The sequence below is a fragment of the Rattus norvegicus genome, chromosome 1 (genome assembly GCF_036323735.1).
Source record: "Rattus norvegicus strain BN/NHsdMcwi chromosome 1, GRCr8, whole genome shotgun sequence".
Classification (NCBI taxonomy): Eukaryota; Metazoa; Chordata; class Mammalia; order Rodentia; family Muridae; genus Rattus; species Rattus norvegicus.
In genome coordinates, this window is record NC_086019.1 from 220397080 (window position 1) to 220469168 (window position 72089).

The window sequence follows — 72089 nt, forward strand, 5'->3', positions numbered from 1 at the left end:
TCTCAGAATTTGACCAAGTCCATTCATCTTTCTGGACCTTGTGCTTCTTGTTTACTAAGATGTCAACATCACAGTCAAAATAGCAAAGAAAAGCATCAAATAATAGGAGGTGCCAACTTAGACATCTCTCATCACCAAATGTAAACCCCATGCTGATAATAGGTTGCATCTTGAGTTGTTGAACAAAAAGACCAAATGACAATTCAGATTATCCCAAGGAAATTTATTTCTTTCCTCTAATTGACATTACAATCCTATTGTTGAAGATAATACCTACACAACCGATTGAACACAGAGAAGTCTAGCTGGTACCATCCTAAAAGCTTAATTCCAGCTGACCAGTGCTCATGACATAGGAAAGAACTCTGCATGCTATCAGAGAAGAAGTTAAACACCAACTCAGCTAAAGACACTTTGATCTACAATAGTGACTTGCCTATAATATGCATTGGCACAAAAACAAAAGTTCGGAGAGTAATCAACCACTACGTGATTGGATATAAGACTGACTCCATGAAAATTTATCCATACGTGACATTTCTCAGGTGATCAAAAACCTAAGATTAGATAGGCTATGGATATCAGGGAAACCAAATACTAGGACAAGTAAAACACCATTTACTTGTCCTCTCAGAATAAGGGAAATAAAAGGTAAATTTTAGAAAGATCTCATGTAGGTTTAGATAAATAATAAAGTAAAACTTTGATGATTAGCAGAAGACAACTTATTGATGGGATAATGGTGTCAGATGGTTCATCCCCAAATATGGAATAACTGTTAATATGAAAGTTTCATTTCCTTCTCATATTCTTAGGGCATAGTCTTATGTTTATCTTCTAATATTCAATAACTCTCTTTGTTCTCAGGAGTTTGTAAAGGTCCAAAGAGGTGCCTCAGCTGTTACAAGCTTGCACTGATCTTGCAGAAGACCCCAGTTCAGTGCCAAGCACACTTGACAAGTGGCTCAAAACTTCATGAAAGTTCATCTTCAAGATTCCCAACAATTTTTTGTATATTATTGGAGGAAATCCCTACAAATATACACACAGATACATATTTAAATTAAATATTTACATTTTATAAAGTCTGTATAACCAAAGGAAAAATAATTTATTCTTGGAGCTTGATTGTCCAGCCAACTCTCCTCCTGATGTTACCAGACCTAAAGTACCAGGACCATTCAGTTTAGATCCTTCCCCACCAACATTGATCTGACCATATATGAAAATGACCATACCTTCTGGTTTTGATCTGCACTTGGAGCTAACCCTATGCATCCTATCAGATCACCATGGAATAAGGCTGGTCTTTAAAACAATAAAAATGACAGAAAGCCCACATATACATGGAAGTTGAACAGTACTCTACTCAATGATAACTTGGTCAAGGAAGAAATAAAGAAAGAAATTAAAGACTTTTTAGAATTGAATTAAAATGAAAGCACAACATACCCAATCTTATGGGACACAATGAAGGCATTGTTAAGAGGAAAACTCATAGATCTGAGTGCCTCCAAAAAGAAACTGGAGAGAGCAAGCAATAGCAGCTTGACAGCACACCTGAAAGCTCTAGAAAAAAAAGCAAATACACTGAAGAAGACTAGACGACAGGAAATAATCAAACTCAGGCCTGAAATCAACCAAGTAGAAACAAAAAGAATTATACAAAGAATTAACAAAACCAATAGCTGATTCTTTTTTTGAGAAAATCAACAGGGTAGACAGACTGTTAAGTAAACTGAGGGCACAGAGCAGTTATCTAAATTAAAATATCAGAAATTAAAAGGGAGACTTTACTGAAATGGAAGAAATTCAAATATCATTAGATCCTACTGCAAGTGCCTATAATCAACAGAACTGGAAGATCTAGATGACATGGACAATTTTCTAGACAGGTATCAGTTACCAAAGTTAAATCAGGATCTGAAAAACCATCTAAAGAGTGCCATCACTCCTAAAGAAATAGAAGCAGTCACTAAACGTCTCCTAACCAAAAAAGGTCCAGGAACAGATGTGCTTAGTGCAGAATTCTATCAGACCTTCATAGGTCTGATACTTAGTACCAATACAGTCCAAACCATTCTACAAAATAGAAACAGAAGGAACACTACCCAATTAGTTCTATGAAGTTACAATTACACTTATACCTAAACAACAAGAAGACCCAACAAGGAAAGAGAACTTCAACCCAATTTCCTTTATGAATATGGATGCCAGAATACTCAATAAGATTCTTGCAAACCCAATCCAAGAACACATCAGAACAATCATCCATCTTGATCAAGTAGTCTTCAAGCCAGGACTGCAGAGATGGTACAGTATATGAAAATCCATCAATGTAATCCACTATATAAACAGAAACAAAGAAAAAAGTACATGATCTTCTCATTAGATGCTGTGAAACCATTTGACAAAATCCAAGCCTCCTTCATGATAAAACTCTTGGAAAGATTAGGAATTCACAGCCCATACCTGAACATAGTTAAAGCAATATACAGAAAACCAGTAGTCAACATCAAACTAAATGAAGAGAATCTTGAAAGATCTGTATGACAAGAACTTCAAGTTTCTTTAGAAAGAAATTGAAAATTTCAGAAAATGGCAAGATCTCCCATGCTCATAGATTGGCAGGCTTAATATAGTAAAAATGGACATTTTGGTGAAAGCAATCTACAGATTCAATGCAATCGCCATCAAAATCCCAAGTCAATTCATCAAAGAGTTTGAAAGAGGAATTTGCAAACTCATTTGGAAAAGCAAAAAAAAAAAAAAAAAAAAAAAAAACAGGAGAGCCAAAGCTATCCGCAACAATAAAAGAACTGCTGGGGGAATCACCGTCTCTTACCTCCAGCTGTGTTACAGAGCAAAAGTGATTAAAAACTGTATGGTATTAGTACAGAGACAGGCAGGTATATCAATGGAATAAAATCAAAGACCAAGAAATGAACCCACACACCTATGGTCACTTGATCTATGACAAAGGAGCTAAAACCAGGCAGGGGAGCAAAAGAGAGCATTTTCAACAAATGGTGCTGGTTCAACTGGTGAAAATCATGTAGAAGAATGCAAATAGATCTACTCATATGGCCTTTTACAAATATCAAGTCCAAGTGGATCTTGGCCTTCCACATAAAACCAGATACACTGAAACTAATAGAAGATAAAGTAGGGAGGACCCTCAAATACATGGGCACAGGGGAATGTTTCCTGAACAGAACACCAATGACTTATGCTCTAAGATCAAGAATCTACAAATGAACCTCATAAAATTGCAAAGCTTCTGTGAGTCTAAAGACACTGTAAATAGGATAAAATGAAAACCAACAGATTGGGAAAAGGTCTTTACCAATCCTACATCTGATAGAGGCCTAATATCTAATATATACAAAGAATTCAAAAATTTAGACTCTGGAAAATCAAATAACCCTTTTAAAAATTGAGTACAGAGCTGAACAAAGGATTCTCAATTGAGGAATATCAAATAGCCATGAAGTAATTAAAGAATTGTTCAACATCCTTAGTCATCAGGGAAATGCAAATACAAACAACCCTGAGATTCTACCTCACACCAGTAAGAATGACTAAGATAAAAACCTCAGGTGACAGCAGATGCTTGTGAGGATGTGGAGAAAGAGTAACAGTCCTCCATTGTTAATGGAATTTTAAGCTGGTACAACCACTCTGGAAATCATTCTGGTGGTTCATCAGAAAATTGAACAGGGTACTACCTGAGGACACAAGTATACCACTCCTGGGCACATACCTGAAAAATGCTCCACCATATAATAAAGACACATCCTCCACTATGTTAATATAAGCCTTATTTCTAATAGGCAGAAGGTGGAAATGTTGAAGGTCCCAGATGTCCTTCAACAGAGGGATGGATACAGAAATTATCATCGTGTCCATTTTGAAATACCTAAGCAACATTTGTAAAAGTACTTCAATATTTCTCAATGGCTGCTGAATGTAAGAGGATCTGTAAAATATAAATACTACCACCTTGCCATGAATATACTGTCTGAATTCATAAACTGGTCCAAAATGATTTTTGTGTCTAGATGAAATAGCCAGTTAGCTTCTAATAGCTAAGGGTATAGAAAACAAACAATAATTCCATAAAATTTCTATGTAGGAGAAAGAGCCAGGGCTGTGTGGGGACACAGTAAAAATAAGCAAGCAAGCAAACAAAGAAACAAACAACAAAAACTCTATTCTTGAAATTGGTTGCTAATAGTAATCAAACAGAACACTGTCCTATTTTTAAATCCCACATATAAAATTACTTATTTGAAGAGAGACAACAGAAGAAACTTATCCATAATGCCATTTGACCCTCCACACTCCATTACACAGAACAAGGTCACACACTTTCCATCCATGGTGCCCTTACTCAACTGTTCACCAAGTGAAGAAACATTTCACTTCTGGGCCTCAAGCAGCAGACATCTGTAACTAGGCTCTTCTTCCAAGAACATCACTCATGTTTTACAAAGGCTCACAGCCTCGTGAGAGCAGGTGTACATGTATGCAGTTCCATGTGGAAGTCACTCTTCTTCAATATTTTCTTCAGTCATTTTTCACTTTATTGATGGAGGCAGGGTCACTCACTAAACTCAGAGCTCACAAATTCATCTGCACAGCTAATTCCTTTACCTGTGGATCCTACCTCTGCTTCACAGCTTCTAGGATTGCCACTGGCCACCATGCTTTTCCACCTTTAGCTCCAGTCCTCACATTTGTACAATAAGTTATTTATCAATTAAGCCTTCTCACAGCTTCATATTTATATTATGAAATGGTAAACACACCTGTGATATATGATTGCATGTGCTGGAAATGCTGACAAAGACATAAAACAAGTAGATACAGATGACTGTCATTCTTCCTCTGTTCTTACAATCAAATCGGCATCATCTGCCTGAGCTGACTAAAAAGTGAAAGAGTCTACCAGAGTAAAAGGCAGCATGTTGAGACTTCCTCTTAGTGTGTTGGTGAATATGTATGTCCTCAGAGTTTTAAATTGTGAGAAAGAGGGCAACTGTCTATACCATCCTGAAACAAATTAAGCTAGGTGTGAAAATAGGCTCTAATCAAGATATGCAAGAATCTGTAGATAGATTAATGAGTAAAATGCTTGCCTTACATTTTGGAGAACTGAGTCTGGATTATCAGAACCCACATAAGAAGTCAAGTGCAACTATATATGCCTGTAATGACAACATTGATAAGGGGGAGGTAGAAGAAACTTGAATCTTGCTGGCCAGGCAGTCTAGCCTGCTGAGTTCCAAGTTTAAGGAGAAATTCTGTCTAAAAATATTAAGGTGCAAAGACGTTAAGAAAGACACACATTCATGTGCATATGTAAATACTAATGTGTGCCTAATATATATAGGCACACATGCATGTGAACATGTGTGCTACATACAACACACAAAGAAAGTTAATTATTTCCCTCAAAAATTTGATTAGGAAAAAAAATAACCATTTCTAGTAAAAAACAAATCATGAAAAAACATTCTGGCAGCAGGTTTTCCCTGAAAACAACAGAAGTAACACCACTGTTGTATCAGCGAACCAGAATCCTTTGAAGAGCTATCACACTTGCTCAAATCCAAGCCAGTCACTTCAATTTTCTAAATGTCAGATTTGTGTTATATAGTACAGTCTGAATACTATCCAAGCCTTCGGAACCTTGTAAGGATGAAATAAAAAAAATATATTTAATGTTGACCTAGACCTGATTTTGTGGTACAGAGCAGGGATTTTCCAAACCATAAATTATTCACAATCCCTTATTTTAGACTATTGAATACCTATTATCTCACCAGATCTTCATACAGCACACTTTAGGAGGAAGAGAGTAAGACAAAAAGATCTCAACTGATCTGCATATGAACTATGAGAACTAGGAAGAAAAAGATAGAAGTTCTGAGAGACTAACCTCAGAGACTATTCCCCAAATGCCAAATAGATATGCATGTACTGCCAGAAGTAGCAGGGAGCTGTGAAATTTTGAGATTATGTATATCTTTTTCACTTTACAACCATATAATAAGTCTTGGGTAGTAGCACATACCATTTGAACATATGCTGAGCTCAAATTTCTCTCCCATTTTTCCCCTGTATCCTATTCACCTGTCTCATCTGGTCACATTGAATGTGCATTAAAATCTTGAAACTCAAAAGAGCTTCTGAAGGTTTTTGTTCCAACTTCCTGCCTTCAGACAGGTGAAGTATATTATCACCTCTCCTGCAAATGAGGAAAAGGAGGTCTTGTGATGAAAATTATCTTGTCCAAATAAATTTGACCAATAGGAATGTATGGAATAACCATACTCCAGGTCTCCTGCAAGCCAAGCCATTTTTCAACTGCTTAGCTGTGACTCCTTTCAGACTCTTAGAAGAGTGTCTCATCCCAGGCCTATCAACATCCCTACTTCTCAGAAAATGAAAGAAACAGATAATTTCATTCTGTAAGAGGTGGTAGTATGTGAATTCTTACAAATGGCAAGCCAAATTATCATGAAATGGGCATCAGTCCCTCTTAGCTCTGCCTTCTGAAACTTTGCTCTCTTACCTCCTTAGAATTTCTGACAAAGCCAACACCTGCTTAGAGTTTCTGGTAAAGCCAGCACCTATATGACGAGTTTCTAGAGAACTAATCTCAGTTCTCTATACCTTGGTGTCCATGTTAAACTCAGAGAGTAGTTTCACCCAAATTCAGTGATGTGAAATTTGTCTTCCACCCAGACTACCAACCCTAAACTGAGAGCCTTTCTCACTAGGCACACTCATGGAACCCCAACAATTCAAAGATAGAAAAATTATTCTCAAAAGAAAGGGTTCATTTTGCAACCTATCTAGAGCCTCTACTTCTCTTTTTAACATCAGGCCATCATACTGAATTGTTCCAAATACTCTTAAACTCTATAAGTGTCTCAGAGATTCAACAAAAATCCTTGAACAGCCTTCCATCTTTCTGTATAATTTCACCATTTGATCTCAGGTCTTCTAATACTAAAAAGAATAATAAAAAGCTGATATAAGAACAGTTACCAGGTATTGATGAGGGCCAAAGACAATTAGTGCCAGGCATACTTGTAAGAAAATTATGTTTAGTTTTGACACTGCTTTAAAAAGGAACAAAATGAAAAGCCTATTTTAGATGAAAGGGAAGCAAGACTCAGGTTGTCTAGTACATTTGAAATCTGGGATACAATTACTGTCTCTGAACAACTATAGACACACTCACCTTCATCAAAACCAAATGTCCCTACCAAATACAGAAGGCTCTGTGAATGTCAAAAGAATCTGGTATCTAACTAGGACTTTGAGAAGAAATAGGTGTCTTTGGCATCTGCAGCCCCAGCATAACACAAGCACTTGCTAATAGCTGTGGGACCTCTATGCTATCTTGGCCTAGACCCTTCACAATAGCAAGGGAATTAGAAGACTGAGGCTAGGAGATTACCCTGAGTAGAGTTTCTAGTCAGGCTCTAAGCTTCTAATTAGGATTCTCTCAGCTCCCAGAAGGAAAACACTTCAGAAGTTCCCCTACACTATCAGTTTTAATTCTTCTCCAACTAAACTTTATCCTATTCTCAAGCCCCACAAGGATTGATACTCATTTTGAGGAAGAAGGAGCTTCTTCTGTGCTTTGCTTTCTGAAGACTTCTTGGCAATCTAAAGTGACTTACTCTGGCCAGTTTTATATATGAGAAGTAGATGGGGTTTGGGTAAAACATTATGTAGATATCTGTCAAGTACATCTGATGTTAGTGTCAATAAGTTCTAAAAGTCCTGTTTCTTTTTTGTCTATGTTACTTGTCCATTGAACAAAGTTGTTGGAATCACTTATTACTGATGGATTGATACTAGTCTGTGTCTTTAAATCCAGTAGTATCAGTTTTTAAATTGGGAAATCTAGAGTTGAGTACATAAATGGTTAAATTAGTAATAATGACTCAGTTACTACCAGTTACCACCTAGAAGAGTAAAGTGTCTCTTTTTAATCCCTATTCTTTAGTTTTCCTTTTTACTTCTATTTTATCAGACATTGGAATAGTGATGTCTACTTGTTTCCTGGTTCCATTTGACTGAAGTAATTTTGACTATCCTGTTTCTCTAAGGCAGTACTATCCTTAAAACTATCTTATGTTATCTTACAGAAAACAGATGGATTTTGTTTCTCTTTTCTTTCAAAATAATATTTTCATTGATTCTTTGGTAATTTCACCGCATATAATCTAATCACACTCACTTCCCAGTCCTTCTATGTCCATCCTCCCAAGTCCTTGAGATGTAGCACCACAACAAATAATTTCAAAAGTTCAAATTTTGTTGTCCATGTGAGTATTAAAGCATGGTTAACACCCAGTGTCTTACTTCCTAAAGAAAATCGAGTCTGTCTCCACCTGCACAATTATCAGAAGCCATCATTTGTGGAGAGCTGCACCCCAGCACCCCATCACTGTTTTTAGGAGTTCTTTTTGATGGTGTTCTTTTTAGAGTATTACTTTTAAAGAGTGGTTAGGTTGCTTGGGTTGAGATTGTCACAGAAGCTGCCCATGTACCTCTTTTGCAGTTGTGCATCTCCAATAATTGATATTACAGCCAAAGTAATCCTTTCTCTTTATATGCAGTTGGGTCTCAGATCATGGGTGTCCTCATGATTTCTGGTGACAGCACTGACCATGAACATACCCCAGGGCTCAGTAGGACCGTGGAGCCAAACAAAGCCCTCAGAGGTACCCTACACAACAAACACCATTATCCTGTCTACAGCAAAGACTATCAACATCCATATGGCCTTCGGATATAGCAAGGGCCTTGCACATCAACATAGACCCCAGCTTCAGTAGAACCCCCAACTCAAATACTGCCCTTGGTGGGATGAACTTGAACATCATCATAGTCACAGAAAGCAGCACAGGCCACGCACATCTATATAGCCCCTGGGAATAGCATGTCCCATGAACATCAATGTAGATTTTGGCTGAAGCATAGGCCATAGACATCTGCACAAAGTTAAGTAGTAACCTGGGCAACCCACATCAATGCAGTCCCCAGCTACATCATGACCACTGACCAACACATGGCCCTCAATGGTATCAAAGACCAATTTTATCCTTCAACGGGATCCAGTTCAGGATGTGAAACATTCTTCATCTTAGCCTCCATCATTGCACAGATTGAGGGTGATCCTGTGCCTGGGCAACATTTTCAGGGGCTGGATCTCCATATGTGTAAATTGCAATCTGTTGTATACCCCAGTTCACCTCAGCCATCTCACCCACCTGTCACTGAAATTCTGTTTTATGTTTGATTAACTTTAAAGCCATTATTCCATCTTTTCTACCTTTCCAACACACATTAGGTCAAACTAGTTGCCAAGGCTGGTGTGCAAGCCTTGTTACTCATGAGGAGTGGGCAGAGTAGCATTCAGGTGGTTCAGTTCTTCTCCCCTAATTGTTTCTTCATCCATTCACTCAACCTCTATCTTTTGATAGGAGAATTTAGGCCGCTGATGTTTAAAATTACTGAAACAGGTGTGTTAGTGGCAATCATCATGTGCCTGATTTTTGGTATGGCTGTTGTTGTCAGTGGTATTTTGAGTTTTTTTTTTTTTCTTTTTTTTTTTTCGGAGCTGGGGACCGAACCCAGGGCCTTGCGCTTGCTAGGCAAGTGCTCTACCACTGAGCTAAATCCCCAACCCCGTATTTTGAATTTTAATAGGTATTTCCTTCAGTTTCTGTCTGCTATAAGCATTCCACATTTAAGCTTGAAATGTTCTCTGTATTTTCTTCAAAGATGGGTTGCTGTATATGAAATTTGTAAGACACTTATGTTATGGAAAGATTTTCTTCCTTGTTCAGTTCTTACATATAGTTTTGCTAGGCTTATTAGACTGAGTGGGCAATAATAATATTTTGTGAATTCCCACATCAATCAGTAGTTAAGAAAATGTGTACTACAGATTTACCTACAGGAAAGACCTGGAGGTATATTTTCAAATGGAAGTTTTAGCTCTGAACCCCATTTTTTAATAGGGTTATTTGTCTCCCTGCAGTCTAACTTCTTGAGTTCTTTGTATATTTTGGATATAAGCCCTCTATCAGTTGTAGGATTGGTAAAGATCTTTTCCCAATCTGTTGGTTGTGTCCTTTGCCTTACAGAAGCTTTGCAGTTTTATGAGATACCATTTGTCGATTCTGGATCATAGAGCATAAGCCATTGGTGTTTTGTTCAGGAAATTTTCTCCAGTGCCCATGTGTTCGAGATGCTTCCCCACTTTTTATTCTATTAGTTTGAGTGTATCTGATTTGATGTGGAGGTCCTTGATCCACTGGGACTTTAAGCTTTGTACAGGGCGATAAGAATGGATAGATCTGCATTCTTCTACTTGCTGACCTCCAGTTGAACCATCACCATTAGCTGAAAATGCTATCTTTTTTCCATTGGGTAGTTTTGGCTCCTTTGTCAAAAATCAAGTGACCATAGGTGTGTGGGTTCATTTCTGGGTCTTCAATTCTACTCCAATGGTCTATCTGTCTGTCTCTGTACCAATACCATGCAGTTTTTATCACTATTGCTCTGTAATACTGCTTGAGTTCAGGGATAGTGATTCCCCCTGAAGTCCTTTTATTGTTGAGGATAGTTTTAGCAAGACTGGGTTTTTTGTTATTCCAGATGAATTTGGAAATTGTTCTGTCTAACTCTATGAAGAATTTGGTTGGAATTTTGATTGGGATTGCATTGAATCTGTAGATTGCTTTTGGTAAAATGGCCATTTTTACTATATTAATCCTGCCAATCCATGAGCATGGGAGATCTTTCCATCTTCTGAGATGTTCTTCAATTTCTTTCTTCAGAGGCTTGAAGTTCTTATCATATAGATTTTTCACTTGCTTGTTTAAAGTAATACCGAGGTATTTTATATCTTTTGGGACTATTATAAGGGATGTTGTTTCCCTAATTTCCTTCTCAGCTTGTTTCTCTTTTGTGTAGAGGAAGGCTACTGGTTTATTTGAGTTAATTTTATACCCTGCCACTTTGCTGAAGGTGTTTATGAGGTTTAGTGGTTCTCTCGTGGAACTTTTGGGATCATTTAAGTATACAATCATATCGTCTGCAAATAGAGATATTTTGACTTCTTTCTTTCCAATCTGTATCCATTTGATCTACTTTTGTTGTCTGATTGCTCTGGCTAGAACTTCAAGAACTAGATCGAATAAGTAGGGAGAGAGTGGGCAACCTTGTCTAGTCCCTGATTTTAGTGGGATTGCTTCAAGTTTCTCTCCATTTAGTTTAATATTAGCTACTGGTTTGCTGTATGTGGCATTTACTATGTTTAGGTATGGGCCTTGAATTCCTATTCTTTCCAGGACTTTTATCATGAAGGGATGTTGAATTTTGTCAAATGCTTTCTCAGCATCTAATGAAATGATCATGTGGTTTTTATCTTTCAGTTTGTTTATATTGTGTATTACATAATGGTTTTCTGTATATTAAACCATCCCTGCATCCCTGGAATGAGCCTACCTGATCATGATGGATGTTTGTTTTGATGTGCTCTTGGATTTGGTTTACTTTCAAAATGATTCTAGCTTGGGTTGAGTTAGAATAAAAATTTCTAAGAAAGCAATAAATTACAGTCTCACTCATTTTTATAAATTCCTCAAGATATTATTCAGTTACATGTTTCATTATTTGCTTATCTGCTATTCTTCCATGCTCTGTCTCAATTATCACTCAACATTGTACACAATGTAGGAAAATTTTAAATTAGTAGATCATTTCTTGACACATACATTTTTTGGGAAATAAAAGCAAATATTGTCCAAAAACTCAGTAGAATTCCCTAAATGGCTAGGATTCTTGATTGTTTTTCTTCCTTGTAAAATTATTTCACCATCTGGCATCTGCAATTACAAAAGAGGAGGAGGTAGGAGAAGAACCAAAGATTAAAACCACCTAGCTAAGCTGATGTCCAATGTTCTCTTTGGGAATTTTTCTCTTGGAAGAGCAGTGACCAGATAAGAGCAAAATAAGACAGAGGGTAAGTCACTGAAGGAGAACATAATGTATTAAAGGAAAACAAGAAATAATTTTTATAAGTGCAATAAGAAGGTAGTACTAACCATAAAGGAACAATTGTGTACAGTATTGTAGAATTCAAGGTCAAATTGTATATTATTATTAATTTTTTGACAACTTCTTACACTGTAATTTGACAACTTTGTCCCCAATTACTCCATGATTCACCCCACCTCCTTACTTCATCCAGTTTTTGTTCTCTTTTATTGATGTAATAACCAATTGAGTAAGCACATTGACTCTTCTTCATGTAGAATTTTTCAGTTAATGTTGGAGGGTTTGAGTAATTTCAATGAGAGTGGATGCTCTCATATATTTGAATGTTTGATTCCAAGTTGGCCCAGTGCTTAAAAAGAAATAGGAGGCTTGACCTTGTTAAGGAGGTGTTTCCCTAGTGATGGAATTTGAGGTTTAAAGGCCAATACCTTGCCTAGCCTCTTTCCTCTCTGCCTCCTGCTTGTGGACCAGATAGAACCTCTTAGCTATGGCTACAGAGCCATGCCTGATGGCCTGTCACCATGCTATCTTTCATACCTGTAATGGACTCACTCTTGGAAAATGTAAGCAAGCCCCAATTAAATGCCTCATGTTATATGACCTTGGTCACAGCAATGAACAAGTAACTAAAATGGGGCTTATGAACCCCTTCTCTCACCACACAGGAATGTTTTTTGGCTTAGCATTGTGCATGTCTTGTTCAGCCAATGACAGATGCTGAGAGTGTCAATTCAGTGTCATATGCAGAAAACTTGGTTTTACTACAGTCCTCCCTAAACTTTGGCTCCTATGATCTTACTGTCCTCTCTTACATAGTGAACAAAAAGGTTTGGCAAAATACATGGTATAAAGTTGCCATTTGTGACTGAGCAATCCACTGATACTCACTCTTCTTGTTTTAAGCAGTTTTGAGTTTCTGAGTTAGATAACCACTGAACACTGCACAAAATACTCAAAAACTCAAATTGTTTTCTTCTACCAAGGAGACTAAGTTGCAGAGATGAAAATAAGATGAGACCTCCAATAAAGTACGCTTAACATAGCAACTCAGGAATTGGAACTTGAAGGAAGATGAGCTAATAAGCTACTAGGTACAGAAGCAAATGAAGTATTTTCAGATCACATACCAGACTTATTCCTCAGAGTCAATAATCACACTTACTTGCAGAATTCTGAGAAAACAATGAAAGTGACTTTCAAGCCATAAAAGGCATATGAAGACTAAGGAAGGTTGTAGTATAAAAAGTTCTCCAAAAAATCCCCAAATCTGAGTTATATTACCACTATTATCCTGGATAAACTTCAGTCAGAAATAATGGCTAGTGACCAATAATAATAAGTGTTCTTCAGCAAGAGCTATTATTGAATTCTGAGAGTGAAGCAATTGTATCCCTAAGGATGTATGGAAAAGATCTGATAATGAATCTTGTCTCTTCAGGTGTGTGTTCTCTCTTCAGGGATAGCTTTTCCCCATGGATTTGGGGGCCATCCCTGGAGCTGAATCATGATTTACAGAAGTCTTTTCCACAGTATTATTCTGACAGAACCATCTTCCAGTACATTTATATACCAGCTACATTGTTTTGTAAGAAAAAATAATATACGATTTAGGTTGGCCATCTGAGTAACTTACCTTCTTTGTATAAAATGCTTAAACAAACACATATTAGTTAAAACCAAATGAGTCCAGATGTAGTATTCCACCAGGCACTTAGAATATAACTACCTCATGCCTGAAAATCCTGAAAAGATCCTAGGTCCAAAGTAACATCTAGGCAAACTAAGAAAGATAACTACACAGAGAATCTTGTCTTTGCCATTGGAGTTTGAATTAAATAATTCCATGTCTATCCAGGAAATTCAAGTCTTGTATGGGATACAAAGGTAAGAATGGTACACTTTTGTTGATACCTCCAACTTTGTTTTTATTTTAGGCAAGGCTCCTATTCATCAGACTAAGTCAACTTTAGAAAAGCTATCAACTTTTCGTGAAGTTGAAGTAAATACTTTTGAAGTGTTTAGCATCTCCTTCATTCAAATCAAGATCTCAATACATACTTAGATACATTTTGAGACATCAAGTCCAGTAAGGTGAACAATATTAACATTGCTGAACTCTTCAGTGTCCCAAAAGAAACTCAAACTTTCGAAAAAAGAGTTTAAAAGAGGTTGTAAGTTAAAGTAAGTTCAAGATGTGGGGGCCATTCACTCCTATAAAAGTTCTTGGATTAGAACTTTCTCATTATCTACATAACTATACATATCTTCAGAGATCACATACTTTTCTGTGGTTCACATTAGAGGAACATTAATCCTAAAATTATCCTAGTCTGAAATGAGCACTTACCATAAAATTTATTCTTTCTCCTTTTTAGGTGCTCTGTGTTCAGAAATATGTTACTTTTACCTACTGTAGGGTCATACCTGAATGGTGGTAAATAGCACACCTTCTAGTAAGTGTAACTCTGTACAAAACTAGTTTTCATTAATCTGTTCTCAAGTGCTTTCCTTCTGTAAAATATCGTAAGAATTATATTATGAAATAAGCAAACTATTATGTTATGTGAATGTCCTGGGATTTTGTTTGTTTTTGTTGTTTTGTGTTGTTCTTGTTTCTGGGTTTTTGTTGTTGTTGTTGCTGCTGCTGCTGCTGCTGCTGCTTCTGCTGTTTTACCATTACTATGTTTTCAATTTTATTTCAGAAAACTGAGGTTTGTACTAGCTAAGAAATTTTACTAAAACATAACAAAGAAAACATGGTAAAACAGAACAAAAAAATTTTACTAAAAAAAAGTTCAAAAATCAACCTTAATATACATCCCCCATAGAAGTAATTTGCTTAATGATCTTTGATATGGCAAAAGACAAAATATAACATTTCTTTAAAATGAAGTCTCTCTCTGTCTCTCTCTGTCTCTCTGTCTCTCTGTCTCTCTCTCTCTCTCTCTCTCTCTCTCTCTCTCTCTCTCTCCCACTTTCTGTGCACCCCCCACTGTGTGTGTGTCTGTCTCTGTGTGTGTGTATGTGTGTGTGTGTGTGTTTGTGTGTGTGTTGTCTGCCATAAGACCATGGCAAGAGACTATTTGAAGGAAAAAAGGGAACAAAAATAAATATGTGGAGGATAGGGGAAAGTAACGGGAGCATAAATAAAGACAAGAAAAAACACCAAGACTATCAAAAACACACATACACACACACACACACACACACACACACACACACAACACACACACATATGTATAATATGCATGTATATGGCATAATGAAACCAATTATGTCTATATGCTAAGTAAATTATGACCAAAAGCAACTGAGGCATAAATGACTTACATGATGTGGCTAAACGTCCTGAAGTAAAACATAACTATAAGTATGAACATATTTGTAATTCTGATGTAACAATCAGAGCAGAAAATGAAGTATAGTATATTTTAAAAGATGCCTTTTGATTTGGAGTGATAAAGACTAAGCTAAAAAGGAGAATTTTAGTTATTAGTTATATCTGAATAGATCATTTGTCTTGCTGAATAGTCAAATAAGAAAAGTATTTGAATAGGCACTATAAGGGATTAGTTAATATGAAGAGCCAGCTCTCCGTTTCTGTACTTCATAAAGGCTTTGTGGGAGAAGGAAGTTAAACTGATACCAGTGTCTGAGGGATAAAACTAAGGTCAGTACACAAAAGCAATAAAACACAAGCCAAAATGAGACTTATTATGTTGAACTTCTGGTGGACAGAGGATCTGTGAACCAGATGCCTTCATAGTAGATGTGAGAGTATTGAAATAGAGGAACAAACATCATGGTACCTTCTAAACCTGAGAAGTATAGGCCACTTATCTTTACAGAAATTTCCAAATGTACACCAGAACTAACCAGAAACAGAAATTTTGAAAAATGAAACTCTGTTGTATGAAATGAAGATTCAAGATTTCTGAACCTAACCTCTACAGATATTAAGGGATTATAAATTTAATTCCTATCACAAGGAAAAAAAACTATACTTCAGTTGTGGTTTCTTTATAATTCACTCTTGTCTTCTGATGAACAAACTGTCTACATTGAATCCATGGCCAAGAATAATGTCACAACAGTAACTGAATTCATCCTAATGGGATTTAATGACCACCCCAATTGGGAGATTCCCCTCTTTCTGGTGTTTCTTAGCTTATATCTTGTCACTATCCTGGGAAACTTGGGCATGATCATTCTCATCCATATAGATGTTCAACTCCACATACCTATGTACTTCTTCCTGAGCCACCTCTCTGTGTTGGATACTTGTTATACCTCAGTCATCACTCCTCAGATTCTTGTCACACTGGCTACAGGCAAAACAGCCATTTCCTATGATAGCTGTGCTGCCCAGTTCTTCTTCTTCACTGTTTGTGCAGGTACAGAATGTTTCCTACTCTCTGTGATGGCCTATGATCGCTATGTTGCTATTAGCAAACCACTGCTCTATACTGTGGCCATGCACCCTAGGAAATGTTGGAGTTTGGTAGTAGAAGCATATCTTTGTGGAGTGTCTGGAGCCATCCTGCATACCACATTTACTTTCTCCCTCTCCTTCTGTGAAAAATAACCAGATCAATTTCTTTTTTTGTGACTTCCCACCCCTGCTGAAGCTGGCCTGTAGTAACACAGCAAATGTTGAAAGTATTGTCTTCTTTGGGAATTTTGTGATTTTGGCAAATGCCTTTGTTATACTCATTTCCTACCTGCTTATCATCAAAGCTGTCATGAAAATGAAGTTTTCAGGAAGAAGAGCCAAGACTTTCTCAACATGTGTCTCCCACCTCACTGCTGTGGCTCTTTTATTTGGGACCCTTATCTTTATGTATATGCGAAGTGGTTCAAAAAATCCCTGGAAGAAGATAAAGTTGTGTCTGTCTTCTACACTATTGTCATTCCCATGCTGAATCCACTAATCTATAGCCTAAGAAACAAGGATGTGAAATCTGCCTTCAAGAAGGTTATTGGTAAATGCCAGGTCTCACACAGTATGCAACACTGAGTGAGAAGCCTTCTCATCTTGGTCAAGTTTGTCAGTGTATTCTATTAGACTCCAGGACAGCATGCGTGCTATACTTATTAATATAGTAGACAAGTCATAAAAGGCAAGAAAATAGATGATTGCGGTGAACTTTGTATCTAAAAATTCTGCAATACTTTATTCTTGTCCCCATTCTTAACTTTTAGTTCTCCCTCTTAGTCAGTCAACCTCTTCTTCCCTCTTGCTCTCTAGAGCCTAGCCCTGATCTTTAACATATTTTTCTGTTGCCTTTGCTCATCTTAACATTACTGTGTTTTCTATATCAAATAATGTATCTGCGGATTTAATTGTACTAATTGGTCTTATTCTTTTTTCCTCTTAATATGTCAACCAAAAATCATAATAACCAGGAACTAGAAACAACCTAGGTGTTCCCGAACAAACGAATAGATAAAGAAAATATACATTTACACAATAAAATACTACTCAGCTATGAAATACAGGGATATTATGAATTTTGCAAACAAATGAATGGAACTCCTGAGTGAGGTTACCAAGACCAAGAGAGATACACATTGTATATAATCACTCAGAAGTAGATATTAGTCATAAACTACAGTGTAACCATGTTAAAACCCAAAGAACTTAAGTAACAAAGAGTGCCCAAGGGAGGATGGGTGAATCTCACTCAAAAGAAGAAAAAAATAAAGACAGTTGAAGTAGGTGGAAGGGAGAAAATGGTGGGATTGGCAATGGGGAGCAGAACTAGGTAGAGATTAGGTATAAAGAGGAAGGAAGAGAACTCTAGAAAGAGAGAAGTTCCCAGAAATTTTTGGGGGTGATCCCAGCTGAGACTACTAGCACTGGGGAACATGGAGCCTGAAGAGGCCACTCCCTGTAGCTAGCTGTGACTTCCAGTGGAGGGAGGGAGACACCAACCCTCCCACAAATCCCTCAACCCAAAATTTGTCTTGTTTTCAAGAAGTGTAGTGGGGAAGATGGACCAGAGATTAAGAGAATAGCCAACCAATGACTGGTCAGTCTTGAGATCTATCTCATGAGAGAGGTCTAACCCCTGATAGTATTAATGAAATTCTGCTAGGGATGCAGACAGGAGCCTAGCATAACTGTCTTATAAGAGTATTCATCCAGCAGCTAATAGAATAGATGTAGAGACCAAAGCCAACCATTAAGTGGAGTTCAAAGAGTCTTGTACAAGGGTAGGAAAAAGAAATGGGGGAGCCAAGTAGTCAAGAGCACCATAAGAACCTGTAGAGTAAACTAAGCTGGACCTATGGATACTTACAGAAACTGAACCACCAACCAAATTGTACGTATGGGCTGGACCTGTAGGCCACTTACACATATGTAGCATATGAGCTAATTTTTCTTCATATGGGCCCATTAACAATTAGAGTGCGTACCTGTCTCTGATTCAGTTGAGGGCCTTTGGATCTCCTTTCTATAACCAAATTGCTTTGACTGGTGTCAGAGGAAGAGGATGAGCTTAGTCCTGTTGTGACTTGATGTAGTAGCGTGGCTTAGTACCAATAGGGCTCCTCTTCTCTGAGGAGAATGTGAAGAGTGGGTATAAGGATGGGACTGGAAGGAAAGAGGCAAATGGCCTTTGATCATGCGGTAAATTGCATAAGCAAATAAATGGGAAAATCTGGGAAAGAATTTCTTTCAAAGATAGTTTGATCAAATTATATCTTCAATTTGCTGCCTAGTCCATAGCTAATTAAGCAGTAAGTACTTGGCATATGTTGCAATAACAAAACATTTTCATAAATATTGAGAACCGAAAATGTGAATGAGATTTGTAACAGAAATAAAGTTAATCAAGATAGAGAATATTGAAATTCTACTAAAGTTATCATGTTGACAATGGTATATAAAATTGGTAATAAAGATGGATTTAATAATTTTATATTATGGTCTTGAGGTTTCCTTAAAAAGAAAAATAGACCTTGTCTTTAGTTAGGTTTCTATTGGTAAGATAAATCACTATAACCAAAGAGCCAATTGGGGAGGAAAGGGTTTAATTTGTCTTGCACTTTCATATCACAATCTATCAGTGGAAGAAGTCAGAACAGAAAATTCAAGCAGGACTGGAATCTGGAAGCAGGAGCTGATGCAGTGGCCATAGAGAAGTGCTGCTTACTGGCATACTCAGCCTGTTTTCTTATAGAAGCCATGACTAACAGCACATGGATGGCCCCAACAACCATGGTGTGGGCCCTCCCTTACTGATAATTAATTGAGAAAATACCTTGCAACTGGATCTCATGGAGTCATTTCCTCAACTGAGACTCCCTCCTCTCTCATGACAATAACTTGTGTCAAGTTGACAAACCAAACCAACCAATACAGACATAGTAACACAGTTATTTTCAATGGTCTCACTACATATTCACATGGAAAAACTCATGCCCAGGGGTACCAAGTTGTAAAGCATTGTTACAGTAGCACAAAACTCAATCTTATATTCAGTTTTGTTCTTCTGGCCTTGAGTATGATTGTGACAGCTAGAAGCTATAAGTCATTGTGCAATAAACAGTGACTTTGAAGAAGCAAAAGGGGAGGTAATGGGGGGGGAGGATGGGAAGGGGAACGCCCATATAGAAGGGGAAGGGTAGGGGTTAGAGGGATGTTGGCCCAGAAACCAGGAAAGGGAATAATATTTGAAATGTAAATAAGAAATACCCAATTTAATGAAGATGGAAAAAAATTAAAGAAAAAAAAAGAAGCAAACAAAACATCAGAAGAATGCCAGTCCCTCTGTATTTTCAATCCACTATATGAACTGTGAGAGATCTATCTCCTAGATCCTACAATATGAAGGGAAAATATATGATGTTATTAAAGCAAACAATTATGTGACTTGAAATTAAACAAGTATATGAAACAAGTGTAACAGCAAAAAAGGATTTGGAAGAAAGACATCCTTGAAATTTCTGGAGATATGAAATAGCCTATTTATATTTTTTCTTGTGATTTCCTAATACTTTTTATATTTTATTATAAGCATATTAATTTTGTGTGCATTTGTTTTCATATCTATGTTTTATAACTAAAATGCTATTACTAGAAACTGATGCACTACAAATTAGTATGGAATTCTGAGTTCTAGGTTCTGTAAATTAACTGTTCTAAGCAAGAGATTCATTCTGCTATTTCTATGCATGCATATAATACTGGTGATAGTTAATTGATCCCCCACCTCACCCCTACCTCCTGCCTTCTTTCTCCTCTCTCCATGTCACTCATAGTCCTCGTTTTACTTTCATGGCCTTCATCATTATTTATTTATTTTTATTCCTGATGTCTATATATGTAAGAAAGCAAACTGGACCTATGCCAGCATACCATTTCCCTTTTCACATAATGGAATTCAAGGCTTTTCCTCAATCATGATTTCTCCCTGCACTGCTGTTTGAAATATTGTATCATAAATCAATCTTTCGTTATATTTTTTCAACTCATAACTAAAATCCATGCATTTGCTGTGCAGAACATCATTTGTGATTTGGGTATTTATTGTAAAACTGCTAAGTCAACCTAATTAGCATAGGTTTAAGTACACATATTTACATTTTTGTGATAATGTGGTAGTTTGAAGAAGAATGGCCTTCATAGGCTTATGTATTTGAATGTTTATTCACCAGAGAATAGCACTATTTGAAAGGATTAGGATGTGTGATTTTAGCAGGAGGAAGTTTGTTTCTGGGAGAAGAGGGGACTTAAAGATTTCAAAAGCCCAAGCCAGGCTCAATGTTGGTCTGTCTTATCTTGCAAATCAAGACTTAAAGCTCTCACCTTCTGCTTCAGTGTCAAGGCATGCTGCTGTCTACCTGCTACAATGATAATAGGAAAAGCCTCTGAAAGTGTTTGTGAGCCTCCAATTAAATGTTTTCTGATATGTACACCCAACAAAAGAACAGAAGCTGTTCAACCCTCTGTCTTATTTGGGAAAAGCTGGAGGAATCTGGGGAGGAGGGCAACCCTGCAAGAGTACTAACAGTCTCAATTTACCTGGACCTCCAAGATCTCTCAAAAACTAGGTCACCAACCCGGCAGCACACACCAGCTAAGGTGCACACATATACAGCAGAGGTCTCACGAGTCTGATTGGAGTCAGAAAAGATGCACCTCAAGAGACTCGAGGCCCCAGGAAGTTTAGAGATCTGTTGGGGGGGGTATCCTTGTGGAGATGGGGGGGAGCATGGAGGAGGTATGGGATGTGGAACAGTTGGAGAGTGGAGAATAAAATCTGCAGTGTAAATATAAATATTTTTTCTTAAAAAAAGAAAAACATTGCCTCGGTAATGGTGATTCTTCACAACAATAGAACAGGGACTCAGACAGATGAGAACATTTAAAATCTTCTCTTAGCCATTTTCAAGTTTTGATACTCAAATAAGTGTCCTTCAGGACTGCACATTAATCTCATAGAATATTCTGGAAACCAGGTGGTAAATCGAAGAATGCACAAGATAAAGAACTAAGCTTATATATCCCAGCACAATCTTTTAAGCAGTATAAAATTACAATCTGATTACATTTTAGTTTTCTTTCTAGTAAATGATTATAAAGCCAAAGTTTGTTCCCCAATACTTTTATAAGAAATAACATTAGATTGGATAGGAAACAAATTATTCCCAAAATCCCATGTACATTCATACTAAGAAAATTGTTATAAATTAACCAAGTGCAAGCAAGCAAGGGAGTTTTCTCAGACAGTTTCTTTGACTGGCAGGCAGCAATTTGCAGATACAAAGAAAGGAATAATTATTGTATTATCTTTAAAAGCAATCTTGTAAAAATCTTAAAAGAAGCATAAATCTTAACTTTCATATCTACCTTAAATCCTCAAAATGCATATCTAGTTATCAGCAATTCTTAAAAATCATATCATGAGGCTGAGAGTAAGCATGGGTATAAGAAATCAATCAGCAGCAGTACATCTTTAGTGAGAGTCACATCAGTCAGCGCTGCCACAGTTCCCTGACCATAAAGGGTGCTAGCTTAATAAGAGTGTGCCTTTCTGAGCTTCAAATTGTTCCCTAAGATTTTCTAAATCAGAGACAGTAGTAAAAACAGCTCAACCTAACTCACTAACAATTTTATTTTTCCAAATGTTTTCTAAGGAGGGTAGTCACTGTTGACAATCTACACTTCTAAGTTCTTTCCTATAGTGATTGAATCATTAATCTGCTCTAGCAGCAATGCCTAAAAGAGATCAAGCATTATTATTGTGAGTGTCAGAGATACTGCCCAGTGATGGACTGTAAGCCCTCTTGGAGTTTTCATATACTTTTTAGATTAAGAGGCATGTGAGGACAGCAAGCAGAGCAGATCTCCATAACATCATGAAGTCCTCAGGACACGTGTCCCTTGGGTCATGCCAGACCAAGGCTCACCCATGTGGCTGTGGTAACAAATGGGTCACATTTCATGATTTTCTTTGGCGGGTAGGATATTTTATGCATATGTGTTTCAAATGTTATCCCCTGTCAGAACCCCTGCTTCCCATTCACCCTCCCTCTTTTTCTATGAGGGTGCCTCCCCTCCCCCCTACCTATTCCTACCTCTCCACCCTGGCATTCACCTACACTGGGAAAACTGAGGCTTTAACAGGACTAACAAGTTCTCCTCCTATTGATGCTAAACACTCCATCCTCTGCTACATATGTGTCTGGAGCCAAGGGTCCCTCCATGTATACTCATTCTTCGGGTGGTGGTTTAGTTCTTGGGAACTCTGGGGATCTGGTTAGTTGATACTGTTCTTCCTATGGGTTTACAAAACCCTTCAGCTCCATCAGTCCTTTCTCTAACTCCTCCACTGGGGTCACAGTGTTCAGTCCAATGGTTGGCTGTGAGCCTCCAACACTATTTGCCAGGTTCTATAAGAGTCTTACAGGAGAACCGCCTACATGGCCTTCAGAAAACAATGAAGTCAGCTCTAACTACAGGGTTTCTGACCAAAATGTAAATTTCCATTTATTTTGGTTTTTCAGCAATGATGGTTCACACAACCCTTACCAAAACAAATTTTAAAAATGAATAAAAAGAAAAAATAATAAATCTTAAATGAGAATAAACAAGTTCCTTATGTGCTACCTACAAGATACGAAGTTAGACTCCCTAGAGCCAAATATCCCTATGAAAAATGGGGTACAGAGCTAAACAAAGAATTCATAGACGAGGAATATTGAATGGCTGAGAAGCACTTAAAGAAATGTTCAACATCCTTAGTCATCAGGGAAATGCAAATCAAAACAACCCAGTCAGAATGGCTAAGATCAAAAACTCAGGTGACAGCAGATGCTGGCGAGGATGTGGAGAAAGAGGAACACTCCTCCATTGTTGGTGGGATTGCAAACTGGTACAACCACTCTAGAAATCAGTATGGAGGTCCCTCAGAAAATTGGACATTGTACTACTTGAGGACCCAGCTATACCTCTCCTGGGCATATACACAAAAGATGCTCCAACAAATAACAAAGACACATGCTCCACTCTGCTCATAGCAGCCTTATTTACGATAACCAGAAGCTAGAAAGATTTCACATGCCCTTCAACAGAGGAATAGATACAGAAAATGTGGTACATTTACACAATGGAATACTATACACCTATCAAATCAATGACTTCATGAAATTCATAGCCAAGTGGAATGAACCAGAAAATATCATCCTCAGTGAGGTAACCCAATCATAGAGAAACACATATGGTATGCATTCATTGATAAGTGAATATTAGCCCAAAAGCTTGAAGTATCCAAGATGCAATCCACAGACCACATGAAACTCAAGAAAGAGGATTACCAAAAGGTGGATGCTTCACTCCTTATTTAAAAGGGGAACAAAAATATCCATAGGAGGAGATAGGGAGGCAAAGTTTGGAGCAGAGACTGAAGGAATGGCCATTCAGAGCCTACCCCACATGTATCCCATATATATACAGCCACCAAAACTAGATAAGATGGATAAAGCTAAGAAGTGCATACTGACAGGAACCGGATATAGATCTCTCCTGAGAGACATGGCCAGAACATGTCAAATACAAAGGTGAATGCCAGCAGCAAACCACTGAACTGAGAACAGGACCCCCATTGGTGGATTAGAGAAAGGACTAAAGGAGCTGAAGGGGCTTGTGACCACATAAGAACAACAATGCCAACCAACCAGAGCTTCCAGGGACTAAACCATGACCCAAAGACTGCACAGCGATGGATCCTGGGCTCTAACTTGATACATAGCAGTAAATAGCCTTGTTGGGGCACCGGTGGAAGGGAAAGCCCTTGGTCCTGCCAAGGTTGCACCCCAGTGTAGGAGATTGTTGGGGGCAGCTGTAGTGGGGGGGTTGATGGAGAGAGGAACACCCATATAGAAGGGGATGGGGACGAACTAGGGGGCTGAAGGACAGGAAGCTGGGAAAGGGAATAACATTTGAAATGTAAATAAGAATTACAAAATTTAATAAAAATGGAAGAAAAAAACTAAAACACACACACAGAGAGACACACACACAAAGTACCTAATAATTTAGTCAAAATGTAAAACACTGTGATTCAAAAACAATGTGATCCTTTAGTAAGTTGGGAAAGAAGGCTAATCACCAGTTCTGGCCAGTGTTATGTTGCTATTTCCTCCAAATTGAAATGTTTGCTCTTAAATGGAAGCTCATAAAACTCAAAAAGCCAACAATATTTAGGATACTTATGAAACTAACAGAACTTACAACCCTCAGAGAGACTCAGAAATGTATGACTCCCAAAGACCTTTCTTGTCAATAATATATAAGCAGTGAATAATTGCTGGTAAAGAAGAGGCTCTTTTGAAAGGGGCAAGTTGAACATGGTGATCTGGGAAACCAGACTCATAAATTGTGATTCACGCTAGAAGTACACTTATCAATTATGTAGCTATCTTCAAGTCATCCATACACCTAAAAGTAGCTCCCAATAAAATTATTGGTTCACCAAACTAGATATTGGTAGACAGTTTATTTGTTGTATCCTTTGTGCTCAGATGAGATAAATAGACAGTTATAGACCAATAAGTTAAATTCAGAAAAGAGACTTGTATAGTCAAAGCCTCTGAAGTTCACCCAACAGCAACAAATAAAACTGGGCAGAGTCTGGCTTTGCTACATTCGCGATTGTACTTAATGGTAGGTTTCTAACAGGTGCACTAAATTGGCCACCCAAAATAAGTAATTCTATTTTCTGGGTTTCAAATCTGAAGAGTACTGATATCCATGGACAGCTCAATAAAATAAAAGCAAATACTAAAAATGCACATGGCAATGTCTCTCAAGAACACAAAAGCAAGCTCCTTCCATCCAAGGTCATTCAAATTCTATTAACTATATTATTTTGGAAGATTCTGTATGTTCCAGATGCTACTGAATATGCCTTTCAATGTTTTCTCTGTTTGATTTTATTACACTTATTTATTTATTTATTTTTCTGTTTGTTTATTTATTATGTGTGTGTCCACAAGCATATGTGCACACACATACGTGTGTATTCAGAGTCAGAGGACAACTTTTAGTCCATGTCAGTCTTAAGAGGACAACTTTCAGAAGTTGGTTCTCTCTTTCTACCATGTAGATTTCAGGGATTGAATTCAGGTCACTAGGCCTTTTGGCACTTGCCCCTGCCTGCTGAGCCATCTAACCAGTGTCAGTGCCTGCACTGACACAGTACCAAGAGCCAGGCATAAGCCTGCGGGGTTTAAGAAATAAAACACATACTTGGGTCATTCATGCACAAGAATGTCAAATCTTCAGCTTTATTTACGGAATATATACCCCAAGTTCACCAGGTTGAAAATTCCAGGAAGCACAGTAGCCTCAGGAACAAAAGATCAAATATGTGATGTAAGATTAGGAGTTGAAGAGAATTGGCTTCTTAGCAGGCTACAGATTCTGCCCAAGCCACATGGGGATTTCATCCAGAGGTTTGGAACTAGTACAAGGAGTTTGACCTCAGAGACATTGGGAGCCACTTCTGTGCAAAAATAGACTGCTGGAAAGTCAGACAGAAACAAATGGTGGAAACAGCCTGTTTCCCACAACCAGAAAAATAAAGGGTAGAGATGAATAAGATTTGATTTAATTGTTTTTAAGGATAGAAGGGTGTATGATGGTAATTGTTTAAATGTATTTAAATATACATGGACTAAAAAAATCCAGGCCTTTGATCTCAAATGTAGGGATAAAATGCATAAAGAGATAGAAGAGAGAGTGAAAAAAATACTTTACAGAAAAATGTAAAAGGTCTATAGCTGGGCAAATACCCAAAATCCTTGAATATGGCCTACATGGGATTTTTGGGATTGCTTAGCATACAACGACAAATTTAGAACCTGTAAATAGGCTTATACAGTAAGTAGAAGGGAATTCAATTGAAGTAAAATACATAGATGAATAAATAATTTAGGTTTTTGCTCTTAAATTACAGATTAACGAGAAGGGGCTAAGTGGGCAAACCTTTTCTCAGACAGATAATAGAAGCTTATGTTAATTGAAGTTTTATAAAGGGAAAGGGGACATATTTACCCACAGAGATATTAATCTCCATAGAAGGAAGAATTTAAGTATAGAGATGAATAACTAATTTAGGCCTTGAACTCAGGTAGGTTATGGTAAGAGATGGTGCGGGAGCACTATCAAAACAGATAGTAATATTTGTTTATGTTGTTTTAATTGCTTTGAGTTCTTTTTATTATTAAAATGAAGGTGATTAGAAGTTTGGTTGTATTTATGTTATTAAAAATCCTCTGGGAAAAAGGTCAAATTATTAAGTTAGTTCAATATATCATTGTCAAGAGCCATAATGGGACGAGCTAATAACTAGCAGGTGATCATCCTGAGATGGCCTCCCTCTGATTATGATAAACTCTGCAACTGGTTCACCCTTGTTAAGCAAGTCTGTAAGGGATTCACTTTAGGCAAAATTCCTGCTATTAAAATGCTTTTCCTCTTATTATTAAACGCATATAATAAACATTAAGTAGTAGCACACCCCTTTCTGGTAGATCTCTGCAGATCTATGAAGATGTACTGTCTTGTACAAATAGATGACTTCTTAAGTCTTAATAATGGTCCTATAAGAATTCCTAAAATTATAAGGGATTACTAACCTCTTTTATAATGGGACTGCTATTAAGTCTTTTTCTGATAGTCAAAACTGCAATGAGAACTCTGCCAGTTTCCCATGTGTCATCAGTTACTTGCTCTTAAATGGTAACCAGACTTTCTCCTATTCAGAGCACATTCCAAGTGGTTATAAAACAGTTAACCAAAAAAGGGAAGTAACAATTTATTGTAGGTGCTAGGACAGGGGATAAAATATTGACTGGGTTTATCTATACAAAATTTCACTAATAACTTAGTTGTGGTTTTAAACCTTCAATGAACCTATGGAGCTGTGACAGGTGATGGATGTTTAGCCAGATAATTACTCCTAACGGCTATGCATGTAAACATTCTCTGTTGTAAACTTCTATTTTAATTTATGATTTGATTTTTTGTGTGAACTTGTGATGAATTTTGTAACAGGTGATCATGTATTCTGAATGATGTTTAAGTACTGAGGACAAAGAGAAGAGTCAGAACTGAGCTGAGAAGAACAGCGCTAAGAAGAACCAAGCTGAGAGAGGAACTGAGCTGAGGAGTTTTTAGACAGAACACTTTTTAGACAGAACTGAACTCAAGAAAAACTTAGAAGTATAGGCATAGCATTGGGAAAAGGTATTGAGAGTAAGAGCATTATTGAGACATCCTAGCAGGAAAAGAGAGCAAGATTAGAAGGAGAATGCAGAGTGAAAAACTTAGAAACTATAAAGTAACATAAAATACCAAGAGATCAATGTGCAGAATAAAAAGGGAAAGAGTTAAAAGGAAGAAGCTGCAGAGAGCAGAAGGAGCAGGAAGGCTTCTCCTGACCATGGGACAGAACAGGTCCTTTCTTAATAACAAGGCAGTTTTATTCTTATTAATAGGAGCAAGCTTTTCTCTTACAAACTTGGGTTTAATTAATTTAGCATTAAAAAGGTAGAAGGTATTTCTTTCCCTATGCAATAAAGATCGGAGCTCGTTTTTCATCCAGAATGAGTGAGTTCTTTCTGCAGCAGTTCTTGGTTTTTTTGCTCCATATGCATATGTAACTATGGATGTGTGTGTAAGTATGTAGTTGTGAGAATGTATACATGTATATTTGAAAGAATGTAATTGTGAGAATGCATGCAAGCTTAACCCAACTGGTTGAGTGGAAATGTATAAATGCATATTCAGGAATCTGTTTATGAACTTATATAAGTTTATGCATATTTGCCTATGCAAGTTTTTCCTTCTGCAAGTGCTATTCACTTCTCTTGGTTCAATAGAAATGTATTGCTCCAAACTTCCCCCTAGCCTGACAAGGAAGAGGCACAGGGACCAAAGAGGAAAAGTTCTAGCAATTAATCCTTTACTTTGTCTCCTGTTGTTTTAGAATGAGGTGCTAAATGCCAAAGACTGCAGTTTCTGGCCTCAGAGGAACACAATAGGGTTCAGCTACAGTTGCATAGTAACTTAGACATAGATAAGTAAATCAGCTACAATAGTATAGTAATTTAGATACGTAAACTTTTTATTATTATACAGCAACCCTAAATATATCATAAGACAACTTCTTACCCCCATATCCCATAAGACAAAATCTTACCCTCTGTCAATGCTCTTCCCCCCTCCGCTGCCTCAAGAAGAACAAGAAAGAAGACCCATGCCAGAACTGGCCCCCAGCATATACTTTCAAAGATTTTTGATTATTGGATGAAGGACTTGATATTTTGAGAAAGAGGCTCTGTATTTGTGTTGATAAGAAAGAAGAAAAGGCTTTGGAGGCCTTCCAGAGTAATATGGATCAGATATGACAGGGGAAGACGCCTGAAGATCTTGGCTACAGAAAAGAAAAATTCAAAAAAATTAAACAGGACAGGAAACTTGATTTGCTGATTCCTTGACATGGGAACAGTTCTATAATTGGCTGAGACATAAAAATGTTTCTAGCAAATTTTCAGCTAAAATTAGACAATAAATCTTGTTGGCATGAATAAAGATGTACTATAATTGATTATTACAGTAAATAACCTATTTACTATAGTAAAAATCAAATTAACTCATAAAATGATAATTGTCTTTCACCTGTTCAAAGAAATAACAAAACCTCTTCCTTAACTGATCTGTGCATCTTGCACAATTCATATGAATATCTTAATTGTACTAAAATGTTGGTTGTATGACTCATATATTGAGGATTTTGCAGCTCTGACATTCATCCGTGTGGATGCTGAAGTGACCTGCTGTTTCAGACCCCTGTTTCCTGACACTGTCAAAAGAATTGCTTCCAGAATAGCTTCAGGAATTGCTGATAATTCCTGCTGAATTTGGTTCATCCAACCTTTCAGACACATCCAGTCAGAACTTCAGTCAAGCCCTAAGCCTATCTAAGCATACAGAGACTGAATACCAGATGCTAGAGCTAGATTTCTTTAATAATAATTATTATTATTATAAATTTTATTATTATTATTATTATTAATATTTCAAATGGTATTCCCCTTCCCAGTTACTCCTCCACAAACCCCTCATCCCATCTCACCACCACCCCTTTTCCTCTGTGAAAGTACTCCACCACCCATTCACCCACTCCTGCCCCATCCCTCTAGACTACATTGGGGCATCAAGCTTCCTTTCCCTCCCATTGATGTCAGATATGCCATCCTCTGCTACATATGTATCTGTAGTTATGGCTCCCTCCACATATACTCTTTGGTTGGTGGAATTTTTCCTGGGGCTAGAGAGATTACTCAATGGTTAAGAGCTGCATGCAGGCAAAATGCACTCTTGGAGCACTTGATAGTGCTGGTCACTGTCTGGTATATAAGGTATGAAAACTTTGCCTTTGCCACTGATTTTTAACACACTGCATGCTGTGAACTAATCTTGTCCTCCCCACCAAATACAGTGGCATTCAATAGATGATTCCTTATTAAATAGACTATCCTTAAGATTAAGCTAGGTTTACTAAGTCTAACCAAATTTTCTAATTTTTCTAACCATTTCCACCCCTTTAAAAATATCATCACTCCTATTCTGCAGGAAGAAGTTGTGGAAAGTTGTCATCCCAGTCCCTTGGGTTTGGTTGTCTAATTATGGTTATTTTATAAGTTATAAGTGGTTTATCATTTTAAAGGATAATTTGGAAATGCTCATAATTTTGAAGAGGGAGGAAATATATGGAATGAATTACTAAATTTATACTTAAGCAAAGCATTCTAAAGCCACAATCTTACATTGGTAGAAGTCTCTATAACAGATACAAGTTAAAATTATACAATAATTATAGATTGATGTAGATTTAATGTTTTCATTAGTATAAATTTCTTATCTTAATATAAAATTTAAATGATATTGTTACTTTTAGATAAGCATTGTGCCTATGCAACTCTTTAAAAATAAAAGGCTTAGACGTAGTTCTTCTAATAACTGCCACTATAAACTGTTTAGGATGATTAAATAAGGCAAAGTAAGGACCACATAGTAAACTCCTAAATATATTAGATTCTGTTCTAATTATATTAAGGGCTTTCTACAATATTCAAATAGAAATAGCTAAGAATCATCAAGGTTTAAAAGTTCAGATACACTGTATACAGATAGTCTTCAAAATGTCAGAAATTCACAGAATATGACTTTTAATATGAATTCATTATTCAAGATCATTTTACTAGAAACAAATCTGCTGCTGTCAATATCCTCTTAATAGTTCAAAGAAGAAATTGAGCATCCAAATTTCCATAGGGAGTTGATCTAGTTATGACCAGATAGCCACTGGACAAGAATTCATCTACAGACACGCAATGTAGGATAGTTGATAGCTTAGCTCTGCCAAAATAGAATAAACTAGTCCTTCATAGTTCCTGCCTCATTTAAGGTATGTCAGATGGTTCTGTGCCAGAAGGCTGAAGACAGATGCTACGACATTTTGAGGAATAAGAGACTGTTCAGGTAGTCAGATGTCTCTACAATTTAAGTGGTAGAAGATATGTTTTTGTGCTTTTTATATATTCATGTAATATTTCATTCGTTCTCAGATTTCTCATAGAGTTGAAGACTAATTATAGTTTTTGTGTTTTCTATACATTAATTCATTCTATACATTTAATTCATTCTCAGTTTTCTGACGGTTTTAAGACAAATTATAGTCTCATTATCAAACTTACATTGTTTAGCATTGAGGAAAATGATACAGATTTGAAAGTAGAGTTTTCAGGTGTTACTATGAGTTCACACATTCAACATATATGTTATGCCAAAAAACATATTAAGACAACATATATTTTCCTGATCTTGTTTGCATTATTGTATACCGAAAGAAATTTAAGGTTGTATTGTTAGATTATTTCACTATATTGTAATATACCATTTATTGAAAATGTGATGGTTCTTACAATTGTTTCTATTATGTAGAGATGGCTAATAATAACAAAAAGGACAATTCTTAAACAGAAAGGAGGATATAAAGTGGAAACTTCTAGTCCTTTGGAAAGTTAGTTAAATCAAATGCTGTTTTGCTGTGTTACACAGGTTAGAGGATATCTTGCTGAAGCAAGCAAGTGAAAGAGTGTTTTCCTCAAGGTTACACAGGTGAAAGGATGTTTGGATGTAGCAAACACATGAAAGGATTCTTGATGAAGGAGTCGAACTATGACACCACAGACTGTCCAGGACCAGCACTGAGTCTTGATTTGGTTTGCTCTACCTTGCTATTCTTTGCTAAATACACACATATATTGATTCACCTTATGTAGGATTACTGAGCTCAACTTGTGATAACTTGGACATTGAGAGAAACTCACGCAAGAACATCTCATGAGGTTCCTGCAAGAGGCTGGTTATTGAGTCTGGTAGTTTCTGGTGTCAGCTTGCTAAAAGGAATGAAGCATAGCAGCTGGTTTGTGCATTGGTGTCTGTCTGCCCAGAGGACTGGTCTGCAATTTCTAAGTCATATTTGGTCTTTGCTATGGGGCTGAACTGCTGCCCAAGAAGATCCAAGGTCACCTCCAAAGAACTATTACTAAATTGGTCCACTTCCTCCCTATCCTAATAACTTTTCTCTTCCACTATCACTACTGAGTGGTGAGATAGAAAAAAGGTTGAACCCTTATTAAAAGTAGGTTGCCTTATTGGAGGAAGTATGTCACCATGAAGGTGAGCATTGAGGTCTCATATGCTAAAGCTATACCCATGAGGGAACACAGTCTTCTTTTTATTAATTGGATATTTTCTTTATTTACATTTCAAATGATTTCCCCTTTCCAGGTTTTCCCCTGCCCCTGCTTCTATGAAGGAGCTCCACTAGCCACACACCTTCTCCCTCCCTCATCCCTGCCCCGGCATTCCCCTAATCTGGGGCATCCAGCCTTCACAGGACCAAGGTGGGAAAGATGACAAGGAGGGGAAGAGAGAAACATGATCAAGTATAAGGTGGAGGGAACAGGACTGAATCACTGAGGGCCAGCAGAAAGAATGGAAACAGGAAACCTCCAGAGGTAGGAAATGGGGGCCCCCTAGAATGTACCAGAGACCTGGGGTATGAAAGACTCTCAGGACTCAATCAGAGAGACCTTAGATGAAATGCTCTACAGTAGTTCCCTTGTAGTTCTCTACAAGTGAACTTGTAGAGTATTCCTCTGTAGAAAAACAGCACATCATATGGAAGGGTGGGGCTGGCATCCCACAGTCAAAAATTCTTAATGTGGAAAGACACACCAATACAATGTGAGGAGAAAATTATAGAAAATATGAGCAGAAACACAACATAAAAGAATGAAAACAATCCAATGGGGACAGTACTGCAATACTAATACAGAAGTTGGGCCAGCAAGATAGCTCAATGGATTAAGGAGATTGCTACAGAACATTACCTACCTAAATTCAATCTCCACAATCCACATGGGGGAAGGAAAGATCCATTTCCTTGCAAGTTGTCCTCTGACCTCAACAAATATTCCCAGCATGTGTTTGTCAATTCAAAATTCCTTTAGGAAACTTATAAGATCAAAACTCTGAAAAGACTATGTCTGATAATCATGGTTCTTAAAATTGAGAATTTTATTCTAATGGCATAGTAAATGTTTTAACACATTCCAAAAACTATTCAACATAAAGGAAAGTTATATAATCTAAATAAAAGAAGTATTTAGAACATCAAACAGATAAGACCATAAAAGAATAGAGATTTCTTATCATATAATAATTAAACTATTAAATAAACAGCAAAAGCAAGTATATTTTAAATGGAAAGAGAGAAATATCAAGTTACACATAAAGGTATGCTTATAAATTTCTCAGTAGAATCTTTAAATGCCAGAGCTTAGAATGATATATCTCAAGTTCTAAAAACCAACTGTCAAGCAAAACTATTACACCTAGCAAAGCAACATCATCATTAAAAAAGAAAAGAACAAAAAATAAGTCCAAGAAAAAAATGAGCTAAATGTGTTCATTACCACTAAGTTAGGTGTTCAAAATATTTGAAGGAAACCCTTGAGTAGAAGAAAAGAAATAAAAAATAAGAATCTCTGAGGCTATACGAAAGAAGAAACCACACTGAAGTAGTACCTATATTACAGAAATAAGAAAACACAGAGCTCTACAGAATCAATAAAATAACAGAAATTAATATATGTCTTCCTACAATAACTCTGAACATTAGTTTTCCTAATTCTCCAGTCAGGAAACACAAACTAGCAGATTGAATCAAAAAGCAGCAACCATCTTTTCATTATCTTTAGGGTTAAATGATGAAAAAAGTTGGACCAAGGAAATGAATTTAGGAGACAAGCAATAGTTGTTATTTTACTATCTGGCAAAATGGACTTCAAACAAAAATTCAGAAGAAATAAAAGAAATCATGTTCAGACCAATTAAGAGAACAACCCATGAAGAAGACATTTTAAGTTTAAATACATGCACACTGAATGTGGGTATACCCACACATAACACAAATACTACTTGTTTGTACATATTGTACAGTCACAATAATAGTAGTTGACTTCAAAACTCTACTTATACCAATTGATAGGTCAACACAGAAAAATATACAGAAATATCTTAATGAATTGACAAAGTATATCAAATGGACTTACATACCACTCCATTAAAACGCTACAGAATTCTGATTCCTCTCAGTGGACCATGGAGTGTTCTCTCAGTAGATGAACTATTAGGACCCAAAGACTGTCTGCTAAGGAGAGGAAAAATAGTGAAATATTTATTTGTATTCTGTGCAATAATCACAATTATGGTATAATCAAGTTATAAATCAGTAGCATAAAAGGCCACAGAGTATACAGAAGCTTATAAAAAAGCTGAAAAAGTTGTTGAAGAAAAAGTTGAAACTTGAAAAAATACTATGACTGCCTGAAAATACAACATATCAAACCCTACAAGGTAAAGTTAGAGCAGTAGACAAAAATATATAATCTCTAAGTATCTACAATGAGAGAGAAGGGGGTATCTCAAATAGCTACTTTTTTTCTGCTTTATTGTCACCTATGTATTGCTTTCATCATCAATATCACTTTATATTCTGAAATGATATCTGGTTCAGCCAAAGCTTGCTGAATGTTGAATCTCGAAGGAAAATGTTCTGAGTGATGAGTTTCTACAGCAACATTCTATGAAAATTAACCATATCTTAATGACCCTGACCAAGAGTTGGTTTTTAGTACATATGCAGGTCATTGGTTTAGTTATATTGCTCATTGTGTGGTTTGAGTTTTCATATGAAAATATCAAGCTATTTGTGTAGTTATTAAACCAATTTATACCCACCCTTGGAATATGAGGACATGATGATTTTTAATAAAGCCAGTCAGCAAATTGAAATTTTAAATGCAAATATCCTGTTATTGTGTAAATTAAGAATTTATTTGTAATTCAACTATACATTTATATATTCTGTGCCTGGATCAACTATTTTCCTATTCTGAGTCTCTTTTTCTTTCTGTGTTCAAAAAACCATTGCATTTTTTATTAGCTCTACATGAGCCAAGTTCTTAACATAAAATCAACCATCAGAAAGCTCAGTAGTCATCTATTTTAATTCCATGGTTATATCCTTGTGGAGGGAAAATAATTCATGATCTAAAAGGACAGTCAGATATAACAGTTCTATGTATGTAAAACAATATGCTCAGTAAGAAAGACATCTTTGGAGATGGAAAGATGGATCTGCAGTTAAGAGATGTCTGATCCTACAGAGGACTCAGGTTTACTTTCCAGCACCTGAAGGCAGCTCATAGCCATCTGTAATTCCAGTCGCAGGTGATGTGATGCCCTCTTTTGACATCCATGGGGTACTGCACACACCCAGGCATAGCCACATTCAGAGAAAACAGCCAAACACATGAAATAAAAACTAAAGCAAAAGAACATTTAAAGAAGTCATTCTTCATTTAACTTTATTTATGTGATATATGATAAATATATTTCCCCAAATAAGGATGAAAGTTTGATTTCTCAGTGGATAGAAATGAAATATGAATATAACGGGAAACAATAATCACTATTCCTTAATATCTCTCAACATCAATGGCCTCAACTCCCCAATAAAAAGACATAGATTAACAAACTGGATACGCAACGAGGACCCTGCATTCTGCTGCCTACAGGAAACACACCTCAGAGACAAAGACAGACATTACCTCAGAGTGAAAGGCTGGAAAACAATTTTCCAAGCAAATGGTCAGAAGAAGCAAGCTGGAGCAGCAATTCTAATATCAAATAAAATCAATTTTCAATTAAAAGTCATCAAAAAAGATAAGGAAGGACACTTCATATTCATCAAAGGAAAAATCCACCAAGATGAACTCTCAATCCTAAATATCTATGCCCCAAATACAAGGGCACCTACATACGTAAAAGAAACCTTACTAAAGCTCAAAACACACATTGCACCTCACACAATAATAGTGGGAGATTTCAACACCCCACTCTCATCAATGGACAGATCATGGAAACAGAAATTGAACAGAGATGTAGACAGACTAAGAGAAGTCATGAGCCAAATGGACTTAACGGATATTTATAGAACATTCTATCCTAAAGCAAAAGAATATACCTTCTTCTCAGCTCCTCATGGTACTTTCTCCAAAATTGACCATATAATTGGTCAAAAAAAGGGCCTCAACAGGTACAGAAAGATAGAAATAATCCCATGCGTGCTATGGGACCACCACGGCCTAAAACTGGTCTTCAATAACAATCAAGGAAGAATGCCCACATATACTTGGAAATTGAACAATGCTCTACTCAATGATAACCTGGTCAAGGAAGAAATAAAGAAAGAAATTAAAAACTTTTTAGAATTTAATGAAAATGAAGGTACAACATACCCAAACTTATGGGACACAATGAAAGCTGTGCTAAGAGGAAAACTCATAGCGCTGAGTGCCTGCAGAAAGAAACAGGAAAGAGCATATGTCAGCAGCTTGACAGCACACCTAAAAGCTCTAGAACAAAAAGAAGCAAATACACCCAGGAGGAGTAGAAGGCAGGAAATAATCAAACTCAGAGCAGAAATCAACCAAGTAGAAACAAAAAGCACCATAGAAAGAATCAACAGAACCAAAAGTTGGTTCTTTGAGAAAATCAACAAGATAGATAAACCCTTAGCCAGACTAACGAGAGGACACAGAGAGTGCGTCCAAATTAACAAAATCAGAAATGAAAAGGGAGACATAACAACAGATTCAGAGGAAATTCAAAAAATCATCAGATCTTACTATAAAAACCTATATTCAACAAAACTTGAAAATCTTCAGGAAATGGATAATTTCCTAGACAGATACCAGGTATCGAAGTTAAATGAGGAACAGATAAACCAGTTAAACAACCCCATAACTCCTAAGGAAATAGAAGCAGTCATTAAAGGTCTCCCAACCAAAAAGAGCCCAGGTCCAGACGGCTTTAGTGCAGAATTCTACCAAACCTTCATAGAAGACCTCATACCAATATTATCCAAACTATTCCACAAAATTGATACAGATGGATCACTACCGAATACCTTCTACGAAGCCACAATTACTCTTATACCTAAACCACACAAAGACACAACAGAGAAAGAGAACTTCAGACCAATTTCCCTTATGAATATCGATGCAAAAATACTCAACAAAATTCTGGCAAACCGAATCCAAGAGCACATCAAAACAATCATCCACCATGACCAAGTAGGCTTCATCCCAGGCATGCAGGGATGGTTTAATATACGGAAAACCATCAACGTGATCCATTATATAAACAAACTGAAAGAACAGAACCACATGATCATTTCATTAGACGCTGAGAAAGCATTTGACAAAATTCAACACCCCTTCATGATAAAAGTCCTGGAGAGAATAGGAATTCAAGGCCCATACCTGAACATAGTAAAAGCCATATACAGCAAACCAGTTGCTAACATTAAACTAAATGGAGAGAAACTCGAAGCAATCCCACTAAAATCAGGGACTAGACAAGGCTGCCCACTCTCTCCCTACTTATTCAATATAGTTCTTGAAGTTCTAGCCAGAACAATCAGACAACAAAAGGAGGTCAAGGGGATACAGATCAGAAAAGAAGAAGTCAAAATATCACTGTTTGCAGATGATATGATAGTGTATTTAAGTGATCCCAAAAGTTCCACCAGAGAACTACTAAAGCTGATAAACAACTTCAGCAAAGTGGCTGGGTATAAAATTAACTCAAATAAATCAGTAGCCTTCCTCTACACAAAAGAGAAACAAGCCGAGAAAGAAATTAGGGAAACGACACCCTTCATAATAGACCCAAATAATATAAAGTACCTCGGTGTGACTTTAACCAAGCAAGTAAAAGATCTGTACAATAAGAACTACAAGACACTGAAGAAGGAAATTGAAGAAGACCTCAGAAGATGGAAAGATCTCCCATGCTCATGGATTGGCAGGATTAATATAGTAAAAATGGCCATTTTACCAAAAGCAATCTACAGATTCAGTGCAATCCCCATCAAAATACCAATCCAATTCTTCAAAGAGTTAGACAGAACAATTTGCAAATTCATCTGGAATAACAAAAAACTCAGGATAGCTAAAGCTATCCTCAACAATAAAAGGACTTCAGGGGGAATCACTATCCCTGAACTCAAGCAGTATTACAGAGCAATAGTGATAAAAAACTGCATGGTATTGGTACAGAGACAGACAGATAGACCAATGGAATAGAATTGAAGACCCAGAAATGAACCCACACACCTATGGTCACTTGATTTTTGACAAAGGAGCCAAAACCATCAAATGGAAAAAAGATAGCATTTTCAGCAAATGGTGCTGGTTCAACTGGAGGTCAACATGTAGAAGAATGCAGATCGATCCATGCTTATCACCCTGTACAAAGCTGAAGTCCAAGTGGATCAAGGACCTCCACATCAAACCAGACACACTCAAACTAATAGAAGAAAAACTAGGGAAGCATCTGGAACACATGGGCACTGGAAAAAATTTCCTAAACAAAACACCAATGGCTTACGCTCTAAGATCAAGAATCGACAAATGGGATCTCATAAAACTACAAAGCTTCTGTAAGGCAAAGGACACGGTGGTTAGGACAAAACGGCAACCAACAGATTGGGAAAAGATCTTTACCAATCCTACAACAGATAGAGGCCTTATATCCAAAATATACAAAGAACTCAAGAAGTTAGACCGCAGGGAAACAAATAACCCTATTAAAAAATGGGGTTCAGAGCTAAACAAAGAATTCACAGCTGAGGAATGCCGAATGGCTGAGAAACACCTAAAGAAATGTTCAACATCTTTAGTCATAAGGGAAATGCAAATCAAAACAACCCTGAGATTTCACCTCACACCAGTGAAAATGGCTAAGGTCAAAAACTCAGGGGACAACAGATGCTGGCGAGGATGTGGAGGAAGAGGAACACTCCTCCATTGTTGGTGGGATTGCAAACTGGTACAACCATTCTGGAAATCAGTCTGGAGAATCCTCAGAAAATTGGACATTGAACTGCCTGAGGATCCAGCTATACCTCTCTTCGGCATATACCCAAAAGATGCCCCAACATATAAAAAAGACACGTGCTCCACTATGTTCATTGCAGCCTTATTTATAATAGCCAGAAGCTGGAAAGAACCCAGATGCCCTTCAACAGAGGAATGGATACAGAAAATGTGGTACATCTACACAGTGGAATATTACTCAGCTATCAAAAACAACGACTTTATGAAATTCGTAGGCAAATGGTTGGAACTGGAAAACATCATCCTGAGTGAGCTAACCCAATCACAGAAAGACATACATGGTATGCACTCATTGATAAGTGGCTATTAGCCCAAATGCTTGAATTACCCTAGATGCCTAGAGCAAATGAAACTCAAGACAGATGATCAAAATGTGAATGCTTCACTCCTTCTTTAAAAGGGGAACAAGAATACCCTTGGCAGGGAAGAGAGAGGCAAAGATTAAAACAGAGACTGAAGGAACACCCATTCACAGTCTGCCCCACATGTGGCCCATACATATATAGCCACCCAATTAGACAAGATGGATGAAGCAAAGAAGTGCAGACCGACAGGAGCCGGACGTAGATCGCTCCTAAGAGACACAGCCAGAATACAGCAAATACAGAGGCGAATGCCAGCAGCAAACCACTGAACTGAGAATAGGACCCCTGTTGAAGGAATCAGAGAAAGAACTGGAAGAGCTTGAAGGGGCTCGAGACTCCATATGTACAACAATGCCAAGCAACCAGAGCTTCCAGGGACTAAGCCCCTACCCAAAGACTATACATGGACTGACCCTGGACTCTGACCTCATAGGTAGCAATGCATATCCTAGTAAGAGCACCAGTGGAAGGGGAAGCCCTGGGTCCTGCTAAGACTGAACCCCCAGTGAACTAGACTGTTGGGGGGAGGGCGGCAATGGGGGGAGGGTTGGGAGGGGAACACCCATAAGGAAGGGGAGGGGGGAGGGGGATGTTTGCCGGGAAACCGGGAAAGGGAATAACACTTGAAATGTATATAAGAAATACTCAAGTTAATAAAAAAATAAAATAAAATAAAAAAAACAAAAAAAAGAAATGATTAATTCATCTCCTTCTGTTTACTGCCTTCTACCATCATTGTATTTGAATTTTTCAATGTCCATGAAATTATATGAAGAGTTTGGGTTGGTATTAGAATGTTAAAGAACACAAAAGAAGAGATAAATTTTTATTAACGCTTGACATGTGCTTGGAATTTTCTTGTCATCATATTCAATTATTATACTATATTTGAATTAGGAATTGCTGTATTTACTTTGGTCCTGAGGAAATAGAATTTACCCAAATTTTCACCCTGAACTAGAGGCAAAATAGGATTTATATTCAAAACACTTCATGATTTATCTAGTACTGTGCATTTTGAGTACTTGGAATCTAAAGAAAATGAGTACTTCATTATTAAATGGAAATTTCATGCTACATTTTCCTATCTGTCTTTTAAGTTACCATGATATGCACAAAAAACTCTGTTTGACAAAAAAAAATATATTTCAAATACAATTGTTGAAACCTCATCAGACGTTTGACCTGAAAATGAAGGAAACAAAGAACATCCTATGAAGTTTTGCAGACTAGTGTCAGAGTTGATATATTCACAGGTAATCAAATCAACAACAAAAACTCTCTGTGTCTGTACTCACTCACAATTCTAACCTTAAAAGACTCTACTTGAATGAGAATTTCCCAGGAAGTAAAAGATATGATGAGGAGAAGTGGCAATGCAATGCTCTTCTGAAGGAAGTATTGGCTATTTTAGACACCATTTGGGAACATAGGTAAGGTGGCCATGTTCATTACAACAGTAAAGAAAGCAGAAATCAGTCAGTTTGATAGGTCTTTTAATCTGGCCTCACCATTAAGAAATGCAAATCAATGATGAAGGAGGAAGACTTAATATTCCCTTTATACATGAAAAAAGAAAAGAATCAAATTAGCACAATTTACAGGAGTCCTAAAATGTAATATTTGACATATGAAGTACAATAATATATGTAGCAACAAGATGGAAATTGTACCAGAAATTAGAATACAAACAGAAGGTCTCTTAAATCTTCTCTACGCGGTTTTATTAGAGAGCTCTAGGAGACAGATTAAAAAAAAGTATAGGTCAGTTGCTGATTATAAATTGGTAGCTTTCTCTTTGTTCATGGGTAACTCATACATAGATTACTGGCATCTATTCTGATATTAATGATATGCATACCACACTGAAAAGGAGAGTTCATCTCAGTTTTATACATGCTGGGACACATGTAGCCTGTTACTGAGTTTTCTGAAGGCTGCTTTAACGTCTTTATTTCTCAAGCTGTAGATCAGAGGGTTCAACATGGGGATAATCACAGTATAGAAGACAGACACAACTTTATCTTCTTCTAGGGATGTCTCTGAACCACTTCTTATATACATGAAGGTGAGGGTCCCAAAAAAAAGAGCCACGGCAGTAAGGTGGGACACACATGTGGAGAATGTTTTACCTCTGCCTCCGGAAGACTTCATCATCGTGACTGTCTTGATGATGAGCAGGTAGGAAATGAGTATGACTAAAGCATTCACCAAGATGACAAAGTTCCCAAACAAAACAATTACAATCTCAGCATTTGTTGTGTCACTGCAGGCCAGTTTCAGCAAGGGTGGAAGGTCACAAAAGAAAAAGTTGATCTCATTGTCTTCACAGAACGAGAGAGAAAATGTACATGTAGTTCTTTGAATGGACCCAGATAATCCACATACATAGGCTCCCAGTACCAAACTCCAGCATTTTTTAGGACTCATGGCCACAGTGTAGAGCAGAGGGCTGCTAATAGCAACATACCGATCATAGGACATCACTGCCAACAGGAAACACTCAGTACTTGCACAGAAGGTGAAAAAGAAGAACTGGGCAGCACAATGACCATAGGAGATGACTGTTTTCTCTGTGGCCAGCATGGCCAGGATCTGAGGGGTGATGACACTGGTGTAGCAAGCATCCATTACAGAGAGATGGCTCAGGAAGAAGTACATTGGGGTCTGAAGTTGTGCATCCATCTGGATAAGAATGACCATGCCCAAGTTCCCCAAGATGGTGATCAGATAGAAGCAAAGAAAGACTAGGAAAAGAGGAATCTCCCACTCGGGATGGTCAGTAAAGCCCGTGAGAATAAATTCTGTTACTGTGGTGAGGCTTTTATTGTCCATATTCAGTGCAGACTGTTTACTCATTGGAAAATAAGAATGTATTGTAAAGATTCCAAAACAGAAGATCACTGTTTTTTCTCTCCAGTAGATGTTAAGTATGTTTTTCCTGTATATTTATATAAAGTCTTTTTTCAGGAATTGTTTAATCTGACTGATTTTCTTTAGACAATTCTGACATGCATGAGGTAGCTTTTCAGTTGCTATTTCTTGTTCAAATTAATTCTTGTTTGGAAATTTCTGTGAGGACAAGAAAGCTAATCCTCAGGTTTGCCTAAAACCAAGATGCACTTTTGTGCTTGTATTCCTATCCCATTGCAGGCAGGAATCTCTTTTGCTGCATACATATATGTGTTCATTGTCAACATGAGCTTCCCCATCTTTAGTCATGAGCTTCCTCATCTTTAGTCAGTTGCACCTCTTCATTCTTTCCTTGAAGCTAAATTCAGTATCTCTTTCACTTCCATACACTGACCTTGTTTTTGACCTCTATACTCAAATCAATTTAACCTACTCTTCCACTTCAGATTGGAAATTGTTAAGTCAAAGTCCTTGAATTTATAATCAAAGGCCTGACTTTCAAAAATAGGTCATTTTCTTTTCAAGCCAGAATTTTATTTCTTGTAACAGTATGACTTTTTTTGTCTCACTATATTTTTCCATGTGTTTATATTTACAGTAAGGAAAAATTTTCCTGTGCTTAATTAAAAGGTTTTCATTTTCAAACAATGAAAGAATTTGGCTATTTTTTAACATTCTTCTCATCACCTAATTCTTAAAGTGTATTAGTACATTTTCTGTCTCATGACTGCTTTATGGAATCATTCTGGTGTATTTATTCATCAAACCACCTGGGCAGAAACTAAGCAGCAGTACACTTGGTGCAGTTATAGCCACACTTCGTCCCTGCCCCTCTCTCTCTCTCTCTCTCTCTCTCTCTCTCTTTCTCTCTCTCTCTCTCTCTCCTCTCTTTTTCACACATGCACACACACACACTCACACACTCACACACTCACACACTCACACACTCACACACTCACACACATCAAACCCACATCATATTAACCCTCCTATTTCCAATAAGAGTTCTTGCTTGAAATAGATAAGACTATTTTATGGACAAACAAACTAAACTACTGAACTTGTTCATCATCCTGTATTTAAACACAGAACTTCATAGTGCCAAATCTTGTATTCTTTCTACCATGCTATACCTCTTTAACTTAAAAACACACTTCTCTGAATAGGCCACTCCAAAATTTAAACACACACATATACTTTTCAAAGATCATTAAGTAAATAATGATTAAGGTTGACTTTGAACTTCTGTGGTATATGTGAGGTTTTTTTTTCTTTCATATTTGTGAGTTGATGTGAGCTCAGTTCTTCTGTGTCTTTCTTGTTATGTCTTCAGGTAAATTGCTTAACAAAGAAGTAAATATGAACAATTTTTTCAACAACTAAAAATATATTCTTTTCAAAAAACTGTTAGGGCTTAATTGTGTCACATAAAGACAATTTTCACAACTTTGACAGAAGGAAAATTTGAAGAACCTAGGTAGTATGAGCAAACTTTATGTGATGCTACTTAAGAAAGGGTTTGGGGAAAAACCATCTTGAATTGTGGCAAGAGTAAGGAGAGGCAACAACCTCCTTAAACACAAACTGCTTACAAAAGAGAAATAAATATTTTGCATCTATGAACAGTGTTTATTGGTTCCTTGAGGGATTTGTAGAATGCATTTTGATCACATTCATCCTCCTATTTCAACTCCTCCTAGAGCTACACTCAGTCCCTGCCCTCCTAATTTTATGTCTTCTTTTTGTTTAAATTTATCAAGTCTTCTTTGTGCTGCATATCTATTTTTGAATATGCAGCCCTCACTGGAGCATGGTTTAAAGACTCCTCTCCCAGCACTTATCAATTTCCAATTGCTTCTGAAGCATTTGGGGTTTTTTGTTTGTTTGGTTTGGTTTGGTTTTTTGTTTTAGTAGAAAGTGGTGAAAACAGACACCAATTTCATAATTCTCAAGCATAAATCAGAGATTTATACCACACACCACCGTTTCCTTAAAAGGCTAAGGATAATTGCAGAAAAGAAACAGAAAATGTACAAGAGCCAGATGTGGTGGGTGGCCACAATGTTAATGGACATTTTAAGAAAGTCTAGAACACAGTGAGCTGACAATGTTATCTTGCAATATGCTTTTATTATAATGCAAAACACAGAAGATAATGAGGGATCTGGAATATCCCTAGGAAAAAATAAATTTCTCAGGCAAGAATAATGCCAGAGAGAAGAATGGGTCCCAATTCTTGTAGATTAAGCTATAACTGTATCTCAAACTCTTTTTTTTCAAAAAAATGAATGTCATTGATGACAATAAAGTTCAACAATATTAAATTTGTCACTTCTGGAATTAATATCTCAAAACTGCTCTGTATATGTACTATGCTCTTACTTTGCTTCAGTCACATTCAACTGGAAGGTAACTGAGGTAACATCAGTCAGCCTTAATTTAGATATAAAAAAAGTAGCTTCAGATACTTAGTTATTTTTCTAGGCATAGAACACTTAAAAAGCAAAGCTGTTTAGATTCTACCTTGTTCCTCAGACTAAAGTTGAACTCATTTAGGCCATATTGCTTTTCCAAACACAGGTGGTTTTTTGTTTGGTTGGTTGGTTTTTGTTTTTTTTTCTAGAGCAGGGGCTGAACACCTCTTCTGGGCCAACCACAGTGTGACACATTCTACATTATCTTACACACATGATCCTATGAAAGAACTATTTTGTTCTATAGGAGACTCAGATTCAGGGTAGTTAAATAAGTTTTTTTAATCACCTATGTATTTAATAAATATATCTGTTTCTGTAGAGAATGCTAAGTAATACACGAGTATTTGTATGTATGTGTGTATACATACTCATTAAATATATTTAATATGTGTATATATATGTATATACGTGTATATGGATGAGAATATACTGATATTCATTCTCTAATTTCTTTTTCTATTGGATTTTTTATTTGCATTTCAAATGTTATACCCTTTCCTGGTTTATCTATGGCTAGTCAGTGAAATTATGTGCAGCCTCACAAATCTTCCTTAGTTCAAAATTAGAGATCAAATGCACGGGATTGGTTCCCCCTAGTGGATGAATGCAGCATACAATAATTTACAAGGCAATCTTTTACCCAAATTCTGTAGTTGAATACCAACCTCATTTGCATGACACTATCACTTTTAGCTTTAATCAAAAGTTTCAAAAAAGGTGACTTATCTTACCTATTAGACTCCTAGGATGAATAAATGTTCCACAACATAATTGTTTCCATTGGGCAAGGTCAAATTTTCTCCCAGCTCACCTTTTCTACTTTATGTATCCCTTATTTTAAAGCCAATATCTTTCCAGGATGTCATTGCCAATAGTTATGTGATAATTACTTGGTAGAACAATCTGATTGATTTACAGATTTTCAATTCAAAATTAATAAACATTATTAAAGCACTTTGTACAAAAATATCTAAGATTGCTCACATAGTTCAAAGTAATTCATGGATTTTTATGTTTTCTTCTTGAGAAGCAAATGGATGGTATGAAAAATGCTTTGGGAATTCATTGTGTGGGAATAATAAAGTAGAAAGAGTTCACATGATTACAGATCAGCTCCAGAGACAGCCTTTGGGGCTGTTAGGGAAAACCAATCCCTGAAGAGAGAATGCACCTTGAAAATCACTATTGTCTCATCTTTTACACTCAGCTTAATGGATAAAAACAAGCCTTTTGGGATTACAGGGAAACTCCTAAGCATTCTTCATCATACATCTCAATAGCAACACCTTCAGGAAATGAACTTTTGCCAGTTACTTATGTTCTGCTCTACTTGTTACTGAAGTGCAGTGTTCTTTCTGGAGCTTGGAGATAAGGATGTTTCATGTCCCTGCGCATCATTAATCCTTAGTTTTCCTCTAAAGTTACATTTCTGGGCCTAAAACTCAGTTGCCTCATCTGATTCTCATTTCCTGAGGAGATGTGACTCCTGGATTGGGAGAGACTGAGTGTGGAATAGTTTAAACAAACTTCATGTGATTCTCTGAGTAGCATGTTTTCACCCTTGGCTTAAAGAGGATACATTTCCAGGGTGTCTGTAGTGACCTTTCTCTGTTAAATTTCCTGTTTTTTCCTTGTCTCAAAAACCCACAAACTTTGTTAGACCCATTCAATATACCCTGGGTGTCAATTGTTTATATTTGATTCTTAGTGATTAGCCTCCTCCACTATACAAATGATTGCTAGAGCATCTTGCTTTTCCCTCTCTGACCAGTTTACATTTATACACTTGTCATTGGGGTCTAAGAGCTCTTTAAGTAGAAAGAACTCTCAAAGACACCACAGACATCATTTCCTTCTAAATAATAGCACTTGGATAAACCTTTGGTGACCAGCAAGTACTCAAATTAGATAGAGATTTGTAACTGCAGGTCCCAACTGGTATAAGTATGTATTACAAGAAACAGAGGCAGCCAAGGAAATATTGTGACTCCTGACAGTTAACAAAGGTAATTACACATGCCAATGGATTTTTTTGACAATACTTGTCATTTTCTGAAACTAAGCATTGAAACAACTAAGTGGTGAGAGTTTGTTTCTTAGATGTATAAAAATTAGAGTGGGATTTAGGGACTGAGTAGAGGAAAAATAAGAGAGTTTTGTTATTAAAATTAAACATTATGCTAAAAGTTCTGTTTGAAATTTAAGCAAGAGCAAATACATTTTACATTAGCTTACTTTTAAAAAGACTTGGAGCAAGATGAGTGTTTCACTGGTAAAGTGCTAACCGGAGAATACTGTACGCAAGAAAACAAAGTAGGACACGTTTAATCAAGTTTTTGTTGTCTGGAGTCTAGTGTTCCCTATTCTTTAGGAAATTATTGAATGTAAATTTTAGCAGAAGTTCTGTCTACAAACTATGGAATTTTTAACCATTCGAACTTAGAAAGTTTCAGCCTCAAGTCTGACACATTTAATGACAAATATACTGAAAGAATTTTGGAAATATCTATAACATCTATACTAAGATATCAAATGTATATCAGAAGGCATTGTGAAGTCCATAACTTTCATCAACTTTAAATGAAGATTTGTCCAAAAATTGCATATTATTAGATATAAAGTGTCACAACAAAACACAGTACAAAGAAAAGATCAAATGGGTAAACAAAACCAAGAAAACTTGGAGAAATAAGAATAAAAGTGAGAGATGAGTATACCACATAGCTTTTTGTGAAGCTAAAATAAAGTGTATCTTTTAAAGAATGTGTAATAAAAAAATTAGTATATATATATCAACACTTTGGAAAATGTGTCCATGTGTCCAAGTGTGTGAAGGAGCAGGTATACACTGAAGTTGGTGCTTTACGTCCATTCAAAAAGGAAACATTTATTGAATTTCAGATAACAAAACAATTAGTTAACTCTTTGGGTAAAAAAAATTGGTGGTATATATCATGAAGTACAAAGCAAGTAAGTTATATCTAGGGCTATGAACAATAGAATAAAATCTTGGTCCTCTTTCAAATCCTTGGTCTTCTTTTAAAAGAAGGAAATTTATTTTAAAACCTAAAAATGTGAGAGACAGCTTGACTCATAGGAGTCATAACAACGCTCCAAAATGAGACACCTCTACTCCCTATGTAGCCTAACTGGTACCTGCTAAGGTGCCCAAGAGAGATGGGACCTATCCAGCCTGACTGAGACACACATTCCTTCAGGCCTGCAACTCTGCCTGGGGAACAGCTGGGTTCCAGTCCCCCTCATATACCCAGAGGCAGCTTGATTCCCAGGAGGTCTGTCAAAAAATAGGCTCAAAGATGTGCACTCTCATTTGCCTTAATATCTGGCCTGACTAGGACCCACATGTGGCCCAGTGGATACAGGACATATCAGCCATGATGGAGACACATCATCTGTGTGGTCCACAACTGTATCTGAGGGCAGAGCAGGTCCCAACAATCCTACACATACATCCACACCCACACTCAGAGAAAGCATGGCTACCAGGAGGTCCATCATAAGCAGGCTCACAGGCCTACAGGAGGGACAGGCTCCAGTCAGTGCAGCAAGTGTAGTTAACACCAAAGATTACCAGATGGTGAAAGGCAAGCACAAGAACATAAGAAACAAAAACTAACACCACTTTACACCATTGGAACAAGTTCTCCCACCACAGGAATACATGAATACCCTAAATAACATATAAGGCAAGAATGTAACCTACTCATGGGTGAACCTGACATCCTCATGAAGATAATAAAAGGCATCTGGGTTCTTTGCAGCTTTTTGCTATTATAAATAAGAGTGCTACGAAGAGAGTGAAGCATGTGTCCTTGTGATATTTTGGAACAATTTTGGGTATATGCCCAAGAGTATTATAGCTGCGTCCTCAGGTAGTACTATGTTCAATTTTCTGAGGAACATCTAGATTGCTTTGCAGAGTGGTTGAAATAGCTTGCAATCCCACCAACAATGGAAGAGTATTCCTCTTCATCCACATCCTCACCAGAATCTGCTGTTACATGAGTTTTTTAACTTAGCCGTTCAGAATGGTGTGAGATGAAATCTCAGGGATGTTTTCATTTGCGTTTCACTGATGGCTAAGGATGTTGAATATTTCTTTAGGTACTTGTCAGCCATTTGATATTCCTCACCTGAGAATTCATTCTTTAGCTCTATAACCCATTTTAATAGTGTTATTTGATTCTCTGTAGTCTAACTTCTTGAGTACTTTATATATATTGGATATTAGCCCTCTATAGGATGTAGGATTGGTAATGATCTTTTCAAAATCTGTTGGTTGCCATTTTGTCCCAATGACAGTGTCCTTAGCCTAACAGAAGCTTTGCAATTTATGAGGTACCATTTGTTAATTCTTGGTTTTAGGGCATAAGCCATCGCTGTTTTGTTCAGGAAATTTTCCCATGTGCCCATATGTTTAAGTATCTTCCCCAATTTCTCATCTATCTGTTTGAGTGTATCTGGTGTTATGCTTAAGTCTTTGATCCATGTGGATGGGAGCTTTGTGCAGGGTGATAAGAATGGATCGATTTGCATTCTTCTACATGTTAATCTCCAGTTGAACCAGCAGCATTTGTTGAAAATGCTGTCTTTTTCCCACTGGACAGTTTTAGCTCCTTTGTCAAAGATCAAGTGACCATAGGTGTGTGGTTTCATTTCTGCGCTGACAATTTTATTCCATTGATCCACCTGCCTATCTCTATAAAAATACCATACAGTTTTTTTTATTACTATTGCTCTATCATACAGTTTGAAGTCAGGGATAGTGATTCCCCCAGAAGTTCTTTTGTTGTTGAGGATAGTTTTCGCTATCCTGGTTTTTGTTTTTGTTTTTGTTTTTGTTTTGTTTTGTCTTTGTTATTCCAAATGAATTTGAGAATTTCTCTTTCCAACTCTGTGAAGATTTGAGTTGGAATTTTGATGGAGATTTCATTGAGTCTGTAGATTGCTTTTGACAAGATGGCCATTTTTATAATATTAATCCTGCCAATTCAAGATCAGGAGAGATATTTCCATTTTCTGAGATCGTCTTCAATTTCTTTCTTCAGAGACTTGAAGTTCTTGTCATACAGATCTTTCATTTGCTTGTTTACAGTCACACAAAGGTATTTTACATTATTTGTGACTATTGTGAAGGGTATTGTTTCTCTAATTTCTTTCTCAGTCTGTTTATCCTTTGAGTAGAGGAAGGCTACTGATTTGTTTGAGTTAATTTTATATCTAGTCAATGTAGTGAAGTTGTTTATCAGGCTTAGTAGTTTTCTGGTGGAATTTTGGGGTTCGCTTGTGAAAAAATGGAAGAACACTCCTCCATTGCAGGTCTAACTAAAATCTGACAAAATCACTTTGGAAATCAATCCACCGGAGAACTTCTAAACCTGATAAACACCTTCAGAAAAGTGACTGTTTATAAAATTAAATCAAATAAATCAGTAGCCTTCCTCTACACAAGGGAGAAACAAGCTAAGAAAGAAATTAGGGAAACGACACCCTTCATAATAGTCCCAAATAATATACAATACGTCAGTGTGACTTTAACCAAGCAAGAGAAAGATCTGTATGATAAGAACTTCAAGCCTCTGAAGAAAGAAAGTGAAGATCTCAGAAGATGTAAAGATCTCTCATGCTCATGAGTTGGCAGGATTAATATAGTAAAAATGAAGATTTTGCCAAAAGCAATCTACAGATTCAATGCAATCCCCATCAAAATACCAATCAAATTCTTCAGAGAGTTAGACAGAACAATTTGCAAATTCATCTGGAATAACAAAAAAACCAGGATAGCTAAAACTATCCTCAACAATAAAAGGACTTCTGGGGGAATCACTATCCTTGAACTCAAGCAGTATTACAGAGTAATAGTGATTAAAAACTGCATGGTATTGGTACAGAGACAGACAGATAGACCAGTGGAGTAGAAGTGAAGACCCAGAAATGAACCCACACACCTATGGTCACTTGATTTTTGACAAAGGAGCCAAAACCATCCAATGTAAAAAAGATAGCATTTTCAGCAAATGGTGATGGCTCAACTGGAGGTCAGCATGTAGAAGAATGCAGATCGATCCACGCTTATCACCCTGTACAAAGCTTAAATCCAAGTGGATCAAGGACCTCCACATCAAACCAGATACACTCAAACTAATGGAAGAAAAAGTGGGGAAGCATCTAGAACACATGGCCACTGGAGAAAATTTCCTGAAAAAACACCAATGGCTTATGCTCTAAGATCAAGAATCGACAAATGGGATCTCATAAAACTGCAAAGCTACTGTAAAGCAAGTGACACTGTTATTAGGACAAAATGTCAACCAACCGATTAGGAAAAGATCTTTACCAATCCTACAACTGATAGAGGGCTTATATCCAAAATATACAAAGAACTCAAGAAGTTATACCGCAAGGAGGCAAATAACCCTATTAAAAGTTGGGATTTAGAACTAAACAATGAATTCACAGATGAGGAATGCTGAATGGCTGAGAAACACCTAAAGAAATGTTCAACATCTTTAGTCATAAGGTATATGCAAATCAAAACAACCCTGAGATTTCACCTCACACCAGTGAGAATGGCTAAGATCAAAAACTAAGGTGACAGCAGATGCTGGCAAGGATGTGAAGAAAGAGGAACACTCCTCCATTGTTGGTGGGATTGCAAACTGGTACAACAACTCTGGAAATCAGTCTGGAGGTTCCTCAGAAAATTGGACATTGAAGTACCTGAACACCCAGCTCTACCTCACTTCGGCATATACCCAAAAGATGCCCCAACATATAAAAAAGATACATGCTCCACTATGTTCATAGCAGCCTTATTTATAATAGCCAGAAACTGAAAAGAACCCAGATGCCTTTCAACAGAGCAATGGAAACAGAAAATGTATGTCTACATATTGGAATATTACTCAGCTATCAAAAACAATGACTTTATGAAATTCATAGGCAAATGGATGGAACTGGAAAATATCATCCTGAGTGAGGTAACCCAATCACAGAAAAACACACATGGTATGCACTCATTGATAAGTGGATATTAGCCCAAATGTTCAAATTACCCTAGATGCACAGAACACATGAAAATCAAGAAGGATCATGAAAATGCAAATGCTTCACTACTTCTTTAAAACTGGAACAAGAATACACTTGGAAGGAATAGGGAGGCAAAATTTGATCATGATGATGGAGGACTTCAAGAAAGACATAAAGAACTCCCTTAGAGAAATGCAGGAAAACACAAATAAACAAGCAGAAGCCTATAGAGTGAAATTCAAAAATCCCTGAAAGAATTAGAAGAAAAAACATACAAACAGGTGAAGGAATTGAAAATGGAAATAGAAGCAATACAGAAAGCACAAAGGGAGACAACCCTGGATATAGGAAACCAAAGGAAGAGAAAAGGAGCCATAGATATGAGCATCACAAAAAGAATGCAAGACATAGAAGAGAGAATCTCAGGAGCAGAAAATTCCATAGAAATCATCAACACAACCATCACAGATAATGTAAAACAGAAAAAGCTACCCATCCAAAACATACAGAAAATCCACGACATGATGAGATCAAACCTAAGAATGATAGGTATAGAAGAGAATGAAGACTCCCAACTCAATGTCCAGTAAATATCTTCAAGAAAATCATAGAAGAAAACTTTCCAAAACTGAAGACAGAGATGCCCATAAAGATAGAAGAAGCCTACAGAACTCCAAATAGATTGGACCAGAAAAGAAACTCCTCCCGTCACATAACAGTCAAAACATCAAATGCACAAAACAAAGAAAGAACATTAAAAGCAGTAAGCGAAAATAGTCAATATAATATAAAGGCAGACCTAACAGAATTACACCAGACTTCTCACCAGAGACTATGAAAGCCAGAAGATGCTGGACATATGTCACACAGACACTAAGAGAACACAAATGCCAGCCCAGGTTACCGTATCTAGCAAAACTCTCAATTAACATAGATAGAGAAAGAAAGATATTCCATGCCAAAAGCAAATTTACACAATATCTCTCTACAAATCCAGCCCTACAAAGTAAAATAAATGGTAAAGCCCAACATAAGCAGGCAAGCTACACCCTAAAAAGAAGGAAGAAACTAATCGTTTTGCAACAAAACAAAGAGAAGACAAGCACACAAACATAATCTCACATCTAGATGCGAATATAACAGGAAGCAACAACCACTATTTCTTAATATCTCTCAACACCAACGGACTCAACTCCCCCAAAAAAGACATAGACTAACAAACTGGATACGCAATGAGGACCCTGCATTCTGCTGCCTACAGAAAACACACCTCAGAGACAAAGACAGATACTACCTCAGAGTGAAAGGCTGGAAAACAACTTTCCAAGCAAATGATCTAAAGAAGCAAGCTGGAATAGCCATTCTAATATCAAATAAAACTGATTTTCAACCAAAAGTCAACAAAAAGGATAAGGAAGGACACTTCATATTCATCAAAGGAAAAATCCACTGAGATGAACTCTCAATCCTAAATATCTATGCTCCAAATACAAAGACACTACATACATAAAAGAGACCTTACTCAAGCTCAAAGCACACATTGTATGTCATACAATAATAGTAGGAGATATCAACACCCCACTCTCATCAATGGACAGATCATGGAAACAGAAATTAAACAGACACATAAACAGACTAAGAGAAGTCATGAACCAAATGGTCTTAACAGACATTTATAGAACATTCTATCCTAAAACAAAAGGATATACCTTCTTCTCACCACATCATTGTATTTCCTCCAAAACTGACCATATAATTGGTCATAAAATAGGCCTCAATAGACACAGAAAGACAGAAATAATCCCATGCGTCCTATCGTACCACCACGGACTAAAGCTGGTCTTCAACAACAATAAGGGAAGAATGCCCACATATACATGGAAATTGAACAATGCTCTACTCAATGATAACCTGGTCAAGGAAGAAATAAAGAGAGAAATTAAAGACTTCTTAGAATTTAATGAAAACGAAGATACAACATTCCCAAACTTATGGGACTCAATGAAAGCTGTGCTAAGAGGAAAACTCATAGCTCTGAGTGCATGCAGAAGGAAACAGGAGAGAGAATATATCAGCAGGAGACACCTAAAAGGTCTAGAACAAAAGGAACCAAACATATCCAGGAGGAGTAGAAGGCAGGAAATAATCAAATTCAGAGCTGATATCAACCAAGTAGAAAGAAAAAGGACTATACAAAGAATCAACAAAACCAAAAGCGGGTTCTTTCAGAAAATCAAGAAGATAGATTAAGCCTTAGCCAGATTAACCAGAGGACACAAAGAGTGTGTCCAAATTAACAAGATCAGAAATGAAAAAGGAGACATAACAACAGAGTCAGAGGAAATTCAAAAAATCATCAGATCAAACTATAGAAGCCAATATTAAACAAACTTGAAAATATGCAGGAAATGGACAATTTCCTAGACAGATACCGGGTACTGAAGTTAAATCAGGAACAGATAAACCATTTCAACAACCCCATAACTCCTAAGGAAATAGAAGCAGCCATTAAAAGTCTCCCAAACAAAAAGAGCCCAGGTCCAGATGGGTTCAGTGCAGAATTCTATCATACCTTCATAGAAGACCTCATATCAATACTATCCAAACTATTCCACAAAATTGAAACAGATGGAGCACTACTGAATTCCTTCTATGAAGCCACAATTACTCTTATACTTAAACCATACAAAGACCCAACAAAGAAAGGAAACTTCAGACCAATTTCCCTTTTGAATTTTGACGCAAAAATACTCAATAAAATTCTGGCAAACCAAATCCAAGAGCACATCCAAACAATCATCCACCATGATCAAGTAGGTTTCATCCCAGGCATGCAGGGATGGTTTAATATATGGAAAACCATCAACATAATCCACTATATAAACAAAATAAAAGATAAAAACCACATGAACATTTCATTAGATGCTGAGAAAGCACATGACAAAATTCAACAACCCTTCATGATAAAAGTCCTGGAAAGAATAGAAATTCAAGGCCCATACCTAAATATAGTAATAGCCATATACAGCAAACCAGTATCTAACATTAAACTAAATGGAGAAAAACATGAAGCAATCCCACTAAAATCAGGGACTAGACAAGGCTGCCCACTCTCTCCCTACTTATTCGATATGGTTCTTGAACTTCTAGACAGAGCAATCAGACAACAAAAGTAGATCAAATGGATACAGATTGGAAGAGAAGAAGTCAAAATATCAGTATTTGCAGATGATATGATAGTATATTTAAGTGATCCCAAAAGTTCCACCAGAGAACTACTAAAGCTGATAAACACCTTCAGCAAAGTGGCTGGGTATAAAATTAACTCAAATAAATCAGTAGCCTTCCTCTACACAAAAGAGAAACAAGCCAAGAAAGAAATAAGGGAAATGACACCCTTCATAATAGTGCCAAATAATGTAAAATACTTGGGTGTGACTTTAACCAAGCAAGTGAAAGATCTGTATGATAAGAACTTCAAACTTCTGAAGAAAGAAACTGAAGAAGATCTCAGAAGATGAAAAGATTTCCCATGTTCATGGATTGGCAGGATCAATATAGTAAAAATAACCATTTTACCAAAAGCAATCTACAGATTCAATGTAATCCCCATCAAAATACCAATCAAATTCTTCAGAGAGTTAGACAGAACAATTTGCATATTCATCTGGAATAACAAAAACCCAGGATAGCTAAAACTATCCTCAACAATAAAAGGACTTCTGGGGGAATCACTATCCCTGAACTCAAGCAGTATTACAGGGCAATTAGTGATAAAAACAGCATGGTATTTGGACAGAGACAGACAGATAGACCAATGGAACAGAATTGAAGACCCAGAAATGAGCCCACACACCTATGGTCATTTGATTTTTGGCAAAGGAGCCAAAACCATCCAATGTAAAAAAGGTAGCATTTTCAGCAAATGGTGCTGGTTCAACTGGAGGTCAGCATGTAGAAGAATGCATATCGATCCATGCTTATCACCCTGTACAAAGCTTAAATCCAAGTGGATAAAGGACCTCCACATCAAACCAGATACACTCAAACTAATAGAAGAAAAAGTGAGGAAGCATCTCGAACACATGGGCACTGGAGAAAATTTCTTGAACTAAACACCAATGGCTTATGCTCTAAGATCAAGAATCGAAAAATGGGATCTCATAAAACTGCAAAACGTCTGTAAGGCAACAGATAATGTTGTTAGGACAAATGGTAACCAAAACATTGGGAAAAGATTTTTATCAATCCTAAAACTGATAGATGATAGAGGGCTTATATCCAAAATATACAAAGAACTCAAGAAGTTAGATTGCAGGGAGGCAAATAACCCTATTAAAAATGGGGTTCAGAGCTAAACAAAGAATTCACACCTGTGGAATATCGAAAGGGTGAGAAGCACCTAAAGAAAATGTTCAGCATCCTTAGTCGTCAGAGAAACGCAAATCAAAACAAACCTGAGATTCTACCTCACACCAGTTAGAATGGCTAAGATCAAAATCTCAGGTGACAGCAGAAGCTGGCAAAGATGTGGAAAGTGGAACACTCCTCCATTGTTGGTGGGATTGCAGACTGGTACAACCATTCATTCTGAAAATCAGTCTGGAGGTTCCTCAGAACATTGGACATTGCACTACCTGAGGACACAGCTATACCTCTCTTGGGCATAGACCCAAAAGATGCTCCAACATATAACGAAGACACTTGCTCCACTATGTTCATACCAGCCTTATTTATAATAGCCAGAAGCTGGAAAATACTCAGATGCCCTTCAACAGAATTAATTAATAATTAATTAATTCAAATTAATAAATATTAGGAGGCTTAACACATGCACAAACACTATATGGAAATCCAGATCCTGTCCCAATTTTTTCTATAACCAATGTAACTCCATAGAGACTTGTATCTACCTTCTAGATACGTCTTTGGAAATGGCCTACTCCTGACTGTCAAAGGCCTATGGACATCTCTTTTTGCCCTATGTTTGATTGATTTCCTAACCAATAAATAATTCTTATTTTATTGGAAACATTAAAGCACATTGGTGTTGATTATAACTTTTTTCCCATCTAATAACTTTGTTAAATACCAGTTCCACATTCTCCGTTGGTTCAGATCCATGAGGGCATATGTCATGAGGATCAGGGGCAAATCCTTTATAATGTTTAGGCATACCTATCTCTATTCTTTGAGATGCAGTTTGTGAATATTTTTCTTCCAAATTTGAGGAAACACAGTGGGATCAGATAATAAAATATCATCTATATAATGAACAATATACAAAGAAGAATTCAAAGCCTTAACCTCTGGTATTGAAGCAGCAACAAATTTTTGGCATAATGCAGGGCTGTTAGTTATTCCTTGAGACAAAACCTTGTAATTAATATCACTTCATAGGTACTTTAAAATTACAAAAAGACACATTAAATGTAAGTCTTTTGTAGTCATCAGGATGTAAAGAATAGTATAAAAACAATCTTTAAAATCTATGATAATTTTGTACATATTTTTTGGAATGACAGCTGGAGTAGGTAAGCCAGGTTGTAATGCCCTCCTAAGTTCCATAGGTTCATTAACCATTTTTAAATCTTGCAATAATCTTTACTTGCCTCATTTTTAAATTACAAATATAAGGGAATTCCAGGGGGAACTAGAAGGCTCAATGTGGACAGCTTGCAATTGCTATTTTTTGTGATAAACAACAGTGCAATCATTGAGTAATTTTCTGCCTGGGTTTGATGACAGAAATATGGGTAAGTAAAAAAGTCATAATTTTAATTTCCCAAGTATAACCTGTATCTATAACTCCTGGGGCAATCATCAATCTTGCCACAGGGGCCCTGCTTCTTCCTAGTATCAATCCTACAGTTCCTCACAATAACAGACCATATATTCCAGTAAGAAAAGTCTGCATTCCTATCAGAAGTTATTTCTAACCTGAATGAGCAGAGAAAAGGTTCACAATATAGATAATATATCCAAAGGAAATTATATGCATAAAGGAATTCATTACATTTAACAATGTCTAATATAAAAATAAGATGAATCACATGGTTTCCTGTATTAATGTAGACCAAGTTTCCACAGCTTCATATTATAGCTTTTTTCATGAATGGACAACTTAGTTGTTTGCTCAGAATTTAACCAGAGACCAGAAACTATTAACATTATTTATTTATTTATTTATTTATTTATTTATTTGTTTGTTTGTTTGTTTATTTATTTATTTATTTTAAATTTTTATTAGATCTATCTCTTTACTCACATTTCAAATGGTATTCCCTTTCCGGTTTCCTATCCATAAGCCCACATCCCTACCCATTCCCCCATACGAGTGTTCCCCCCATCCATCTCCCTTACCGCCCCCTGCCCCTACGATCCCCTGCACTGAATGTCCACCCTTGACAGGACCAAGTGCTTTCCCATCCACTGGTGCCCCAACAAGACTAATTTCTGCTACATATGAAGTTGGAGCCCTGGATCAGTCCATGTATAGTCTTTCAGTAGTGGTTTAGTCCCTGGAAGCTCCGCTTGGTTGGTATTGTTGTTCTTATGGGGTTGCAAGCCTCTTCGGCTCTTTCATTCCCTCCTCTAATTCCCCTAAATGGGGTCCTGTTCTCAGTAAAGTAATTTGCTGCTAGGATTGACCTCTGTATTGGACATGCTCTGGATGTGTCTCTACGGTGAGATCTATATCTGGTCCCTTTCAGCATGCCCTTTTTAGCTTCATCAATCTAATCTAGTTTTGGTGGCTGTATATATATGAGACACATGTGGAGCAGGCTCTGAATGGCCATTCCATCAGTCGCTGCTCTAAACTTTGCTTCAATATCTCCTCCTATGGATATTTTTCCCCTTTTAAGAAAGAGTCGGAGCATCCACATTTTGGTCATCCTTCTTGAGATTCCTGTGATCTGGGGATTGCATCTTGGGTAATTCAAGCTTTTGGGCAAATATCCACTCATCAATGAGTGCATACCAAGCGTTTTTCTGTGATTGGGTTATCTCACTCAGGATGATATTTTCTAGTTCATTCCATTTGCCTATGAATTTCATGGAGTCATTGTTTTTGATAACTGAGTAGTACTCCATTGTATAGATGTACCACATTTTTTTAATCCATTTCTCTGCTGAAGGGCATCTGGGTTCTTTGCAGGTTCTGGTTATTATAAATGATGCTGCTATGAACATAGTGGAACATGTGTCTTTGTTGTATGTTAGAGCATCTTTTGAGTATACACCTCCAGGAGAGGTATAGCAGGGTCCTCAGGTAGTGGACTGTCCAATTTTCCAAAGAACCTCCAGACTGATTTCCAGAGTGGTTGTACCTGTTTGCAATCTGACCAACAAACGGAGGAGGACTCCTCTTTCTCCACATCCTCATCAGCATCTACTGTCACCTGAGTTTTTGGTCTTAGCCGTACTGACTGATGTGAGGTGGAATCTCAGGGTTGTTTTGATTTGCATTTCCATGATGACTAAGGATGTTGAACATTTCTTTAGGTGCTTTTCAGCCATTCGGTATTCCTCAGCTGAGAACATTTTCTGTAGCTCTGTGCCCTTTTTTAATGGGGTTATTTGGTTCTCTGCAGTTTAACTTCTTGAGTTCTTTGTATATTTTGGATATTAGCCCTCTCAGTTGTAGGATTGGTAAAGATCTTTTCCCAATCTGTTGGTTGCCATTTTGTCCTAATAACAGTGATTTTTACTTACAGAATCTTTGCAGTTTCATGAGGTCCCATTTTTTGGTTCATGATCTTAGAGCATAAGCTATTGATGTTTTGTTTGGGAAATTATCCCCAGGACCCATGCATTCTGGACACTTCCCCACTTTTTCTTCTATTAGTTTGAGTGTATCTGGATTGATGTGGAGGTCTTTTATCCACTTGGACTAAAGCTTTGTACAGGGTGATAAGAATGGATCAATTTGCATTCTTCTACATGCTGCTCTCCAGTTGAACCAGCACCATTTGTTGAAAAATCTATCTTTCTTCCATTGGATGGTTTTAGCTCCTTTGCCAAGTATCAAGTGACCATAGGTGTGTGGGTTCATTTCAGGGTCTTCAATTCTATTTCACTGATCTATCTGCCTGTCTCTGTACCAATATGATTTTTATAACTATTGCTCTATAATACTGCTTGAAGTCTGGGATTGTGATTCCCCCAGAAGTTCTTTTATTGTTGAGTATATTTTTTGCTATCCTGGGTTTTTTGTTATTCCAAATGAGTTTACAAATTGCTCTTTCTATCTCTATAGAGACTTGAGTAGGAATTTTGATCGGAATTGCATTGAATCTGTAAATTGCTCTTGGCAAAATGGCTAATTTTACAATATTAATCCTGCCAATTCATGAGCATGGGAGATCTTTACATCTTCTGAGATCTTTCTCAATTTCTTTCTTCAGAGACTTGAAGTTCTTTTCATACACATCTTTTAATTGCTTGGCTAAAGTCACACTGTCACACTGAGGTATTTTATATTATTTGGGACTATTGTGAAGGGTGTCATTTCCCTAATTTCTTTCTCAGCCAGTTTATCCTTAGAGTAGAGGAAGGGTACTGATTTGTTTGAGTTAATTTTATACCCAGACACTATGCAAAGTTGTTCATCAGGTTAAGTAGTTCTCTGATGGAACTTTTGGGGTCACAGAAGTATACTATCATATCATATGCAAATAGTGATATTTTGATTTCTTCCCTTCCAATCTGTATCCCTTTGATCTCCTTTCATTGTCCAATTGTTCTGGCTAGGATGTTGACTACTATATTGAATAAGTAGTGAGAGAGTAGGCAGCCTTGCCTAGTCCCTGATTTTAGTGGGGTTGCTTCAAGTTTCTTTCCATTTAGTTTGATGTTCGCTACTGGTTTGCTGCATATTGCTTTTATTATGTTTAGATAAGGGCCTTGAATTCCTGCTCTTTCAAGGACTTTTATCATGAAGGGATGTTGAATTTTGTCAAATGCTTCCTCAGCAGCTAATGAAATTAACATGTTTCTTTAAGCCTGAAAATTCATTCTCTTGTAGGATGATGTCATACTGGTGAAGGCAGGTACAAGACAGAATGAGGCCTGTCATTGGATGAGAAGGAAGAATGGGTGGGAGAAAAGTTTGAGGTAAGATGAAGAGACTAGAATGGAAAGGGCAAAGGAAGCTGTGTAGAGAACATGAAGGCTAATATTAAGATTCTACTCTGTATTTACAGGTTGTTATGAATATTCTTAAGGAATGGATGTATACAGAGGTTTGTGTGTTTAGGTGGGAAATTATATCTTATCAATTGGATAGGAGGTTATTGTGTTGTGTGTTCTTTCACATAGCAATTTAAATTTAAGTGAGTGTGTGGCAGCTAGAGACACTGGGTCACCACGCAGTTGGGATGTGTGTTTTTGGCATGGTGAAGCCTGCCTTGGGAACTAGATAGGTAAGAGATTGCTGCCAGACTCAGAGAGAAGCCTTCAGCAGTATGATAGAGCAAAGCAGGTGCAAGGCTTTGCTGACTGAGATGAAGATATCTACCAGATATCTTAGGGCACTCTGGTGACAGACCTAGTGGGGTTAAAAGTCAACATTTGTTTTTTTTATAATTTTACAGCAATATTCTCTTAGTCCTTTCTGTCCAACACATGCTCTTTGCTTTCCAATGAATTCTGAGAGCAAGTAACTTTCCAGCATACTCATTTTATTTCTAAGAACTAAATACTATCTACTTCTACCTACAGAAATTTTATGTAAATTTTCTAAATATTTCTAATGATTCTTAAGTGCTTTTTACCATATATGACACATCTACATGTGAATTATGAATTAATCATTCATTTTGTTCTTCAGTTGGTATCCAACAAAACACTGCTCAAAGGAGTATAAAGCTTTAATAGTACTTATGAAAATTAGAATGTATACTTTTAAATTTATGCATCCTAGAAATTTTTGAGGATTTAGATGCGTGGTCTAAGGTTAAATATCCTTAGACATCACATTTCCAAACTTTCCCTTAAATAAATTTGGGAAAGTAAGATAACTAAATCCCACTACTACCAGAAAAATCACCTTAGGCTAATATTTTGTACATTTATTTTTTTTATTTAAAACTTCCCAGAATTAAAAATTTCTTAAGGTCCTTATCATAGCATAGCATACATAGAACAGGAAATTAATTAAACAAAATAACCAAAACTGGTGTCTTGGTTTGGTTTTTATTGCTGTGAAGAGACCCCATGACCACAGAAACTCTTATAAAGGAAAAAAATTGTAGCTACCTTACAACTTCAGAGGTAAAATCTGAAGCAGTATGTAAGTAGACATGGTGCTGCAACTTGATCTGAAGGCAGCAGAAATAGACTGTGTGCCTACTGAGAGGAACTTGAGCTTAGGAGCTCTCCAAGCCACCTCTATAGGGAAGCACTATTTCCGAGGCAACCCTGACTCCTACAAGGCCACACTGACTCTTAAAAGGCCACACCTCTCAACAGCACCTCTCCCTATTACCCAAACATTCAAATATATGAGTCTATGAGGCTGTACATAATCAAACCACCACATCTCACTCCCTAACCCCGAAGGCTTATAATTATAACATAATACAAAAAAAAAAAAAAAACATTTAGTTCACGTCAAATGTCCTTAAATCTATCACAGTTTAAACAATGTTTAAAATGATCTGACACCATTCCTGGAGCTGTGGGGCATTCACAAAAAGAGTCCTATCATGACTGCCCTCCAAAAGACCCAACAAGGCCCTGAAGGAATGAGATGCATATATATGCACCCAACCAATGAACAGAATCTACTGACTCCTCTGTTGAGTTAGGGGAAAGCTGCAGGAAGCTGAGGAGGAGGACACTTTTATAGGACGACAAGCAGTCTTAATTAACCTGAACGCCCATGATTTCTCAGACACTGGATCACCAACCAAGCAGCATAAGCCACCTGAGATGAGGCCTCCAACATATACAGTAGAGGACTACCAGTTCTGACTTCAGTCAGAGAAGATGCAACTAACCCTCAAAAGTCCAGAGGTCCCAGGAAGTTTAGAGGTATGGTGAGGTGGGTGGTGAGGACATCCTTCCAGGAAGTTTGGAGTTTTGGTGGGGTGGGATGTAGAACAGTCAGAAGGTGGATCAGGAGGGGTATAAAATTTGGAGTGTAAAAATAAATATAAAACAAAACAAAAACAAGAACACTGACTACTTCCAGAGGTCCTGAGTTTTATTCTCAGCAACCACATGGTGACTTACAACCATCTGTAATAGGGTCCTATGCTCTCTTTTCGTGTGTCTGAAGACAACTTCTGTGTACTCATGTACATTAAATAAATAAATAAATCTTTTTTAAAAAATCCAAAGTTTAAAGTCTCTTCTGGGATTTTTGTGATCTCTTAGCTATAACCCCCTATAAAATCAAAGTAAAATAAGAGATCACATACTTCCACATATAATGAGACAAGGTATACATTATCATTTCAAAAAGTAGAGGAGAGAGCATAATGAGGAAAAACTGTACCAAAAGAAGACAAAAAACAGTAGGACAGACTCCAAATCATGCATCTCCATTTCTGATGTAAAAATACTCTTCCTACATCTGTCTCCTTTCAGATTTGTTGACTGCAACATACTTCTCACTTTTGGGATGGTTTTAAATCATGTTACCAGGTTTCCTCCTTGGAAGGAATTTCATGGCTCTGGCATTTCTAACTCCTTGGGGTCTCTAAGGCAATCAAGACTTCACCTTTCCAGCTTCACACAATGGCCTTTTTGGACTTCCATGCAGTAATACCACTGCCACACACCTGGCCTCAACAGATTTCCTTTGTCACGGAGAGGAATTCCATAACTCCTTTCTTCTATCCTTGACCCTAAAGTCAGAATCAGATTTTTTAAACTGCCACATTCTGCTGCTAGCTGGCCCTGGAACATGGCCCTCTTGTTCAATTATATATTAATCTGCTTTCTGTTTTTCAAAGTTTCTTTCACAGCCTAAACTTGGCTGTCCTGGAATCTTCTCTGTAGATCAGACTAACTTTGAAATCAGTTATCTGTTTACCTTTGTCTCAAGAATTCTGGGTGAAATTAAAGGCATGTACCACCACACAAGCCCTGAACTATTATCATTATCATTATTCCTTTTTTACAAACTGGAAGCTTTGCTACTGGGTGGAATCTTGTACAAAGGTCACCACTCCCTTTACTTCTTTTAATATCTTTATTCTGCTTATCCCCTTGAACTCAGGATTGAGCTCAATTCTACCTCCTGGTGTCCCTTTTCTGGTAACATACATTTTGTATTTTTCCTTGCTCAGCTTGCTTCTTTTCATCAAAGCACTCTTCATATAAGGAAACACTAGTAACCATAAGACAGAGTGTATACAAGGCCATTTTGAGATTTTCTTTGCCAAGAAAATTAAGCCAAGACTCTTTAGCATCATGTGAACTTTTCAAACAAAGGCAAAGGGTAGCCAATTTCTTTGTCAAAATGTCACAAGAACAGTTTCTAAATCGAATACTAACATTCTTCTCTGAAACCTTTTGAGCCAGACCCCTAGAGTTCAAATCACCCTCAGCACCTCTATCTTCTATGTTCCTACTAGGATGGACCATTAAGCCCCACTTTGCTTTTCTAATCCAAACTCCTAGAATTAACATACCTCCAAACAAATGTATGGTCAGGCTTCTCAGAGCACTACCTTACTCCCGTTATCAACTTCTTTCTTAGTTTTGGTATCACTGTTGTAAAGAGACACCATGACCAAAATAGCTCTTATACAGGAAAACATTTAATAGGGATAGCTAACAGTTTCAGAGGTTTAGTCAATTATCGTTATGGAGGAAAACATGGCAGCATGCAAGCAAACATGGTGTTGGAGAAGATGAAAGTTCTACATCTTGTTCTAAAGGCAACAAAAATAGGCACTTGGCATACCTTGAGCATTAGAGAGCACAAAGGCCACCCCCATAGTGACACATTTTTTCCAACAAGACCACACCTCCTGTAACAAGCCCATACCTCCTAATAGTGCCCCTCCCTATGGACCAAACACTCAAATGCATCAGTCTATGGAACCCATACGTATTCAAACCATCACAGCTGGAATAGTCTATGTACTTAAGAAATACTTGACATTGTGCAAAGAAATGTGGACCGATGCAAAGGCAGATGTCATCAAATTATATTTTGTCAAGTTATTATTTTGCTAAGAATCTGTTCTAATTCCACATCATAGTCGTTTGTCTCCCAGTTTCCCTTTTACTAAAAGTAATGTGAGAAGCATTATATGGTATCTCATAGAAATACATCATTTTGTACTAGAATATGCAAATTAAGTCTGTTGTTCTATTTCCATCGCAATTAGCTTACTTTCCATACCAACCAACTACAGGAAAGACAGCTTTTGAAAATTTAGAATCTCCTTCTAGTCACTCACCATGAGGGGCTGATTGAGGGTTGACCCCGGAGCATAGGAAAAATAAACCTCTTGAGTTTGCATCAAACTCTGTTTTTGTGTCTCACTTGGGGATCTTCTGGTAGTTAAGACTCACTTCAAGCCTTACATTTGGTGCCTTGGTCCGGGAATCCAGACCCCCCCCCCATGAGGTCATAAGGAATGTTGATCAGAGGAACAGCTCCAGCTTGATGTTAGATTCCTCAGTTGTCTGCATCTCTGTTGTCTGTCTTGCTTTTGGCTTGTTCATGAGGGTCTATACGACTTTGTGAGCCTCTGGTCTAGTCAAATTGTGGCTGGCAGACATGCCTTAAGATTGTGACCACAGGGAGTCTGGAGGTCGATTCAGCCCCCACCCCTCCCTGGAGGGAGTCGGGAGGACTCTGCTCCTTTTGGAACCTCTTGGACTCAATATCAGCATAAGTTGGCTGAGTCATCTGATTACCTGGTTTCTGTGCCCATAAGATGGGAAAGCTTTCTCTGTGCTGTTTGTCTTTCTCTTTGTTCTTGGACTTGGACGTTAACTGACGCTATTTTTAGACCTAGGAGAGACTAAATCTACCCTGTTAAACATCCCAGTTAACCACTGGAGGGAAGTTGGGGAAAGAGGAGAAAATTTGTCAATAGTAGTAAAAAAAGGGGGGGGGGCAGGTTGATTACTCTCTGCTCCTCGGAATGGCTCATTTTCAGAGTAGTGTGGCCACCCATAGAGACCCTAGATTTATAGGTGATCAAAGCAGTAAAGGAAAGAGTCTTTAGTCCAGGATACCTAGGGCACCCAAACCAGAAGGATCTAGTGGAGGATACGCCCACCCCCACCCCCTGTTGGATAAAAGCTTTCTTGCTTCCAAGACTCTCAAAGGTCCTGGCCATGAAGAAGAACCCTGTAGAGACCAACGAGTCTGTAAGAACATCCTCCAGGACACTTCCACAGTGGAACTGATACTGATGGATCTCTACCTCCTTACCCACTACCATGGCCCCAGTTCTATGGCCCCTCCTCAAGGTTCTCCCTTGAGCCCTCATCCAGCATTCCTTTACCCATCTCTTTCCTCTGGCCCCAGCAAGGTGGGAGGGTGGGGAGGGATCCTCAGAACCAGAACCAGCCATGGGGACTTGGAGCAAAAGGGCTACTTCACCCAGTACAACAGTGGCCCTCCCCCTTTGAGTCTACAGGTCCATAGATGAGAACGACAATCAGGCCATGGTCTTTCTTTTCAGACAACTTGTACAACTGGAAGATTCAACAATCCCCCAACTCCCCACAAATAACACCAAGGGGCTGATTAATCTCAGACTGTTTTAATTACTCATCAGCCCACCTAGGATGATATCCAAAAACTCATGATAGTGCTCTTCGTGACTGAAGATTGAAAAGTGATAATGCAGGAAGCCAGAGAGAATGTCCGCTCATATGTGGGGGCCCCATCAATTGACCAGGCTGTCATGGAGAGCAGATTTCCCCTGACTAGACCTGACTGTGACTTTAATATGGCAGGAAGTAAGGAGCACCTGAATGTCTACCACCACACTCTGTTGTCAAGTCTCAAGGGGGTTGCAGGATGACCTACCAATTTAACCAAGGTACATGAGGTTAAGCACGGACCAGATGAATCACCCTCAGCCTTTCTAGAGTGGCTCATGGAGGCATTCTACCAATATAAACACGAGGAACCCAGTATTGAGAAGCACAAAGCTACTGTGACTGGCTTTTGTAGACCAGGCTAGTAAAGACATCAGGGGAAAGTTTCCAAGGTTAGAGGAACTACAGGATAAGTCATTGAGGGGTTTAGTGCAGGTTGCTGAGAAAGTATACTATAACAGAAGATGGAGAGGGAGCAGAGAAAAAGAAAGGAAGAAAATGAAAAATAAAAGAAAAGTGACAGAAAAGGAATTTACAAAGAATCTTGGCTACAGTAGTTAGGGAAAGTAGAGAAGAGAGACTCCAACAAAAGAAAGACAGAAAACCCCCTGGAAATGACCAGTGTGCATATTGCAAGGAGAGAGGCCACTAGGCCTGCGAATTTTCCAACAAATGGAGACTGGGGGTGGATGTCGCAGACCTTGTGAAAAGCACCCCCAAATAGTGAAGGTGTTACCTTATGGGGGAAGACAGCAACTAGGGAGAACAGGGTTCAGACTCCCTTCCTGAGCCCAGTGTAACCTTGAAAGTGGAAGGGAAACCCACCCAGTTCTTGGAAAATACTGTGGCCCAACACTCAGTCCTCCAAGCTGGGCCAGTCTCCAGCAAAAAGAAATTGTGAGTTCAAGAGGCCACTGGGACTAAATAATATCTATGGACTATCAAATTATAGACCTGGGCATGGGCTGGGTATCCCACTCATTCATGGTCATCTCTAACTGCTCCATCCCTTGCTCAGGAGAGATTTGTTCTCCAAAATGGGGGCTCAGATCTATTTCCTTCCTCAGGGTCTTGAATTGAGGAGGCCTGCTGAAAAACCTGTCCAGGTCCTTACTATTAGGCTGGGGGACAAATACAGATTGTTTAAGACCAATACCCAAAAGACAGAGGATATTGTTTGATAGCTGGAAAAGTATCCTCTTGCTTGGGCTGAAATGGCTGGGCTAGGACATGTGTGTCTGCAGACTGTGTATGTGGAGAGGCATCAGGAATAGTCACTGGAATCCTGGTAGAAGAGACCCTTCCTGGTAGTGTTAACCACTCCTACAGTCCTTAAGGTGGATGGTATTTTGGCCCTGGTGCATGCATCCCATGTGAAATCTGCAGATGTCTCACTCTCCGGGAACTCCTGCTGCCCCCATGTGCTTAGTCCATCAAACCTGGACTGTGGTTTCCACTGGAACTGAAGATGAGGTCTCCTTCTTGATAGCCTCCAAACCCCTCAACACCTGATAGTCTGACTTCACTTTTGACCTGTACCAGATGGCAGCAGGACTTGACTCAGGTGACATCCCCACCCATGACGGGTGTGCTGGCAGAAGCAAACTGTTCATATGAGAGGAAAAGGGCTCTAGACTGGTGGGGTGGGTGTGATAAGATGTGCATTCCTTTCCCAGAGGTACCACTTGCAGGAGACCCCCTCCCCCACTTATGTTTATCCTCCATGCAAGAAACTGGGCAGAAGTTCACCAATGTGGGGAACAGTTTTATTGTACCACCTGGGAATGTGAGACTACAGGACACCTACTGAACCCCTCTTGGGACTTAATCATGGTAAAAAAAAAAAAGAAAAGTTTACACTACTGAGGGGTTCTACCAGGGGAACCGAGGGTATATACCTTCTGTGCAAACGCCACTTATAACTTATAACCCAATAATAATCAGACTCACTCAGAAAGGCAAACAGCCAATAAGATGGCTAAAGAGAAAATTTGGGTACTCAGCTTGTACAAATTGGGGTATGATGGCCAAGGTAAGAGAAGGGTTAGCCAAACAGAAGAGAGAACAGTCAGGGCTGGTTCAAAGCTTGGTTTAACACATCCTCTTGTCTAACCACCTTCATATCCACCTTGTTAAGACCTTGGACCCTGCATATTGAACAAGCTTATGGCCTTCATAAAAGAGAGAATAGGTGCAGTACAGCTGAAGGTCCTGCACCAACAATATGAGACCCTGAGGACAGGACCTAAAAAATATGATTTAATTACCAGAGACACCAAACATAGCTCCAAGATTGGAGCTTATACAAGAATGAAGGACACTGATTCTTACCTAAGTGTAAGAGCTATTAAGAGGCTTGACTTGGTAAAAAGAACGTAGGTTATAGGGTTCCTGTGAAGGAGTCTAAGGGCTTTTGCCAACCTTACACCCACTGCCTCAGGTCAATATTAGGACAAGTACCAGCTTCCTGCTTTGGGTCAAGGCTAGGCCAAGTTACTTTCTCCACCCACAGTTCTTGGGTGGAGCATAGACATTCTTGAAAAACCACAGAATGTACTGACTGGAAGTCACTTGACCCTCTGGTCCCAGATAGAGTTCAAATGCATGTCATATGCTTGCTAGCCATAGATTCAGAGATCAATATGCTTAGCCAATACATTTAAACTGCAACCTTAAACTGATGTAACCTGTACACCTAAAAAGTATAAAAACTGCTTATTATAGCCATTCAGGGAGGTCCCTTCTAGACACTTGCCACAAGGGACTGATTGAGGGTCGACCACGACACACTGGAAAATTAAACCTCTTGCTTTTGCATCAGGAAAAAAAGAAAAGAAAAGAAAAAAGAAAAAGAAAATTCAAAAACTAGCATTTCCTATCCTGACCAAGGAATGAAATTCACAAGTCCCTAAGCAAACTTGCAAGGCTCTGCATCTGGCTTTCTCCAGAGTTTACCATGTGCACTTTACACTAAGATTCCTTCACTCTGGTTTTACTTCAGAGCATCCAATTTCACTAAATTTTGCATTCACAATTATCCCAGTCTGATATAGTCTTACCAACTAAGGAACACAACATAATTCATTAGATCTCTGCCTACCTGTTAGTTCTCTGGGGATGCTTTTTAACTAATACCACTATATTGTGACCTTAAAACACGATTTAACAAAGTTCTGTGATTTTTTTACACTTTCAAAACCTGTAAAAGTTAATTTCCTGTTAGCAGTCTAATATCTGACTATTCCCCAGGTTTCAAAAATCACTCAGGATAGCACATATTTTATTTATTACCATGTTCAAATCAAACATCATGTCTAATAAACAGTAGCCTCTAAATATTTGCTGAAATGATGAACAAGATTGTAAAGTCTCCATGGAGTATCCTCAAGTAATATTTCTCAAAAATAGCTGAGGTCATCAAAAGGTGATAGATTCATTCTATTCTGTCTTTTCACAATAAAGAATATGTCAGAGGAGATGAGAGAAAATAATGGTGTCCACCACTACAGAGTAGTAAATAACCTGGATTAACTGAAACATCTATCCATAAATAATTTTGAGGGACAAATAAAACTTCTGACCTTTGATGATCAAGAAACAATATAATGCTATATGTGCTATTCAGTACAACCATACATCAAGATTTAACTGTTTCTAACTTCTGCCCACCTTTGCCCACATCCCTGGCCCAAACTGTTTAGTGCATCTGGCCACAGGAAGATAAGGACAGTCAAGCTGCAGGAGTCCTGTGGTCCAGACTGTGCCTGGACCTGAACAGACCCAATCAAACAGCTCCCACTAACCAAATACCATGGAAGGGAGAGCTAGACCTTCAGACAGGAAGACACACCTGGCAAAACAAAGACTGCTCTCTGCCCACATTTCTGACTCTAGAGGAAAACGCCTAGCACCATCTGTGACCCCTGTGCACAGGAACCCAGGAGAAGGAGGGGCAAGCCATTCTGGTTCCCACCCACAGGGACAATTGAAAGCCAGTGGACAGGAACAACAACAGGTCTGAGAGCAGAACACTCTGTTCCCATAACTTGCTGAAAGAAAACAGGAAAACAGGTCCACAGCACTCCTGACACACAGGCCTATAGGACCGTCAAGCCACTGTCAGAAATAGCAGAACAAGGTAACACCAGAGACAACCTGATGGCAAGCGGCAAGTGCAGGAATGCAAGCAACAGAAAACAAGACTACATGGCATCATCAGAGCCCAATTCTCCCACCAAAGCAAACACTGAATATCCAAACACACCAGAAAAGCAAGATCTAGATTTAAAATCACATTTGATCATGATGATGGAGGACTTCAAGAAAGACATAAAGAACTCCCTTAGGGAAATGCAGGAAACCATAAATAAATAAGTAGAAGCCTACAGAGAGGAACCTCAAAAATCCGTGTAAGAATTGCAGGAAAACACAATCAAACAGGTGAAGGAATTACAATGGAAATAGAAGCAATAAAGAAAGTTCAAAGGGAGACAACCCTGGACATAGCAAACCAAAGGAAGAGACAAGGAGCTGTAGATACAAACATCACCAACAGAATAAAAGAGATAGAAGAGAGAATCTCAGGAACAGAAGATTCCATAGAAATCATCGACACAACTGTCACAGATATTGTAAAACAGATAAAGCTACTGGTCCAAAACATACAGGAAATCCAGGACTCAATGAGAAGCTCAAACCTAAGGATAATAGGTATAGAAGAGAGTGAAGACTCCCAGCTAAAAGGACCATTAAATATCTTCAACAAAATCATAGAAGAAAACTTCCCTAACCTAAAGAAAGAGAAGCCCATAAACATACAAGAAGCCTAAAGAACTCCAAATAGATTGGACCAGAAAAAAACTACTCCCATCACATAACAGTCAAAACATCAAATGCACAACACAAAGAAAAAATATTAAAAGCAGTAAGGCAAAAAGATCAAATAACATATAAAGGCAGGCCTCTCAGAATCACACCAGAATTCTCACCAGAGACTATGAAAACCAGAAGATCCTGGACAGATGTCATACAGACCCTAAGAGAACACAAATGTCAGCCCAGGTTACTGTATCCAGCAAAACTCTCAATTAACATAGATGGAGAAACCAAGAAATTCCAAGACAAAACCAAATTTACTTAATATCTTTCTAAAAATCCAGCCTTACAATGGATAATAAATGGAAAGCCCAACATAAGGAGGCAAGCGACACCCTAGAAAAAGAAAGAAACTAATCATCTTGACGACAAAACAAAGAGAAGAAACGCACAC

The 72089-nt window shown here is 37.6% G+C and overlaps 1 protein-coding gene and 1 pseudogene across 1 annotated transcript; one reads left to right on the plus strand and one right to left on the minus strand.

Moving 5' to 3' along the window:
• On the plus strand, positions 16166–17113 carry Or9i1-ps1 (olfactory receptor family 9 subfamily I member 1, pseudogene 1; annotated as a pseudogene).
• Or9i14 (olfactory receptor family 9 subfamily I member 14) lies at positions 41469–42413 on the minus strand. The gene has a single exon (NM_001001278.1). The coding sequence runs from the start codon at positions 42411–42413 to the stop codon at positions 41469–41471; it is 945 nt and encodes a 314-aa protein (NP_001001278.1).
• Between the last annotated feature and the right edge of the window lie 29676 nt (positions 42414–72089).

What these genes read in the sequence shown, in the direction of transcription:
- Or9i14 (NM_001001278.1), bottom strand. Translation starts at nt 42,413, where the DNA reads ATGGACAATAAAAGCCTCACCACAGTAACAGAATTTATTCTCACGGGC.